General features: G+C 40.1%; 3 protein-coding genes across 3 annotated transcripts in view; 1 reads left to right on the forward strand and 2 right to left on the reverse strand.

The window, feature by feature from the left end:
- LOC125784908 (uncharacterized) overlaps window positions 1-2170 on the reverse strand; it is a gene marked incomplete at its 5' end in the record, with an annotated part of 7017 nt that extends 4847 nt beyond the window's left edge. Inside the window, 2 exons of the mRNA XM_049469077.1 lie at window positions 1180-1795; window positions 1852-2170. Coding sequence (XP_049325034.1) covers window positions 1180-1795; window positions 1852-2170 — 935 coding nt within the window. The remainder of the gene's footprint in view (window positions 1-1179; window positions 1796-1851) is intronic.
- A 17363-nt stretch (window positions 2171-19533) lies between these two features.
- cnih2 (cornichon family AMPA receptor auxiliary protein 2) lies at window positions 19534-26537 on the reverse strand. Its single transcript, XM_007241259.4, has 7 exons — window positions 26105-26537; window positions 24956-25307; window positions 24222-24290; window positions 23906-23953; window positions 22218-22330; window positions 20858-21001; window positions 19534-20411 (listed from the first exon to the last, which is right to left on the reverse strand). The coding sequence occupies exons 2-7, from the start codon at window positions 25034-25036 to the stop codon at window positions 20384-20386; spliced, it is 483 nt and encodes a 160-aa protein (XP_007241321.1). The 5' UTR covers window positions 25037-25307; window positions 26105-26537; the 3' UTR covers window positions 19534-20383.
- A 5259-nt stretch (window positions 26538-31796) lies between these two features.
- wdr74 (WD repeat domain 74) lies at window positions 31797-50585 on the forward strand. The gene is made up of 10 exons (XM_007241260.3): window positions 31797-31980; window positions 32071-32177; window positions 35127-35251; window positions 35383-35446; window positions 37519-37662; window positions 40485-40586; window positions 48809-48965; window positions 49054-49196; window positions 49326-49379; window positions 50317-50585. The coding sequence occupies exons 1-10, from the start codon at window positions 31920-31922 to the stop codon at window positions 50506-50508; spliced, it is 1149 nt and encodes a 382-aa protein (XP_007241322.3). The 5' UTR covers window positions 31797-31919; the 3' UTR covers window positions 50509-50585.
- Window positions 50586-60948: the final 10363 nt, after the last annotated feature.

Genomic DNA, 60948 nt, shown 5'->3' on the forward strand with positions numbered 1-60948 from the left:
AAACAGCAATTTACTGGGCTGGCTTGCGCAGCGGAGAAACCGTGCAGCAGCAGCCTCCTAGCCTGCTTACGCAGCGGATAAGCCGCGGTGTAGGGCAGCAGAAATTCCGGGATGAAAACACAAAGAAATCTGGGCTAAAAACACAGAAAAAATATGGGGTGAAAACACAAAAATCCGGGATAAAAACACCAAAAATCCGGGGTGAATATGTCTCGTCGGTCAGAGCAAATTGAACATTTTTCAGTGGATTAAAGGGGCCGTGATTTGCTTTTTTTTTTTTTTTTTTTACCTCTTTTTTAAAAAACGAATATTCGAATATTCGCTTCGAATCAGTGCCGAATATCCGGAGCTCAAAAAACGCTATTCGGGCCAGCCCTAGTGTTTTGGATAAAGAAGTGTTATGTGTGGGTGGGGTTGGTGATAGAGAGGGGCTATGTGTGGGTGGGGTTGGTGATAGAGAGGGGCTATGTGTGGGTGGGGTTGGTGATGGAGAAGGGTTATGTGTGGTTGGGGTTGGTGATAGAGAGGGGCTATGTGTGGGTGGGGTTGGTGATGGAGAAGGGTTATGTGTGAGTGGGGTTGGTGATAGAGAGGGGCTATGTGTGGGTGGGGTTGGTGATAGAGAGGGGCTATGTGTGGGTGGGGTTGGTAATGGAGAAGGGTTATGTGTGGGTGAGGTTGGTGATAGAGAAGGGCTATGTGTGGGTGGGGTTGGTGATAGAGAGGGGCTATGTGTGGGTGGGGTTGGTGATAGAGAGGGGCTATGTGTGGGTGAGGTTGGTGATGGAGAAGGGGTATGTGTGGGTGGGGTTGGTGATAGAGAGGGGCTATGTGTGGGTGGGGTTGGTGATAGAGAGGGGCTATGTGTGGGTGAGGTTGGTGATGGAGAAGGGGTATGTGTGGGTGGGGTTGGTGATGGAAAAGGGTTATTTGTGGGTGGGGTTGGTGATAGAGAGGGGCTATGTGTGGGTGGGGTTGGTGATGGAGAAGGGTTATGTGTGGGTAGAGTTGGTGATAGAGAGGGGTTATGTGTGGGAGGGTGGTGATAGAGAGGGGCTATGTGTGGGTGGGGTTGGTGATGGAGAAGGGGTATTTGTGGGTGGTGTTTTGGATGAAGAAGTGTTATGTGTGGGTGGGGGTGGTGATGGAGAAGGGTTATGTGTGGGTGGGGTTGGTGACAGAGAGGGGTTATGGGTGGGTGGGGTTTTGTATGGAGAATGGGTATGTGTGGGTGGGGTTTTGTATGGAGAAGGGTTATGCGTGGGTGGGGTTGGTGATGGAGAAGCGGTATTTGTGGGTGGTGTTTTGGGTAAAGAAGTGTTATGTGTGGGTGGGGTTGGTGATAGAGAGGGGCTATGTGTGGGTGGGGTTGGTGATAGAGAAGGGGTATTTGTGGGTGGTGTTTTGGATGAAGAAGGGTTATGTGTGGGTGGGGTTGGTGATAGAAAGGGGCTATGTGTGGGTGGGGTTGGTGATAGAAAGGGGCTATGTGTGGGTGGGGTTGGTGATGGAGAAGGGGTATTTGTGGCTGGTGTTTTGGATAAAGAAGTGTTATGTATGGGTGGGGTTGGTGATAGAGAGGGGCTATGTGTGGGTGGGGTTGGTGATAGAGAGGGGCTATGTGTGGGTGGGGTTGGTGATAGAGAGGGGCTATGTGTGGGTGGGGTTGGTGATGGAGAAGGGTTATGTGTGAGTGGGGTTGGTGATAGAGAGGGGCTATGTGTGGGTGGGGTTGGTGATAGAGAGGGGCTATGTGTGGGTGGGGTTGGTGATGGAGAAGGGGTATTTGTGGGTGGTGTTTTGGATGAAGAAGTGTTATGTGTGGGTGGGGTGGTGATAGAGAGAGGCTATGTGTGGGTGGGGTTGGTAATGGAGAAGGGTTATGTGTGGGTGAGGTTGGTGATAGAGAGGGGCTATGTGTGGGTGGGGTTGGTGATAGAGAGGGGCTATGTGTGGGTGGGGTTGGTGATAGAGAGGGGCTATGTGTGGGTGAGGTTGGTGATGGAGAAGGGGTATGTGTGGGTGGGGTTGGTGATAGAGAGGGGCTATGTGTGGGTGGGGTTGGTGATAGAGAGGGGCTATGTGTGGGTGAGGTTGGTGATGGAGAAGGGGTATGTGTGGGTGGGGTTGGTGATGGAGAAGGGTTATTTGTGGGTGGGGTTGGTGATAGAGAGGGGCTATGTGTGGGTGGGGTTGGTGATGGAGAAGGGTTATGTGTGGGTAGAGTTGGTGATAGAGAGGGGTTATGTGTGGGAGGTTGGTGATGGAGAAAGGGTATTTGTGGGTGGTGTTTTGGATGAAGAAGTGTTATGTGTGGGTGGGGGTGGTGATGGAGAAGGGTTATGTGTGGGTGGGGTTGGTGACAGAGAGGGGTTATGGGTGGGTGGGGTTTTGTATGGAGAATGGGTATGTGTGGGTGGGGTTTTGTATGGAGATGGGTTATGCGTGGGTGGGGTTGGTGATGGAGAAGCGGTATTTGTGGGTGGTGTTTTGGATAAAGAAGTGTTATGTGTGGGTGGGGTTGGTGATAGAGAGGGGCTATGTGTGGGTGGGGTTGGTGATAGAGAAGGGGTATTTGTGGGTGGTGTTTTGGATGAAGAAGGGTTATGTGTGGGTGGTGATAGAGAGGGGCTATGTGTGGGTGGGGTTGGTAATGGAGAAGGGTTATGTGTGGGTGGGGTTGGTGATAGAGAGGGGCTATGTGTGGGTGGGGTTGGTGATAGAGAGGGGATAGGTGTGGGTGGGGTTGGTGATGGAGAAGGGTTATGTGTGGGTGGGGTTGGTGATAGAGAGGGGCTATGTGTGGGTGGGGTTGGTGATGGAGAAGGATTATGTGTGGGTGGGGTTGGTGATAGAGAGGGGCTATGTGTGGGTGGGGTTGGTGATAGAGAGGGGCTATGTGTGGGTGGGGTTGGTGATAGAGAGGGGCTATGTGTGGGTGAGGTTGGTGATGGAGAAGGGGTACGTGTGGGTGGGGTTGGTGATGGAGAAGGGTTATTTGTGGGTGGGGTTGGTGATAGAGAGAGAAGGGGTATTTGTGGGTGGTGTTTTGGATGAAGAAGTGTTATGTGTGGGTGGTGATAGAGAGGGGCTATGTGTGGGTGGGGTTGGTAATGGAGAAGGGTTATGTGTGGGTGGGGTTGGTGATAGAGAGGGGCTATGTGTGGGTGGGGTTGGTGATAGAGAGGGGCTATGTGTGGGGTTGGTGATAGAGAGGGGCTATGTGTGGGTGAGGTTGGTGATGGAGAAGGGGTATGTGTGGGTGGGGTTGGTGATGGAGAAGGGTTATGTGTGGGTGAGGTTGGTGATGGAGAAGGGGTATGTGTGGGTGGGGTTGGTGATAGAGAGGGGCTATGTGTGGGGTTGGTGATAGAGAGGGGCTATGTGTGGGTGAGGTTGGTGATGGAGAAGGGGTATGTGTGGGTGGGGTTGGTGATGGAGAAGTGTTATTTGTGGGTGGGGTTGGTGATAGAGAGGGGCTATGTGTGGGTGGGGTTGGTGATAGAGAGGGGTTATGTGTGGGAGGGTGGTGATAGAGAGGGGCTATGTGTGGGTGGGGTTGGTGATGGAGAAGGGGTATTTGTGGGTGGTGTTTTGGATGAAGAAGTGTTATGTGTGGGTGGGGGTGGTGATGGAGAAGGGTTATGTGTGGGTGGGGTTGGTGACAGAGAGGGGTTATGTGTGGGTGGGGTTTTGTATGGAGAATGGGTATGTGTGGGTGGGGTTTTGTATGGAGATGGGTTATGCGTGGGTGGGGTTGGTGATGGAGAAGCGGTATTTGTGGGTGGTGTTTTGGATAAAGAAGTGTTATGTGTGGGTGGGGTTGGTGATAGAGAGGGGCTATGTGTGGGTGGGGTTGGTGATAGAGAGGGGCTATGTGTGGGTGTGGTTGGTGATGGAGAAGGGTTATGTGTGGGTGGGGTTGGTGATAGAGAGGGGCTATGTGTGGGTGAGGTTGGTGATGGAGAAGGGTTATGTGTGGGTGGGGTTGGTGATGGAGAAGGGGTATGTGTGGGTGGGGTTGGTGATAGAGAGGGGCTATGTGTGGGTGGGGTTGGTGATGGAGAAGGGGTATGTGTGGGTGGGGTTGGTGATGGAGAAGGGGTATGTGTGGGTGGGGTTGGTGATGGAGAAGGGGTATTTGTGGGTGGTGTTTTGGATGAAGAAGTGTTATGTGTGGGTGGGGGTGGTGATAGAGAGGGGCTATGTGTGGGTGGGGTTGGCGATGGAGAAGGGTTATGTGTGGGTGGTGTTGGTGATAGAGAGGGGCTATGTGTGGGTGAGGTTGGTGATAGAGAGGGGCTATGTGTGGGTGAGGTTGGTGATAGAGAGGGGCTATGTGTGGGTGGGGTTGGTGATGGAGAAGGGGTATTTGTGGGTGGTGTTTTGGATGAAGAAGTGTTATGTGTGGGTGAGGTTGTGATAGAGAGGGGCTATGTGTGGGTGAGGTTGGTGATAGAGAGGGGCTATGTGTGGGTGAGGATGGTGATGGAGAAGGGGTTTGTGTGGGTGGGGTTGGTGATGGAGAAGGGTTATTTGTGGGTGAGGTTGGTGATAGAGAGGGGCTATGTGTGGGTGGGGTTGGTGATGGAGAAGGGGTATGTGTGGGTGGGGTTGGTGATGGAGAAGGGGTATGTGTGGGTGAGGTTGGTGATAAAGCTCTGAATTTATGAAGCGAGTCCGTGTAGGGCTTTGTACGACAACAGGAGAATTTTATAGTCTATGTGGAATTTGACTGGAAGCCAATGCAGTGCTGATAGGACTGGACTAATATGGTCAAATTTTCTGGTTTTAGTAAGGACCCTAGCTGCAGCATATTGAACTAGCTGAAGATTATTTAAGTTACTGCAGGACCATCCAGACAGTAGCGCATTACAATAATCTAGCCTTGAGGTAATGAAGGCATGTACTATTTTTTCTGCCTGGTTTTTAGTTAATTTGAAAATAATATTAAAGAAAGGTCCAGGATTATTTTTATTCATCTCGATCTGTGAGGACAGATACGCTGAACAGGCTTTATAAGTTCTTTTCAATATTGAAAAGACTGTCTTTCCAAGCTGAGTATAACACTTCCAGTTTAGTTGATCGATATTGTGATGGGCAGTGCTGTACCGCGTGCTGCCAGCAGGGGGACTGGTAGAAATGGTAGAGTGGGATCCCAAATCTCCAACTCCCAGAATCCCTGGCGGTGATTAGTGTGAACCAGCTGCACATGTGCACTACCCTATTTAAACCTCAGTCAAACCAGACCTCTGTTGCACCTTCACTGAGGGGTGACCGGTACTAGAGGGTGAAAGACAAGTCAAGACAAGACAAGACAAGACAAGGTGATCTCAAAAAAGGAAAGTGATCTGAAAAGCAAGCATCACAAAAAGAAAATAAAAGAAAAGAAAAGAAAAGGTGATCTCAAAAGAAAGCCACACAAAAAAGAAAAGAAAAGAAAAAGGTGGTCTCAAAAGAAGGAAAGAGATCTGAAAAGAAAGCCACACAGAAAGAAAAGAAAAGAAAATATCTTGAAAGAGAGCATAAAGAGCGGACTGAGCGGTGCTCAGACAGTTTTGAGTTTGGATGTGTTTTAGTTTGGTTTATTCGAAGTTTAAAGCTGTCTTTTGTTGGTACAAGCCATTTTGTGGCATTTCCTTTGTTTCTGTTGTGGTGGATTTTTTTCCCACCCATTCTCCAGTCTCCTTGGAGAAACATTTACTTAAGCACAACACTTTTAAAATTATTATCCCAATCCATAACTAGAACTAAATAATACAAAATAGAACTATATCTTTATAAGTATATAAATATATATAAATATATATATATCCATTATATATTCATATCTGCTCTGCACTTGGATCCCACACCTACCCCAACCGTAACAGATATTTACACTCTAAATTTCGCATTATGACTAAGAAGTAGCTTAAATGAAATAAGGTAATGATCTGAAATTGAGGTTTGAGATAAATATTTAGGTTATCTATCAATCCAGAGAATGATTACAGAAATGAGTAGGTCATGTTATTTCTTGAAAGTCTAAAATTGAGGTAATGGATCATCCAATTTTTCAAAATAAATGTTGAAGTCTCCTACTATAAACACTTTAACACTACATACTTCTAAATCTGCGACAAAATTTCTTTTAAAAAGTCTAAATAGGGGAGATGCTGAGGTAACGCGAGACCTTAACGCGAATCTCGGCAGTATTGAGCAAGGCAGCGAGGCAGTGATTGCTAAACACTAGCTGTATAGATTAATTAGCCAGCTTAGATTTAGACAGCTTTAAAGGCTATAAAGTTTATATTAGTTAGATAATAACTACCTGAAGCGCACTGGAGGACGGCGAAGAGGACCTGGACAGTCTGCAAACTTTTATTGACGAGTGTTTCGAGCGAGTTGTCATGGGGAAACCAGACAAAACGCCGACTCCCTCAGGTAAAAAAGGAGCTCCGTCCGCCAAGAGGAGTCGCCCTGAAGATTCTCCTGGGGCTACTTCACATTCCAGCGATATGGTGGATATTCTGGAGTCCATAGATAAGAAGCTGTCCAGTTTCGACGCTCGCCTTTCCATTCTGGAAATTCTCCATAAGGAGTTTCAGGCATTGCGGGAGTCTGTGGAGTTCAGCCAGCAGCAGGTGGAAACACTCGCTGCGGAAAACACTGCCCTCAGAGAGTCGGTGAACTCCCTCACTAAGGGAATGACCCAGCTCTCAGAGGAAAATAAAAAAATAAAAGAGACCGTCCTCGAGCTCCAGGCCCGCGGCATGAGAGACAACCTCGTGTTTTCTGGATTACCAGAGAAGCAAGAGGAAAACCCGGAGACAACAGTGAAGGAGTTCATACAGACTTACCTGAAGCTTCCGGAGGACACCGTGAAGACCATCACCTTCGCTCGCGTTCACCGCATAGGAGCTAAACGACCCGGAGGACACCGATCCAGACCCATCGTGGCTAAGTTTGAACACTTCAAACAGAAGGAACTGGTGAAGAGCCGCGGACGAGAGCTGAGGGGAACGGACTTCAGCGTTAACGTCCAGTTTCCCAAAGAAATCCTGGAGCGACGCAAAGTTCTGTTCCCTATCCGAAAAAAATACATCCAGGAAGGTTCTCGGGCTGTCATCGCGGTGGATAAACTCTACGTGAACGGACAGCTTCACCGCGACCAGAAAACCACGCCATGGCTGTACTGACCAGGTGATCTGTATACAAACACGTCTGTTCTGACTCTTTCACTCCTTCTCCGCTAAAAGCTCATTAGACATGTCTGTTTATAACTATTAATGCCGGGTCAATCAGTATAGCAGACTGTTACCATGTTAAGCACTCATTGTTTTTTTTTTTTGTTATTGTTTTTTGTTATTGTTTTTTGTTTGTTTGTTTTTTTTTTTTTTTGCACCCAACATGTTTACCACACGAGCACACAGTCATACAGGTTACATGCGAGAGCACACACACACACACACACACACACACACACCGTTAGTGAGCACACGTGACTTTCCCAGGTAACTCAAATATGAGCATGCTGAGGTTTGTCTCATGGAATGTACGTGGAGCTGGTTCGGGGGAAAAGAGGGTAAAAATTGCCCATCGGTTAAATGATTTAAAGGCTGACATTGTGTTTCTACAGGAGACACATGTATCTAAAACATCTGCGCAAACATTCTCTTTTCCACAGTTTCCTCACACATACTCAGCCTGTTATAACTCCAAACAAAGAGGTGTAGCTATATTGATTAACAAAAAGTTAAACTTCACCATCAGAAACACTATATCAGACCCAGAAGGCAGATTTATAATACTTAATTTATCTATTCAAAATATTAATTTTTGCATTGCTAGTATATATGTGCCAAATGTTGATGACCCCTCCTTCTTTCATACCTTTTTCACTTTACTTTCTGATCACTCTGACACCACACTGGTGATAGGAGGAGACTTCAACTTGGTACTTAATGAAGAGATTGACAGGCTCAGTACAGCAGTGAGTCAAAGGAACTGGCAGTCTGCAGACATTCTTAAACAGTACATGAAGGATTTTGGTCTATGCGATGCTTGGCGTTCACATCACCCCACTCTGAGAGAGTATAGTTTTTTCTCACACGTACATAAATCTCACTCTCGCTTAGATTACTTTTTAGTTAGCCGCTCTATGTTGAGGGAAATCACAGACACTCAAATTCACCCTATCATTATTAGCGATCACGCACCGGTGTCTATGTCTTTGACACGGAAAAGAGTTATACCACCAGCTAGGAACTGGAGATTTAATACATCATTACTTAATGAACAAGATTTCATTAATTACTTCAAAAAAGAGTGGGCTATATATTTAGAACATAATGACCTGCCTGGAATATCGCCATGTGTTCTTTGGGAAGCAGGGAAGGCAGTAATGCGGGGTAAAATAATATCTTACTGCGCACATAAGAAAATTAAAGAAAAAACTCGTGTGTCAGAATTGGAACAGAAAATAAAATCATTAGAAACAGCCTATGCTGCTTCACCACAAGAACATATAATTAACACCCTGCGGAAATTAAGATTGGAACTAAATGAAATCATTGATAAAAAGACACAATTTATGTTGCAGAGGCTGCGTTTGGAAAACTTCGAGCATGGAAATAAATCTGGAAAATTCCTGGCAAACCAATTAAAACTAAATAAAGAAAAAACAGCTATTTCTTCAATTAAAGACTCTGTTGGTAACATTACTCATGACCCACAGGAAATTAATAACAATTTTAAAGACTTTTATGAGGCATTATACTCATCACAGATGAATCCATCTGATGCTGACATTGAAGAATTTTTGAAAAATATAAATCTACCTAAACTAGATGAGGAACAGGTTATGACTCTTGATTCACCTTTTTCATCTTCCGAATTCTTTAAAGCAATACAGGATCTCCCAAATAATAAAGCTCCAGGTCCAGATGGCTTTCCTGCAGAGTTATATAAAGAATTCTGGTCTGTGTTAGAACCCATTTTTTTTAGAATGGTCACTCAAATCAAGAAGGACCGCATAATATCTCCAAACATGAACTCTGCCAACATTACCTTGCTTCTTAAACCAGGCAAAGATCCAACACTCCCATCCAGCTATCGCCCAATTTCGCTTATAAATGTAGACCTTAAAATAATTTGCAAAGTTCTTGCAAGGAGGTTAGAAAAAATCACTCCATCCATTATACATTCGGTCCAAACAGGTTTTATCAAAGGCCGGCACTCAGCCGATAACACACGTCGACTAATAAATGTAATAGATTACTCTTCCATTAACAAATTAGAAACCATAGTTGTCTCTTTAGATGCAGAGAAAGCATTCGACCGGGTAAATTGGAAATTTCTGTTAGCAGTTCTAAATAAATTTGGATTTGGTCCATCCTTCATAAACTGGATTGAAACATTATATAGCTCTCCCAATGCACGGTTTAGGACAAATGATCTTATTTCACAAAGCTTTAGTCTGCAGAGAGGCACCAGACAGGGCTGCCCGCTCTCTCCCTCACTTTTTGTATTTTTTATTGAACCACTAGCAGCAAAAATACGACAAAGTGTAGATATTAAAGGAATTCAAACAGAAAATACAGACCATAAGATAAGCCTTTATGCTGATGATGTATTACTTTTCCTTAGGGACTCACAAACTTCTCTGCTAAAGACAATCACACTCATAGATAAGTTCTCATCTGTATCAGATTATTCCATTAACTGGAGTAAATCAACAGTTCTACCTCTGAATTGTACATTTCAGAGCACTACTTCACTACAGTCGGGCAACATTAAATATTTAGGTATACATTTTTCCCCCAAGCTATCAGACCTGATACGATTGAATCATACTCCTCTACTAAAAACAATAGAGGACGATCTCACACGATGGAATTCTCTACCTATATCTCTTATTGGGAGAGTTGCTACTGTAAAAATGCTGATTCTACCTAAAATCAATTATTTGTTTTCATTAATCCCTAATAAACCTCCTGCTGCTTGGTTTAAGTCATTAGACTCAAACATTTCAAAATTTTTATGGAAAAATAAAACATCGAGAATAAGTCTGAAGACTTTACAGAAGCTAAAATGCCATGGTGGTCTAGAACTACCAAACTTCTATCACTATTTTTTAGCCAATAGATTGCAATATGTTACAAGTTGGATTAAAACAAACCCTTTAGGCAGCCCTTGGCTGGACCTAGAACAAACACTCAGTGGAAAAGTGAAAATCTCTGACTTACCTTTCATTAGCTCCAGTATTAAACACTATAGCTGCTTTAAAAGCCTAAACATAAACGCCACTCTGACAGCTTGGTGGGAGTTTTTAAAGATAGCTAAGTCTTCACTAATACCATGTAAAAGGACACCCATTTGGAACAACCCAGATATATGTCAGAAAAAAACAGTTATTAATTTTTCGCAATGGCAAGAGAAAGGAATTAAGAATTTAGAACATGTTATACAGGAGGGGACCTTTATGTCATTTGAAGATCTTATTTCAAAATACGAAATTAGCAGTAGCAAATTTCTGGAGTATCTACAATTAAAGTCCATTATACAAGCAAGATTTAATTTAAATAATCTAACATTAGAAATCCCAGTATTGATAAAAGAATTCATGAATCTCTATACTCCTAAATTGTTATCAAAAATATATAAGTTATTATCCAAAATTAATGATTCAATATCCCTCCCAATTACAAAATGGGATCGAGATCTCTCCATGAACCCAGATAAGAACTTTTGGACACAGATGTTTAAACAATTTCAAAATGACGAAAAGTCCAAATTTACAACTCATACAATACAAAATTCTCCATAGAACACATTATACAGGGCATAGAATGTTCCAAATGGGCCTTAGAGAAACAAATATATGCACTAACTGTTCGGGCAATCATATTGAGAATTATATACATGCTATATGGTTTTGCATGCCTGTTCAGAGATTCTGGAAGATGATATGTGAAGACTTATCTACCTGGTTTAATTGCAATATCCCAGCTTCACCCAAACTATGCATTTTAGGTGATGTAAGTGAACTAAACATGGAAACAAATATATTGCACATAGTTCTCACTGTCTTATGCATCGCTAAGAAAACTATCCTCATGAAGTGGAAATAAAAAAATGATTTATGCATAAATCACTATAGAAATGTACTTTTAGACCACATTAGTCTGGAAAGAATGTCTGCAACCTCAAAAAACCAATTGGCTACATTTGAATCTCTCTGGTTCCCACTGATCAGCTCCATCACATGATGGGGGTGGGCGGCTGTAGTCGTGTCTCCTGGTGCGTCCGGCAGGTGGCTGGGGGGGAATCGGGGGATTTGGGTGTCTGATCGCCCTTGGACTGGGGACGGTGGCTGCCGCTTGGTGATTTCTGTGTGCGGGCCCTGGTTGTTGGTGGGGGGGGGGCTGGATGTATGCTCTTGTGGTCTTGGGGTGTGGGTCTGGGGGGCCCATGGTGGTGGGTGCTGGCCCTGTCCGGTTGGCTGGGTTCCCCTGTGGCGGTCGGGGTGCGGAGTCCGGGGCCCTGGTGCCCGTGGGCGTCTGTCGCCTGTTTGGGTCCCTCCCTGCGCTGGGGAGGGTCTATGCCTCTCTTGGGCGCGCCGTCGTGGGGGGTGGTGGTTTGGTCCGTGTTGGGGTGTCTGGTTGGCATTCCGGGATTCTGGGTGCCCTCCCTGTGGGGAGGTAGGGGCGCTCAGGTGGGGAAGCGGCAGTCTCCCACTTAAGACCAGTTGGTCCTGGGCTCAGGACCACTGTGTGTGTATGAGAAAGAGTGGGATGTTGAGTGTAAATGTGTCTGTGTGTGTGTGTGTGTGCGTGTGTGTGCGTGTGTGTGTGCGTGTGTGTAATATCTGTTGTCTTTTGTATGTGAGTGGGGTGTGTATTTATGTTGTATTGCAGTGTGGGGATGGGGGCGCTGTCTTGCAGAGCGGCGGTGTCCTGGGGCCGTAGCCGCTCTACACCCTGGACTTGCCTTCCCTGTACTGCGGTTGGGTGTATGGAACTGGGTGCCTAGTGAGCCAGCAGTAGTTGGCTCTCTTCCTCCGGGGGGTAGTCCTCTGCCCCTCGGTCCTTTCCTGGCCCTTCCCCGACTCCTACTCAGTCTAACATCGCATTACACATACAAACTCATCATACAGCTTACACACATCATATTACACATAGGGTTTTGGGGGGCAGGTGCTCCCTGCTCCTCAATTTTATTTTTGCATTTTAGACATTGAGGGCCTTTGGGGGGGCAGTGTGGTTGGGTGCTGTTATTCAGTTCTCATATTACAGCTGTCCCTCCAATTTTAATAGCACTGTAGCTTTCATTCATTCTTCTCATTATACACATTCATATCACTGCAACATGCTGGGTGGGGGAAGGAGGGGGGTCAGGTCTTCTCACACCCTGGTTTCGTGCACCCTGCCTGGGGTGTGGGTCGGGTGGTTGTTCGGGGCCGGGCTGGCTGCTTCCCTAGGTTGCCGCTGGCTCGGTACTGGTGCCCGCATGCCCGCATTAGGTGTCTATGTATGTTCTGTGTGTGTGACTGGTGTGTGTGACTGGTGTGCGTGACTGGTGTGTGTGACTGGTCTGTGAGTGAATGTGCACGTGTGCGACGGGTGTATGTGTGACGGATGTGTGTGTGACGGGTGTGTGAATGTGCATGTGTGCGTGAACAGTTGGTCCTGGGTTTGGGGCTGACTGAGCATGGACACCTGTGGGACATGGTTGCGTAGGGCAGGTTTTTGCCCTCCCTACCGCTCCACGCTGCTCTCCGCCGATCGTCACTGCCGTTCCTGGGGGGGTGGGCGTCCGTGGGTCCATGGGTGCGTGGCCGGATGCCCTAATATGGTCTCTGGCCCGCCCCCTTGGTGGCCGTGGCCTGGGGGTGGCTTGGGCCCCCTTGGCGTGGGAGGGGGGCCTGCCGGGTGTCGGGCTGTTCCCGGGTGCTTGGGATCTCGGGGGCCGCATGCTCGGCTCGTGCAAGGGGTGCTGGCCTGCCGGGGGGGGGGGTGGGCTGCTCGCTTCCTTTGGCTCTCTGGACTCTTGCTCTTTGCCATGGGGGCTTCGTCTGGAGTCTCCCCCGTCCTCATCTGGGGTGTGCACATGGTTACCATCGGGATGTGTGGCCGCGGGTCTTCTGGGCTCCTAATGGGCTGTGGATGGTCTGGGTCCACTGGGTTCTTCCCTATCTGCCTCTGGATCGCAGGGGCATGGTGGCGGTTTCTTGCCTCCATTGTGGTAGGCATTTCATGACATAATCCGTAACACATGACATATTTTTGCAAAAAACAATAGAATAGAAGTAACTGTGCGTGTGTGTGTAAGTATTTATGTGTATGTATTAATATGTATGTATATTTATGTATGTGTGTATATGTATAAGCATATGTATAGTTAGATATGTGAGTATGTGTATATATGTATGTTTGGTTATTTTATGTTTATTTTATTTTATTATTATTTTTTTGTTTGTTTGTTTGTTTGTTTTTTGTTTAGTTTTTTTTTTGTTTTTGTTTTTTTTTCTCTCTTTTCTTTTTCTTCTTCTTGTACCCCCCTCCTGTACCTCACACTCCGATCCTTCCAACCCTGAACTCCCACAACTATATCCACACAAAATATATATATATATATATATATATATATATATATTAAAAAAATAATAATAATAATAAAAAATAAAATAAATAAATAAAAATAAAGTATTAATTGTCCTCCGAAGAGGGGGGGTGGTGGTTGGGCCAAAAAAAAAAAAAAAAAGTCTAAATAGGGCTCTGGTGGTCTGTAGATATTAATTAAGGAAAATGCATTATTTTTTGTAATTTGATTAATTATACTGGTGTAAAGAAGCTCAAAAGAAGTACATTTATGATAGTGTTTCTGATTGCTAACTAAGGTATATTGAAAAAGTATGCAGTACCACACAGTTCAAATAAAAAAATATTGGCTGAAGCTCTGCTGACGAGAGCTGCCAGTGCTTAAACTCAGCATTTTTTCTTAATATTTTATGAAACATCCTGATCATGTTATGAGTTACTAAAGAGAATATAATCCTTAATGGTCCTTTAAGGTTTACAGTGGAACAAAATTATGGTGGTTAATAGTCAGATAAAATGTCACTGGTTGGTTTAAATGTCAGTTAAAGGTAGAACATTTGCTGTTTAAAGTGGAATAAATTAGATAAGGACCCATCTTCAGCTTAGATGGTGGATTAGGATTGTTGCTAAAGGTAGATTTCGAGTAGCAGACCTGCTGATTGTATTTCTGATTAGATGAGCTGATTAATGTCCTCATAAATAATTTACCATCATCATAATCAGCACCCTTAAATTTCACTTTTCATCTCACTGGTGAAATGATTCCTCAGGTTCAGGAGTAAAATAGCCTTTTTCTGTCATTCGTGTTGTGCATTTGTGTTAAAACCTCCCTCCCGTTTCAAACGTATCAATTGTAGCCAGTTTCCATGGCAACGTCTCTTAAGAGGCGGTGAGGAAGAGAAGAGTGTGTGTGTGTGTGTTTGTGTGTGTGTGTGTGTGTGTGTGTGTGTGATTACAGGCATTTTTCTACATGTAGAACAGAAACACAAACAGCAGAGTATGTGCACTGGGTTTGTGAGGGAGAGAGAGTGAGGTAGTGAGTGCAAGAAAGAGAGGGAGAGAGAGATTGAGATAGTAAGAGAGAGCAAGAGAGGTAGTGAGAGACTGAGGTAGTATGAGAGAGAGAGAGGAAGTGAGAGAGAAAGTGAGAGAGAGAGAGGTAGTAAGAAAGAAAGAAAGAAAGTAAGAAAGAAAGAAAGAAAGGAGGTAAGAAACAGTGAGGTAGTAAGAGCGAGAAAGAGAGTGAGAGGAAATGAGGTAGTAAGAAAGAGAGAGGGAGTCAGAGAGTAAGTGAGGGAGAGAGGTAGTAAGAAAAATGAAAGGAAGTAAGAGAGAGTGAGGTAGTAAGAGTGAGAAAGATGAAGTGAGAGAAAGTGAGGTAGTAAGAAAGAGAGAGAGGGAGTGAAAGAGATTGAGATAGTAAGGGAGAGAAAGAGAGGTAGTGAGAGAGCGTGAGGTAGTAAGAGAGAAAGAGAGGGAGTGAGAGAATAAGTGAGGGAGAGACAGGTAGTAAGAAAGAATGAAAGGAAGTAAGAGAGTGAGGTAGTAAGAGTGAGAAAGAGAGGGAGTAAGAGTGTGAGGTAGTAAAAGAGAGTGAGGTAGTAAGAGCAATAAAGAGAGTGAGTAAAGGAGAGAGAGGTATTAAGAGAGAGAAAGAAAGGGACAAAAACTATGTGAGCTATCAAATTATAAACATCACAACCCACATGACAAAGACTGCTGTTTTAAACATTCTGCATCACTTAAATTCTATAAGAATGTCCTAAAAAAGAAAAAAAAAACACAAAAATTTAACCAAAACAATTAATTGATCAAAACTCATTTTGGGAATTATGGAATAAACGGAGAACAACAAAACAAGAAACAGCTATTCAAAATGGAGAAATATGCAAAAACATTTTACTAATTTATACCAAGAAATAAAACCACAAAAAAATCAAAAAGCTGTAGTGTAAAAATTTGCCTTACTTGAATTTACAATTAAAAATAACCCAAACTCCAAAGGACTACTCAATTTCTTATGTGGAGCTGTCAGATAAAATATCCGGATAATGTCCCGATAACATTCGGACAGAGATGTTAACACATGTAACTCCTGAAATGCAAGAAGCTGTGCTCAAATTGTTTAGTCTAGTACTAACTGCAGGCTGTTTTATTGAGTTCTGGAATAGGGGGTTGATTTCTCAAATTTATAAGAGTGGTGAAAAAATGGACCCTAACAACTACAGAGGCATATGTGTAAACAGTAACCTGGGGAAAGTTTTCTGCAGTATTATTAACACCCGAATACTCGCCTTCCTTAATCAACACAATGTCTTAAGCAGAAATCAAATTGGCTTTCTTCCAAAACACAAAACAGCTGATCACATTTATACCCTACAAACCTTAATTGTCAAACATGACTATCAAACAAACAAGGGGAAAATATTTGCAATGCAGAGGTGAAATTACTGCTGTACGCCGATGACCTAGTCCTGTTGTCTCCCACCCAACAATGGCTACAGCAGCTGCTTGACTTGCTGCTCCAAATTCACTGCAAAATCACTACCTGGAACAAGCACCGAATTGAGAGCCCACATGCAGAATTCTGCTATAAAATTCCAAAAGTACAAAGACACACCAAACAATGCATGTAGAGCTGAATTAGGCTGTTTCCCATTGGCTATAAAAATACAAAAAGAGCACTGAAATGGACTTAAAAGCAAGTTTCCTAAGTTCACTGCAGTTTGAGGCACTTCAGGCCCAGGAGCTGAACCCTAGGAATCTTCTATGCCAGCTGGTTTTAGAGCTCACTCATCAGCTACCATCCAGCAGCTCTTACAGTTCAGACCCCACATGCTGACCAAATTCCTATTTAACAAATTATAAACTTACAACTTGATCTGGAACATGGAACCAACAACTCTCCAAAACAAACTGATCTGCTACTCTCTCCTCCGTCAGAGATCCTCAGAAAAGTGAACCTCCTGACCAAGTACAGGCAGTGACCTCAGGCTGGCCATAGAGCGGGGCAGGCAGAGGAAGACCTGGCTACCAAGAGAAAAGAGGCTGTGTTCGTACTACAAGTACTAAACAGGAATAGTTTGGAGGAAGAGTCAGAGGTTTTGTGAATATTTTGAAATTTTAATTTTGTGTTTACAGTTTAGAGACATGGAGGGATGGTTTCAAGAAGTGTGTCTTGGCGATTTAGAAAATCTGTAATGCTTTGGCCACACTGTAATTTACTATGGTCATGCCAATACCTCTTCTTTGAATTGAATTGAACTGAATGAGTGAGAGAGTGAGGTAGTAAAAGGGAGAAAGAAAGGGAATGAGAGAGTAAGGTAGTGAGATATACTGCAAAAATTCCATTGGCAAAAACTAGACAAAATATATGCAAATTAAGACAAATATATGTATATTAAGCACTAATGGGTTAAGCAAACTTTTCTTAATAAGATTTCTTACCAAAAGCAATGGCAAAGTCTCAAAATGAGTGAAGTAACACCTAAATCAAGCAAAAAAAGTGTTTTTGGACACAAGAATCAGAATAACTTGATTGCTGCTTGGTTGTGCTTATTTTGAGTTCAAATTACTTAAAATAAGGTTCCATATTTAGGTAAGAATGATTAAGATAATTATCCCTAAAATAAGCAAAATAATCTAATACTTACACAATGCTTAGTAAGAGAAAAAGTCTTATCAGAGAATAAAATAAGATTTATTGCCTTAATTTTAACTTGCTAAGATTTAGTTTTTTGCAGTGAAGAGAGAGAAAAAAAGGAAAGTAGTAAGAGCAAGATAGCGAGGGAGTGAGAGAGAGTGAGGTGGTAATGGGATTTAGTGAAAGAGATAATGGGATTTAGTGAGAGAGAAAGAGAAGAGTAAATCCAGCTCAAGAGCAGGTGGTAATCCAAAAAAAACATATCCAAAGCTGGTGAAGAGCTAGTGAACTAGATAGCCTACCAGCTAGACCTGGACTGAATGTTTAGCAGAGAGAGAGAGAGAGAGACATACATAAAGAGAAGAGAAAGAAAGAATGAGAGGGAGAAAGAGAGAGTGTGCTACGGCACATCTAAGAGAATTTGGTTGCCATGGAGATGCAGAAAGAATAAGATGCAGTTTATGTCAGGTTGTCAAATCTTCAACCTGTAATCACACACACACTCTCTGTGTACTTGCTGTTTTATTAGAATATGAAGAATTGCTTTCAGTATATATTAGAGAGGATAATATTGTATTCTAATAAATACAGACCATAAAGCCTAGACAAAAAAAAACTGCAGCATTACACACAAGTGATGAGTAGAAAAGACATTGACACACTTCATGAGTACAATATTAATAATAATAATAATAATAATAATAATAAATAGACATTCAGTTTTGATGTAAAAAATCTGTTTCTGACCGATTGTCCTCCACAGTTTTACATTGAGAAGGGCAGAAAAAAACTCTGCTGTTCTCCATGCCATACAGTGTGTGTGTGTGTGTGTGTGTGTGTGTGTGTGTGTGTGTGTGTGTGTGTGTGTGTGTGTGTGTGTGTGTGTGTGTGTGTGTGCAACTACAGTCATATGAAAAAGTTTGGGCACCCCTATTAATCTTAATCATTTTTAGTTAGTTATAGTTTGCAACAGCCATTTCAGTTTGATATATCTAATAACTGATGGACACAGTAATATTTCAGGATTGAAATGAGGTTTATTGTACTAACAGAAAATGTGCAATATGCATTAAACCAAAATTTGTCCGGTGTAAAAGTATGGGCACCCTTATCCTAACTCCTTTTTACTGACTTACTGAAGCACAAAATTGGTTTGGTAACCTCATTGAGCTTTGAACTTCATAGCCAGGTGTATCCAATCATGAGAAAAGGTATTTAAGGTGGCCAATTGCAAGTTGTTCTCCTATTTGAATCTCCTCTGAAGAGTGGCATCATGGGCTCATCAAAACAACTCTCAAATGATCTAAAAACAAAGATTGTTCAACATAGTTGTTCAGGGGAAGGATACAAAAAGTTGTCTCAGAGATTTAACCTTTCTGCAAGCATGCCACAAACAGAGTCGCCTGAGGTGTTTTTTTGTGCTTTTGCATACCTCAGGTGACTCTGTTTGTGGCGTGCTTGCAGAAATGGCTTCTTTCGCATCACTCTCCCATACAGCTTCTCCTTGTGCAAAGTGCGCTGTATTGTTGACCGATGCACAGTGACACCATCTGCAGCAAGATGATGCTGCAGCTCTTTGGAGGTGGTCTGTGGATTGTCCTTGACTGTTCTCACCATTCTTCTTCTCTGCCTTTCTGATATTTTTCTCGGCCTGCCACTTCTGGGCTTAACAAGAACTGTCCCTGTGGTCTTCCATTTCCTTACTATGTTCCTCACAGTGGAAACTGACAGGTTAAATCTCTGAGACAACTTTTTGTATCCTTCCCCTGAACAACTATGTTGAACAATCTTTGTTTTTAGGTCATTTGCGGGTTGTTTTGATGAGCCCATGATGCCACTCTTCAGAGGAGATTCAAATAGGAGAACAACTTGCAATTGGCCACCTTAAATACCTTTTCTCATGATTGGATACACCTGGCTATGAAGTTCAAAGCTCAATGAGGTTACCAAACCAATTTTGTGCTTCAGTAAGTCAGTAAAAAGGAGTTAGGATAAGGGTGCCCATACTTTTACACCGGTCAAATTTTGGTTTAATGCATATTGCACATTTTCTGTACAATAAACCTCATTTCAATACTGAAATATTAGTGTGTCCATCAGTTATTAGATATATCAAACTGAAATGGCTGTTGCAAACATCCAAATATTTAGAACTAAAAATGATTAAGATTAATAGGGGTGCCCAAACTTTTTCTTATGACTGTATGTCAGCAGAGATTTGGTCTGTTCAACCAAACTCTAAAGGCAGAACTGAGGTGTTATTGGGGGTTATCAGGGTTATTAGAGTAAAACATATTGGAACTCTGGTAGTGTAATGGTATTTAATGAGTGTAAGGCAGAGCATCCAAAACCAGAACAACTGACCACTGCTGACTGCCTACCCATCTGTTTCAGTTTCCCACAGTGTTTCTGATTACCCCTCTTCTGAAAAGTCACTCCAACAGTTTCTCCGGCCTGGATGATCTTATTTCATTGGTTCGTTTGCTTTGAGTTTCACTGTAAACATGGTGGAGGGTGTACAGGAGTCAGGAGTTTGTGCAGTACTAGTAGTTTATCTGGTGGACACTAGTTTATTCTATAAAATTTAAAAACAACTGAGCTAAAGAGAATAAATCGCTTTATAATCAACTCCTACAGATCAGGCAGCTTTAAAGTAATCTATCACAAAAATACTTAAATGCTCCTCTAACACTGTAACTAGACAAGTTTGTTTTATCCACAAAGGTCTTCTAGAATTAGTTTTTTTCAGAAAAGACTTCAGAACATAAAACCTGTAGTTTAGATTAATAAAGAGAAACAAAGACAATCAAATTCTGAAGTTACGTTTTAAATCTCATTGCGGTTGAAGACCCTTCGAGTTGCTCTGCGCAGCAGAAATGTTCAGCAGCCCTTTAGAAAGAAAATCTCTGTTACAGAACATCAACGTTTCCTGAGCCTGCCTCGCTCTCCCTCTTGTTTTTCATTTCCCTCTCTCTTTCATCCTCTTTTTCTCCCTGCGTATGTGTCGATGGGTGTGTTTTGGTTTCTCTGGTGCCCATTTCTGTTTGAAAGATGGTGAAACTCTCTGATCTGGAGAATAGGAGGATGGAGGAGATGAGGCAGGGTTTGTTGCATGGTCCATTTCTTCTCTTTCTTCATTTCTTCTGTCCATTCCTCATTAGAAACTGACCAGCGCATACACCATACTGAGAGAGAGAGAGAAACGAGAAAGACACAGGGAGATATGTCAGTAACAGCAGAACCAGTGAAAACAACCCTCTTTGGGTTTTCATTATGTGGTTTTAAAACAGCAAGTTAGCACTAAGTCACTTGCTGTGCTATTTATGAACCCTTAGTAACTAAACATACTTAGCTTACTTGTAATTAAGCTCTCTCACCCTTATTGTCTGAAATAGCCAAATTAGCCAAATAGCATATTAATAGGCTGTATGCTTTGGTGGTTCTGGGGATGTGTTCAAGATAATCTGCCCTTTCACTGCAGTCTATGCTGTAGTTTTTCAGTTGTGGCTTGGTGTAGCATTGTCAGTTGCAAGACTGCGTTCCTTGTAATAGAGTGATGTTTAATTGTCCTTCTGGGCATTAGTAAATTAACACTTAAGGAGATGTGTAAGGGAGCCGAGGGGAGGTTTACCTGTACAGGTAGTAAAAGAAGGAGAGCAGGTAGAAACCCAGTTTGCACCAAGACTCCTTCTGGCAGTAATTCAGGATGTCTGCATTCATCACACTGACGGGATCATACATGACTTCTGATCCGTCCGCTGGACGGTGGAAAAACCTGCAGTATCACAAACAGGTGGGAAATCTGAAGTTAAGGCTGTAGTGAATACCAGTGGAATCACTAATCACTAATCATTTGGTTTTTAACATCTGGTTTCTCTAGTTTTTCTGAAATGGGGCAGCAGGGCCACAGATGCCACCAATATTTTCCATGTACACGCCACACATGACAACACAAGCAGCCTCCACCATGAAAAACTTAAAATAAGTTAAAATAAAACAAAAATCCTGTGAAAAAGACAGGTTCTGTACAATTTTAGTATGATGGGTGGAAAAAAACAAATAGGCTGAGTTTTCTTTTGTTCATTTTTTTTGATCAGAGAGTTGTGCAACTTACACACTGTAATAATTCATGCACTGTAATAAAAGCCCTCCTAAGGCAGTTAATAACACCTATGCTTCAATAAGCAGTGAAATAAAACTGGAAACATCCCTCTCACATAGGTCATATTTTGAGGATATTATTAAAATTTGTTAAATATAGGCTATATTTAAACAAAGCTTAAGCCAAATTCTTTGCAAATGAATGAAAAGAGCAAAATTAGTAACTACATTATAACAGTGTACCACAAACATTGTCATATGTTGTATTTTTTGTGGTTATGAAAGATCAAAGTTGCTCCAAACTGAGAAACACCACTGGTATTTTGAAATAATTAATACATATTTTAGTCCAAGGTACATATAAAAGTCAATATAACATAAATAACTGGTGTACAAATAAAACATGTTTTGAAATGAATATTGTAAAAATAATATGCACTTTCTAAATTTATTGGCACATCTAGATAATGCTGTTGAAAATGAGTTACCCACAGCGCAGACACACTACTCTGGTAAAAGGAGACAGATGATCCAGGTCCTGGGTTCTTTTTGTTTGCACTCAACAAGCTATGTTTCAATTTGCCGAACGAACGAGCCAAGCACTAAGAGCTACACTAGGCATGGCAGGCGAAGAGAGTTGCAAGTTGCCATTAGAAACGGTGTACAACTAATGTTTCCAAAGCAAACCATTACCCCTGTGCCTGGACAGTTAGCAAAGAATACATGTAGCGCTACAAACCTAGTGTACAGTAGTGTGCTATAATGTGCAGTAGTGTATGTCAGTCTCGTTTAGAGTGCACTCTTGTGTGATACAGTAGGTGTAGTGGACAGTGATGTATAGCTATGTATAACAGTGTTTTATTGTGTACAGCATTGTTTGTGGGTTTTACCTCCACAGGTGATAGAAGAGCAGTGGGATGTTGAGGCCCAGGGTGACCCACTCACCCGCACACATGAACATGAGGCAGAACAGACCATGTATGGAATATTCTGGAACCACCAGCTGGAAAACCCAAATACACATTTTAGTCACACATTTTCTTTTATCATGTAAATCACACACACACACACACACTTAGGCGATGCACAAATACAGTATGCAGCAAAGCGAATGGGAAGTTATAGTTGTCTTTCACCCACTCATTGTACACTAGGACTGGAATGGTTATACACCAGAACGCTTACCAACAGAGAAGTGGGCAGTGGACAGATCAAACCAAATTAAGACAAATGAACAAAACTGGCTAGAACACAATCTAATGCTGAAGAAAGATACACCAATCACAGACACAGACAGTCTAAAGCGTAGGAAATAGAAGCTATAAATGAACTGTGTGTCCATCTGTACAGCTACTCTATCTTTTACATCCTGCAGACTGACGCACTCCACAGTGTACTAGAGAGCATTATGCATATTTGTACAGGAACTGTGAACACACACACACACACATGTGACAGTATGAGATGAGAGAGACAGATGCAGAACATGCTGCTGCAGCTGAACTTTTATGATTGCATAGATAGCATTAATGAAGGTAAGAATGATGATTATGATGGCAAAATATATGATGGTGGTGACAGTGATGATAGGACAGTAATGGTGCTGCTCGATCGTGTTGAGATCTGGTAATTGACTCAGGTACTGCAAAATATTTCACTTCTGTTTTCATAATAAAAAACTGGGTTTGTTTTGGGTCATTGTTCATCTGTCCTGTGAAGCACTGTCCAATCAACCTGGCTGCATTTGGTTCAATCTGAGCAGAAAGTAAATCCCTGTACACTTCAGAATCTATTCTTCTGCTTCTGTCACATCTTCAATAAACTTTAGTGACCCAGTGCCATTGGAAGTCATGCCATCACACATTTTACAGAGAATGTGGTTAGCTTTGTCTCAAGCCTTTCCAAGCCTTCTCCATTCTTTCTTCTTCCCATCATTCCAGTACAGGTTCATTTCGGTTTTACCTGTCTAAAGAATGCTGTTCCAGATTTAGGTTTAGATGGTTTTTATTTTTTGGCAAAGTGTAAACTGATATTTCTATTAATGATTTTAACCTTGTGGTGTATTTGCTCTCATGAAATATTCTCTTTACTTAGATATGATATATATACTGATATACATACTTCCTGAAGAGTCTTCTTCACTTGGGTGAATGTTGCATGGGTTTTTTTCACAGTGGAAAAAATTTGTAATCATTCACCACTATTGTCCTCTGTGGACATCAAGGACTTTTTGAGTTTATCAGCCGATAAAATTGTTTTTGCGGTAATCTGTCTCTGACAGCTTTTTAGCTTTTTTGATATTTTTGTTCAACCCCTTGATCGTGATAGTAAGCGAAATGATAGAGAAGATCATAATGATGTTATGATGGCGATGGAGATGACAATGAAGGTGGTGAGGATGCTGATTACAGTAATTATGATAATGAGTAATCATAAATATACGAGTGGTGATGATTATGACATTGTTGGTAAAGAATGGTAATGTAACAGTGATGATGATATGATGGTGGTAATAGTGCTAATAATAGTTATGGTGGTGCTAATGATGATAAAGGAGATATAATGGCATTGTACTTACCCTTCTCAGCAAGTTACAGATCCTCTCGATGTTCAAAATTCTCTCCCTCTGAAGGAAACATAGACAACAGCACTGCTCTGTAAAACTATAGTGCTGTATCTGGAACAGTGGGCTGCACTTGTCTGCATGGTTACTCTACACTTGTACACTCCATTGTTATAGTACATCTATTTAAATGGTTACAGAACACCTGCTCGCTACAACAAGGGTTAAACTTGTTGCAGAGAGTAAAGGTGTAGGAGAATTGTGTATTCAATTATAATGCAAACACAATTCCCCTACATCATTACAAACTGGGCTGTGTGTGGTGTCGTACCGCTCTGGTGGGGTTGCTCTGATCGATGGGGTTTTTGAAGTCTGTACGAAGCTCGTCGAAGGCAATGATCTAGAGCAGCAGAAACACAGAGAGACTGAGAAAAGCAGTTCAGAATACAGTGATAATGTTCTCCACTGGTTCTCTACTTGTAGCTTTTCTGCAGAAAGAGAACCTTTGCCTTTTCTTCAGTTTTCCCCACTCCCTTTTTTACACCCCCCCCCCCAAAATAGATCAGTTTCACCCTATTTTCTTTCTTTCTGTCCATCCTCTGCTGTAAACAGATGCAGTTTCCATGACGACTGGATGAGCCCCTAAGCGGGCACCATGGTTACTACAGGATCGAGGGGGATGGGAACAAAATTCCAGTTTGATAGGCATTCTTAATAACGCACATCTACAAACATGCGCAAGCACAAGCACAAACACACACTTAAACACTGACGGTTAAATTAAGTTTCATAATGACTCTTTTAAAAGCTTAAACATATTATAACTGTTCTCAATGTGTGTGTATGTGTGTGCCGTAGACTAAGTCTGGAAATGCAATAATTTATTTATTAGTACACAAACAATGCATCCTTTAAATCAGTGTCTCTAAACAAGATCAGCCCTAGCTTTATCTGCTCATAAATACGCACTAATACAAACCACTTTGAATGTTTGTCTCTCTCTGTCTCTGTCTCTCTTTACTGTAAATAAACAAAAAACTGTGTGTGTCTGTGTGTGTTGCTGACCTGCCAGATGACGAAGAAGATAAGTGCGGCACACAGCACTAGCGTTAGCATATAGCAGAAGGCCGCAAAGGTGAAGGCCATGACCGTTCCAGCCAGCCTGCCGTACACACAGGGCGAGAGAGAGAGGGCTAAACACCCCCACCCTCTCTCTCTCTCTGTACTTTAACTGTCTTACTCACTAACTGCACTCTACCCCACTTTTTCTCTCTCTTGCTCCTTCTCTCTCTCTTCTTCTGTCTGCCTCCTTCTATCTCACTACGTTAACTTCAGTCAGTCTCTAGCCAGTACAATCTGACACTCTCTCTAAACTGACTTGATGGTTTTAGCTATTAGATCCTCTTCTGTTTGAAAGCTGAAACACAAAACAGATAATGATTTAGATTAATAAACATTAATCATGGCTTATGCATGTTAGTAAATGTTGATCACATTAAAAAAAGGTTAATAAAGGTTAGCATATTAAATAAAAATTAATAAAACATGTATTAGTTTCTGCTTATTAGAAGGGTTGGTTTCGTTTATAAATGGCAGACTGGAGTCTCTCTCTCTCACACGCACACGCACAAACTAATTACAGTTTTACCCCAAAGCATCAAGTATCGTGTTTGATTAGTCCTGAAAATCATCAGGAAACATTTTGGTGGTCTTTTCTGTATTTATATATCTTTTACAGGAAAAAGAGTATAGTGAGGATAGAGGTGAATAATTGAGACTAACTGAGAGTAATTATGCTGTCTGACAATATTATTGTTGTACAGAAATAACATGAAGGTAAATGGAGTGTAGATGTGAACATGTGAATAAGTATAAATAATTGTACAGCCTCGTGTAAATAAATTATTATCAATTGTTTAGTATTGGAGTGAATAGGTGAAAAATAGAAGTGAATGTATAAATTATTGAGAGTAGAAGCAAACTGGTGTTAAAGAAATGAGTATAGGGGTGAATTGGTGAGTATAGCTTTAAATAAGTGTAAAAAGAAGTCATTGGTGAATGGGTGACTTGGATATAAAATAATGTGATAATGAATAAAGTAGTATGGAGGTGAAGTAGTGAATGGAGGTGATTGAGTATGTAAGATAGTGTGGGGTGGAAGAGTGAATGTTTAGGTGAATGATTGAGTATAAATGAGCAAGTGAGGTTCAGTACCTATGGTGTCTGGGTGTCGTCTCTCTCCTCATGTTGGCAGATAACGCGGGTCGCCTGTCAGAGCGCAGCTTTGGTTCTTCTGTGATTTTCAGCAAAAAATCCAGATCTGAATTTCAGAACCCGCACAGGAGTAATGTTTTTCTTTCTCCCCTCAGTCGCACGCTCTCTCTCTCTCTCTCTCTCTCTCGCTCTCTCGTTCTGTCTGTCTCAACCCCCACGCTTTTTCTTTTCCTCTCTAAATCGGACCAGCTCTTTGTTTCTTTCTCTGTTTCGCTTTTCCCTCACTCTGTGATGTGTTCTGTTCAACAGTCTGACTCTCTCTCACTCTGTAATTCTCGCTTCGTCCTGCTTTCTGTCGCCTTCCCTTCTTGGAGGGGGCAGGGGGAGCTCCCTGGCTTCCCCTCTTACTCTCTCTCTCTCTCTCTCTCTCTCTCTCTCTCTAAGTAAGTGTTTTGCTGATCACTACCTAATTCTCTTTCTCTCTGTTTCCTCTCTCTCTCTCTCTTAGCTACTCAAAGGTATGGAAGCCAGCTCCTGCCACCTAAAAAAATAGCATTTTTTTAATTATTATTAAGTAAACTGCTATCTCAATATTTTGACATACTAATTCATTATTTTGAGATACTATCTCAATATTTTGAGATACTAAGTCAATATTTTGATATACTAAGTCAATATTTTGAGACACTAAGTCATTATTTTGAGATACTATCTCAATATTTTGAGATACTAGTATACTGTATACTTAGATTCACTTATCATGAAATATTGGTGCTTTGAGAGGAATCACACAATATCAAAATAAGTCTCCAGACCTTGGAGAGAAGAGATTCATTTAATAACACATTGGACTTCTATTTTACTGTGTTGAAGAGTGTGGCTGTGGCTCTGACTATGCTGTATGTTATATATGTGTTGTGTCACCACTTGCATAATTAGGCCGAACAGCAAGAACACAACAGTTCACTCCATAGATATCTTATATATGTACAGGTCCTTCTAAAAAAATAGCATATTGTGATAAAATTCACTCTTTTCCATAATGAAATGAATGATAAAAAATAAACTTTCATATATTTAGATTAATTGCAAACCAACTGAAATATTTCAGGTCTTTTATTGTTTTAATACTGATGATTTAGGCATACAGCTCATGAAAACCCAAAATTCCTATCTCACAAAATTAGCATATCATGAAAAGGTTCTCTAAACAAGTTATTAACCTTATCATCTGAATCAACAAATTAACTCTAAACACCTGCAAAAGATTCCTGAGGCTGAGTGCTGTATCAAGGCACCTCAGTGGGAAGTCTGTGAGAAGAAAAAGTGTGGCAGAAAACGCTGCACAACGAGAAGAGGTGACCGGACCCTGAGGAAGATTGTGGAGAAGACATGCACATCTTGAAGAGCAGTTGCTTTAACCTGAAGAAAGGGCACTCCCCATCCCACCTCGGAAGGGCAATATCAGCCAAGGACGGCAAAATGGCAGTTGCCCTAGCACATTGAGCCATAGCGTCTGCACGTCACTGTGGAGAAGGGCCGATTCCAGACCTTGGGGGACCTGCGGAAGCAGTCTACTGAGTCTGGAGTAGAAACATCCAGAGCCACCGTGCACAGGCATGTGCAGGAAATGGGCTACAGGTGCCGCATTCCCCAGGTCAAGCCACTTTTGACCCAGAAACAGCGGCAGAAGCGCCTGACCTGGGCTACAGAGAAGCAGCACTGGACTGTTGCTCAATTTGCATTGCATGTCATTCGGAAATCAAGGTTCCAGAGTCTGGAGGAAGACTGGGGAGAAGGAAATGCCAAAATGCCTGAAGTCCAGTGTCAAGTACCCACAGTCAGTGATGGTCTGGGGTGCCATGTCAGCTGCTGGTGTTGGTCCACTGTGTTTTATCAAGGGCAGGGTTAATGCAGCTAGCTATCAGGAGATTTTAGAGCACTTCATGATTCCATCTGCTAAAAAGCTTTATGGAGATGAAGATTTAATTTTTCAGCACGACCTGGCACCTGCTCACAGTGCCAAAACCACTGGTAATTGGTTTACTGACCATGGTATTACTGTGCTCAATTGGCCTGCCAACTCTCCTGACCTAAACCCCATAGAGAATCTGTGGGATATTGTGAAGAGAAAGTTGAGAGACGCAAGACCCGACATAACACCTCAGCAGTGCCACAGGCTGATTGCCTCCATGCCACGCCGCATTGAAGCAGTCAATTCTGTAAAAACACTTTTCTTTTATTGGTCGGATGAAATATGCACATTTTTTTAGATAGGGATTTTAGTTTTTTCTTTACTTTTTTGCCAAAATCATCAACATTAAAACAATATAAGGCTTGAACTACTTCAGTTGTTTGTAATTAATCTAAAATATATGAAAGTCTAAGGTTTATCAGTACATTACAGAAAATAATGAATTTTATCACAATATGCTAATTTTTTAAAAAAGGACCTGTATATGATGTCTATTAGTGTGTCCCAATTCAGGGGCTGCATCCTTCGAAGGACGCGGTCTACGAAGGTGTGTCCTTTGAAGGATGGGTAGGCTGCGATGGCAGTACTGAAATGGGACAGTCTACCCTACAAAGTTTTTCCTGTTTCCCATTTGAGATTCTACCCTCCACAACCAAAGTCAGAGCTGAGAAATAAGCCAGAGATTTTGATTCTAGTTTTGCTTCAGACCACAAAATACCAAATTAATTAAGTCCAGGTTAATTAACTGTGCAGTTACTTAAATGGTTTAAATGTGAACGGGTGGAACTGAAGATAAACAAATAAAAGGGCGTTTGAAATGAAGTTGGAAAAAAGATAATAAATTAGAATAAAGTATTATTTAGTTTATAAATGTATAGTATTATGTAGTTTATAGATATATATATATATAGCCAGTGAAGCTCTATGAGCAGTGGAGTGACATGTGCCTGTTTTGGCTGGTTGAAGACCAGACGTGCTGCTGCGTTCTGGATCATCTAAAGTGGTTTTATAACAGGCCAGGAGGCCTGTAAAATGGCATTGCAGTAGTCAAGACGTGAGATGACCACTGCTTGTACCAGGAGTTGGGTGGCCTGTTGCGTTAGAAATGGTTGAATTTTTCTGATGTTATACAGCGCAAAGCAGTAGGATCAAGAAACTGAGGCCACATGGTCTGTGAAGGAGAGCTGGTCATCAATCATAACACCCATTATTCGGATAAGCAAACACATTTTAGTATCAGACAAAGATAACCCGAGTAAATAGATAAAGCAAAATAAAACATTATTTACTATGGGAAAAATCTATCCAAACAACAAATTGTTTTAATTCAGCCACCTCTGGAGGGATTTGAGCATGAATGGTCTGTGAATAATAGCTCTCCCTGTGGTCTGCTGGAGTCCTAAAGCCTTAGAAATTACTTTGCAATCTCTTTCAGTGACTTTTATTGACAATATGAATAACTTTTCTCATCTGAAATTCTTCAGACATAATGTATATACCCCTTCTCTATCACCAACCCACACATAACCTTTCTCCTCCATCACTAACCCCACCAACACATACCGCTTCTCCATTACCAACCCCACCCACCCATACCCCTTTTCTATCACCAACCTCACTCACACATACCCCTTCTTCATCACCAACCCTACTCACAAATACCTATAAACACATACCCCTCCTCCATCACCAACCCAACCTGTACATACCCCTCTCCATCACCAACCCTACCAACACACACCCCTACTTCATTACCAACCCCAAACACAAACATACCCCTTCCCCATCATCAGTCATACCAACACATCAACCTTCTCCTTCATTACCAAAATCACCCACAAATGCCTATTCTCCATCACCAATCCCACCCACACATACCATATCTCCATCGCCAACCCCACTCACACATACCTCTGCTCCTTTGCCAATCCCACCCACCCACACACACACCAATCCCACCTAAACATACCCCTCCTCTATCACCAACTGCACCCACACATTCCCATTCCTCATCACCAACCCCATCCACACATACCCCTTCTCTATCGCCAGCCTTACATAACCCTTCTCCAACACCAGCCCCACCAACACACACCTTCTTCCTCATCTCAAACCTCACCCACACATAACGTTTTTCATCCATCATGAACCTCTCCAACACATACCCATTTTCCATCGCCAACCCCACCCACACATATCCCTTCTCCATCGCCAACCTCACCCACAAACACTCATTCTTAATCCCCAATCCCACCAAAACATACTCATTCTCCACCGCCAATCGCACCAAAACAAACCCCACCGACAAACACCCCCTTCCCCATTTCAAACCTCACCCACACATAACCTTTCTCCTCCATCATGAACCCCACCCACACATACCTGGAATTTACAAATACAGTGGCATGAAAAAAAATAGGCACCCCTGATAAATGTCATGACTTTCCTTTAAAAAAATTTGGTTGTTCAGATCAGCAATTTCAGTTAAATATATTGTATAGCAGAGAAAACATTGATATTTGAGAAGTGAAGTTTATAGAATGTACAGAAAGTGTGCAATAATTATTAAAACAAAATTAGCCCGGTCCATAAACAGAAAACAGAAAAATAATATCAATATTTTGTAGATTCTCCTTTTGCAGAAATAACAGCCTCTAAATGCTTCCTGTAGTCTTCAATCAGAAACTTCTGGTTGAAGGTATTTTGGATCATTCTTCTTTACAAATCTCCAAGTTCAGTCAGGTTTGATAGTTTCTGGGCATGATCAGCCCACTTTAAATCATAGATTTTCAATAATATTCAGGTCTAGGGACTGAGATGGCCATTTCAGAACATTGTAGTTGTTCCTCTGCATAAATGCCATAGTAGATTTTGAACATTGTTTGGAGTCATTGTCAAGTATCCTGCCCTTGTGCTATTTTAAATTTATCACTGATTCTCAAACATTGTTCTCAAGAATCTGCTAATATTGGAATCCACGTGACCCTCAACTTTAACAAGATTCCCAGTACCTGCACTGACCACACAGCCCCTCAGATGAAACTACCACCAAATTTTACTGCACTGTGGGTAGCAAGTGTTTGTCTTGGAATGCTGTGTTCTTTTACCGTTATGCATACCACCCTCTAAATAAATTAATTTTAGTTTCATCAGTCCACAGCACCATATTTTAAAATGAAGCTAGCTTGTGCAAATGTGCTTTAGCATGCCTCAAGCGACTCTGTTTGTGGCATTTTTCTTGTTCTGCCACTTCAGGCCTTAACTAGAAAATGTGTAACCTTTGACATCAGTGTCCCCTGCTCCAGCTCAAGACCAAGCTGTTCTTCCAGAAAAAAACATATCTTAAACTGGTAGACAGCTAGTTAACAAACTAGCGTTCCAGTATGTTTTTTTTCTGGAAGACTAGCTGGCCTTGAGCTGAATTTGTAAGCAGGGACATCACAACCTTCATACTGTTTTATTATTTTTTAAGGACTGATGACAAGAAAAAATGAAATAAATGCATGACATGACATGAAATAAAAAGTGAAAATAAAAACTGATTAGTTTGCGTCTTATAAATATAATGAATTATATATATATATATATATATATATATATATATATATATATATATATATATATATATATATATATATATATATATATTGTAATATATTGAGGACCAGAAGGCACAGTATTCTGATAATAACCCAGGAACTAAATACACAAGCCGTGTTTCCCAGCCGGAACGTAATAGGCGCGCGCTCGGGCAGAGCAAGCGGCGTGTCAGTGGTAAACAGAGTTTACGATTAAACAAGTTGATCAAATCGCGAATAAACCCGATTTAAAGGAGGAAACATGGCGAATCAAAGCCAGTTGTGCTCGGTGTGGGTGGGATCAGAAACGGGAATACTAAAAGGTAACTTTAGCACGTGCCTCATCACTTGCGCTTTAGTTGTGAGTGTTTGGTCTGCAGTGTTCTGTAATTAATGTTGTTTTTATATTTCAGGTGTTAGTCTCAGTAAGAAACGCGCCTTTAACTTCTGCGACATGAGCAGCATAAGTAGAGAGCACGGGATCTGCGCGCTAGCGTGGGGAGACGAGAACGAGAGCGAGGTATGAACTGTGGCGTCCTTTTCATCGAAATAAACTTCTAGCTCCATTAACTTCTACGCTGGCGTCTGGTAAACGTCATTATGACGCGTGAATAAGTAATCGATATATACACCTTTAACCAAACCCCTTTGAAAATCAAAACAGCATAGTTCTCCAAGTGCATGTAAAATCCTATTCATTTAGTAGTGTATACACTTCAGAAACACTGCCAGGGGTTATTCATAGGTGCACAAATATATCTTGATTTTAAAGTAAAGTAAAACTCTTTATTGAAATGTATTTATCCTCCAAAAACGATGTTAGTAATTCAAAACAGAATGTTTCATATACATGCTTTGAATGGAAAATGTGGCATTATTACCCTTAAAAAAAAGTTTAACAATTTAAGATTTATAATGTACCAGCCTCCTACAATAATTGACACTGTAAATACGTTTTTGTAATGACCTGAATAATCAGGTTTAAAACATTAAATTATTATCTCTTATTTTAAGAAATTTCATCCTTTCTGTAATTTTTTTTGTTATTCCTGCAGTGCAGTGGCTCTACTTTGAGTATTAAAATTTTATTATTTGAAAGGTATGGAAGATGTACCCCACTTATGTGTGGGGCTGTGTGCCTTTGCAGCACTGAGTGATACAGTTTTGGAACCAGGTGGTGATTGGATACATTTGGATACTCTTCACAGTGCAGATGTAGAAAGTGCTTAGCCTTCTGAGGATGAAAAGGCACTGTTGAGCAATCTGCACCGATCAGGTGGTGTGTCCTGTCCGTGGAAGTTTTGTGCTGATGGGATCATTGAAGCTACTGACCCTCTCCTTCTCAGTCCCATTGATGGAGATAAGCATGGGCACACTCACCTGCTTTCTATAGTCCTCTCTCAGCTTCTTGGTCTTGTTGATGTTTAAAGAGAGATTGTTTTCCTGGCACCAGTTTGTCAGGATGTTGACCTTCTCTCTGTAGGCTAACTTGTTGGGAGATCATGTTTACGATTGTTGTCCTCAGCAAATTTAATGAGGACATGGAGCTGTGTCTGGCTGAGCACATAGTCCTGATGGTCTCCGGTATCGAGGGGCAGTGAGGAAGATGTGTCGCTGCCCATCTTTACTACCTGCCGTCTTTCCGCAGGGAAGGTCGCGATGCAGTTTTACAAAGCGCTGAGCAGTGACAAAATCCCAGGGCTTGATGTTGAATTAGAGGGAACAATTGTTTTGAATGTTTGAATTGTTGGACTAGAATCCACAAAACATTCTCACATGAGTGCTTTTGGTCCACGCAATTTCAACATTAGTTGACCTGTTCCCATTCAACGACGGAGCCTAGCATTAAACTAACGTGGTACGATGCATTGTTAAACTAACTAGCATCTGAAATACGATCGTTTCGCGAAACCATTGTACTTTGTTGGTCCCACAGAAGCCTCAACTATGTTGGTTTGAACCACTGTGGTCTTAACTAAGGTGTTTCCAGACGTGTTCGGTCAGACTTTCCAAGCAGGAATTGTGTGAAACTTACAATCTTTTAAAATATTATGTTACTAATGTATTATTTAGGCTATTTATATCGTAATCGTCACCACAACAGGAACCGACAACAACACTATTAGTAGAATAACAATGAAATGCAAGTAAAAATCTACACAATTATTGCTATGAATTAATTATTAATTGTAACAGATATGTTTTATTCTCCTAATGTTTTTTCATAATGGCAATTAATGTACTTATTTTAAAAATATTAATATTTTATGTTATGGATTTAATTATATTATTAAAAGACACATTCTTGTGTACTGTATGGATACATTTGTACAAACAATGGGGTAAAACATTTGGGTACAAACAATGCAAATATACCCTCAAAGGTACTTAAGGTATTTTTAAATTAAGGCGTAAAGTGCATCACCCCAGTGACAGTTTGGTACCCTTTTTAAAGAGTGCATATAGCACAGTGGGTTAAAAAGTACACTAATTAATTCAGAAATGTCCACAGCAAAATATATATTTACTCAAGAAATGCCTGCTTGAATAATTAACATACATCATTCCAAGACTGTAAAATACATTTTAGCCAAAGAGCACTTAAGTGCACTTATTTCATCACATTGAATTCATGTTTGCCAAGTAAAGCTAAATGTTATAGATAGATATACATTGCAAATGGGAAATATTCTTACATTTTCAAAATTATTTTCCCTGGGCGCACATGGGTAAAAGTGAAGTGACTCAATAAATGTAATAAACAAAATGTTCAAAACACTTGACATCTTAAATCCTTGTGCAGCAATATTAATGAAATTGATCAGCTTTCTGAATCCTACCACTTTGCGTCACTGATGACCCAATTACCAGGAACTAAGCTCCTAACGACAGGTCTAGAGCTGAGTAGCTTAACTAAGGGTCGCACTATGTAAGTTATTAAAGTGGTTACCTCCATAGTTCCAACTAACTAACGTACTTAGCGACTACGCTTTTGGGGAATGCACCTATGGGTGGCAGGTATTGAGGAGCAGAAGCAGGTGATTTTTTAGCAGGTGATAATTTAGCAGTCTACTGTCTCATTTTGGAAAGAGATCTGTGCCTGCATTTTGTCCAAAAACTGTTCTTTTTCTAAAATTAAGCTGGGGAGAGGCAGACAGTTAGTGTGGGCAGCCTGTGTTTACAAACAAAAGATGTAAAACATTGTAAAACTCAGTCTATTTTGTAATGAGTGATAGTTAACTGATTTCCAGCAGTGTTTGAAGGCAATATCGGGGGTGAAAGCAGGCCGTATCTCCGGTGTATTGACGTGGCTGTTAAAAAAAACATCAGGTTTGGCCAGTGTCTGACATCTCTGGATCTGAGAGGTGCAGCTTTCTTTCTCACCCAACAATATGCCAACAATAGATGTGTATGTATGTGTTTGTGTTTGTGTGTGTGTGCGCGTGTGTCTCTCTCTCTTTCTGTTCAGGTGTTAGTGGGGTGTGTAAATGGTACAGTGAAGACATTCAGTATAGAGAAGGGCATTTTCATTGACAGTCGATCATGTGGGGATTTCTCCCAGGGCCAATTCACTGGCATTGCTGTTACTCCAAGGTACACTCCCCCACTTCCTTAATCTCACTTCCTACTTTACTGTGCTTTTCCCTCATTTTCCCACTTGCTGTCTCAATAATTCTTTCCCACTTGTAGAGCTCTTTCACTGTCTCTCTCTTCCTGTTTTGCAGTTCTTTGATCACCTGTGTGGAGTCAGGGTTGCTAAGTGTGTGGACAGAGGGCAGCACTGATAAAGTAAGTCACACTTAACATCTACATGGTTCCACCCACATTTTGTAAATAGATAAGCATAACCACATTAGACAAATTATTATCTTTGTAATTATATTTTTAAGGTAAATGGTCCAATATTTCATGTACATGAATGGCAAAATATACAGTGGGTACAGAGAGTATTCAGACCCCTTTACATGTTCACTCTTTGTTTTGTTAATGTACACTCAGCACCTCATCTTGATAGAAAAACAGAAATGTAGAATTTTTTGCAAATTTATTAAAAAAGAAAAACCGAAACATCACATGGTCATAAGTAGTCAGATCCTTTGCTGTGACACTCAAACTTAACTTACTGTCTATTTCTTCTGATTCTACTCCTTCATTGGAGTCCAGCTGTGTTTAACTAAACTATGGAATAGGGTCGGGCGGTATGATGGTATTTCGGTATACCTTGGTACTTAAATATGGTGACGATATTGTAAAATAGTGACGGTATATTAACCATGTGACGTGCCAAATCTGTACTTTGAAAAACGGGACATTTAAGACATTCTGCGCATCCACAATGAAAGAGCTGTGAGCAGTGAACCACTGATTGGTTATGGGGTGGGGATTCTCACTGAGGAGATCATACAGCAAAGACTCAATAAACTCTACAGGTTGCACAAATTTTCACTGAAATTTCGCCACAAATAGCCACATTTGTGCTGGAGTGGCAATAAAACACCAACAACCAACCAACCACCAAAATGATCAGATTTATCAGTTTATCCTGCAGCGTGGGGTGTTCTGGTGTATGAGTTACTCACAGGTAAAGTTACAGCTGCTTCTCCAATATTCCTCATCTCCTGTTTCTCTACAAAATAGGTTTTTAATCCCATACAGAATTCTGCAGTTTCCTCATGGTTTTCTGTCGTTATTTCGCGGCTAGCTCGAGCATACTCGAATATAAGTAATTTCGTGGACCGCGAGGCGCTCTGCGCGCTGCCCAAATCTGACCCCACAGAGAGCAGAAACGGCACAACACCACCCGCTGTTAAACTGTTGTAGTGGAAACAGAGCTTATAAATAAATTAACAAACACGAAAATGAGGGTATTCAATCTGTAATTTCAGTTTGTTTTAGTTTTTTCTTTTAATGATCGTTTTTATTAGTCTTCAACTTCAATACCGCCCAACCCTACTGTTAAACTTTATTTGAAAAAAGGCACACACCTGTGTATATAAGACCTCACAGTGTATGTCAGAGCAAATGAGAATCATGAGGTCGAAGGAACTTCCCAAGGAGCTCTAAGACAGAATTGTGGCAAGGCACAGGTCTTACCAAGGTTGCAAAAGAATTTCTACAGCACTCAAGGTTCCTAAGAGCACATTGACCTCCATATTCTATAAATAGAAAAGTTTCAGACTACAAGAACTCTTCCTAGACCTGGCTGTTCAGCCAAACTGAGCAATAGTGGGAAAAGAGCCTTGGTGAGGGAGGTAATGAAGAACCTAAAGATCATTGTGGCTGAGCTCCATAAAGAAAGTTTCACAATTACTGCAACACTCCACCAGTCTGGTCTTTATGGCAGAGTGGCCCAAAGGAAGCCTCTCAACAGTGCAAGACATATGAAAGCCAGACTATGAGAAATAAGATTCTCTGGTCTGAAACAAAGGTTTACATACTTTTTGAAATTCTAGTATTTCTAGATAAAATCTAATGTTTTTAGACCTGAAATTTAAGGTCAGAGTTATGCAGAAGTATTTCTATGTCAAGCACCACTGTATGACAGTGACTTTGACCCTGATTACACCTGGAAGAGTTAATTTTTCTTGCGTATCAGCATTATGTATGGGTAAAGCCAACCCACAAAAAAAAATGCCAGCATAATTCACACTAAACAATTGAAGCAGATATAAATCCGATCACTCAAACATCTTCAGGAGGGGATTAATATACATTTGGGCCTGTTTATAGAAGTTGCATTTTACAACCAAAACACCTCCCAGGTGCAACAGATAAACAGTGTTTGCCATGTAGCAAACAGATTTGCATATTCCATCCTACACCGTAATCAATATCCTCTGTTTATGTGCTCGTCTCTACAGTTGGAGATAAATGTTGGAAAGGGAGTTTGCCGGATGCGACAGAACCCAGCACGGCGCAACTGTGTTGCCACAGGAGGGAAGGAGAACCCACTGAAAGTGTGGGACCTGGAGAGGCCTGATAAAGCCTTGTTTACTGCCAAGAACGTGAGATACACTTCACAATAATCCACTAATAAATTAGATTATTCATAAGAATGTGATAAACAACAGTCTCTCAATAGGGTTACTGTTTTAAACACATAACTTACTTTTAGTGTGTGTTAATCACATATCTTACAGAAATTTATTTATTTGCCTTTTAATTTTGATTAAATGGCAAATAAATACATTTCTGTAAGATATGTTAATAAAATTTTGGCTCAGGTTTTTTAAAACATGAAAACTGTAGTAACTGTAACTTGTATTTGTGTCTTTAGTGTGACTCGCATACTGTGCGAAATCATATTTACTGAGCTCTTTGTCAGCCCAGAGGTACAGCCATCTGTGATTAGGGCAACAGAAGATTCCTCAGAAAAGGTTATTTTGATCTTTTCTTAATATATAGATCTGGCACAGTCTTAGTAATGTGGATCAAGCAAGAAAAAAAAGTGGTGATGTGCTGTATGTATTGTCCAGTTCATATGAGTTTTGTGTGACAGTGCCAACATATTGTAGTAGTTAGGTCCCTTTCTCCATCATCTGTATGTGTTATAGTGAAGTCTAAGCGCTTCCATAAACAAGATTTAATAAGTGCAGTAGGCATTCCAGTTCTTTCACTGTTCTTCAGGTGACACACTTCGTCGGTTTATACATTGCAGCTTCACATCCAGACTTAGCTTTAACTACATAACAATTGTGTGTCAATAATGAAGTAATGTATACATAAATATTTTGTATAAAAAAACTGCTGATCTGCAGGTCATGTGCATTCAGAACTAAGTAGGGCCCTGTGAAATCAGTTAAATGTTTTCTGTTTTTTGTTTGTTTTGGTCACACTTCGGATTTTTCGCTTTTTAATTTTTGTTTACTACCATTAATTTACTTATACAAATCCACAATTTAAGCAAATGGCAACTTTGTGTATTTTGAAATTTCTGCAATTACCTAGCAATAGCAAAAAAAAAACAAAAACAAAAAAAACAAATCTGTAGTAGACCTGTATTACTGTAGTCAGATTGTAGAGGAGCTCTTACTCTTAAACTATAGCTTTATTTAGTATTAAACTCTCATGATTCTTAGCACAAATAAGGAAATAAAGAAATTGTACTACAGCACTACAAACAGCACTCTCTTTCATTTAAAATTATTTTAATATTATAAATAATCTTACTTTGATTTCACTAGTATGTTAAATAAGCAGCCACAAACTTCCAGCATGGTGGTGGGTTTATATACAGTGGCGTGAAACAATATTTGCTACTTTTTATTTTCCTTCCCATTTTCTCCCCAATTTTGCTTAGCCAATTACCCAACCCCCTCATTAGGACTCCCCCTATCACTATTGATGCCCCAACACACCAGGAGGGTAAAGACTAGCACACGCTTCCTCTGACACATGTGAAGTCAGCCACCGTTTCTTTTTGAGCTGCTGCTGATGCAGCATTGCCGAGCAGCCAGCGTGCTTGGAGGAAAGCGCAACGGCTCGGTTCCTAAACATCAGCTCACAGACGCCCTGTGCTGCAGACATCACCCTTTAGTGATGTGGGGAGAGAGCGCCATCTATCCTCCCGGAGGGAGCAGGGCTAATTTTGAATTTTTAAATTTTCAGATAAAAAAAGGACTTTTTAAAGTATTTTATTTATTAACAGAGAAACAATTAGCCAAATCAATGTTGCCCACTGTGAAAAAGTGTTTGCACCAATCAATTAACTGTGATTAGTTACACTTTTAGAAAGCTGAGGTCAATTTTACCAACCACATCCAGGCCTGATTACTGCCAGACTTGTGAGAAAACAATTTTTTATATATCAGTCTAGAAAATGAAAAGTCATTTCTAAAGCTTTGGGCCTCCAGGAGACCACAGTGAGAGCTATTATTCACTAATAGAGAAAACATAAACTGGTGAACCTCCACAGAGTGTCTGGCCAACTGAAATTATTCAAAAAGGGAAAAAAATAACTCATCCAGGAGGTCATAAAAGAACCCAGAACAACATTAAAAGTACTGCAGGTAGCCTCAGTTAAGTTCAGTGTTAATAATTCAAGAGTAAGATAGAGACTGATCAACAGTTGTTTCCATGGGAGAGTTTCATGGCAAAAAACACTGCTGACCATAAAAAATACAAAGATATTTTACAAAGATCCCCAGGACTTTGGGTAAATATTCTTTGGACTGACGAGACAAAAGTGGAACTTTTTGGTAGGTGTGTTTCTGTTAAGTCTGACAAAACTAACGCACAATTTCAGAAAAAGAACATCATACTGAACTTAAATGTGGTGGTAGTATAATGGTCTGGGGCTGCTTTGCTGCTTCAGGGCCTGAACAACTTACTGTATGCTGTTTATGCTTGAAAACCCTCCAATGTGGCTGAATTAAAACAAAATTCCTCCACAGAGATGTGAAAGACTCCATTGCCAGTTATCAGTAAAGCTTAATTGCAGTTGTTGCCTCCAAGGGTGGCAAAAACAAGTTATTAGATATAGGGGGGGGGGGGGGGGGGGGACCCTTTTTCACATAGATTGCTAGATTGGTTTGGATAGTTTTAACTTTAAAATTATCCTTTTGTTTTTTCATATTTACTCAGGTTATCTTTGTCTGATATTAAAGTTTGTTTGATAATTGGAAAAATATTAGTATGACAAAAAAAGCAAAAAACCCTGTTTATTAACCATCCTCACCTTACCATTCTGTGTATTTCTGTGTGTGTTCAATGTTTATAACTGAATTTTGCGGATCACAGATTAATTTATTTTTCTGATCAGCTGAAGTTGCAGGATATTCACTTCATTTTGTGTGTGTCTGTGTGTGTCTGTGTGTGTGTGTGTTAGGTTGCTAATGACTGGCTGGATCTGCGTGTGCCTGTGTGGGTGAGAGACATGGCCTTCATCCCAGACTCTGAGAAGATTGTCACATGCACAGGATATCACCAGGTCAGTGTGAATATTTAGGGGGGGGGGCGGGGTGTTTTCACCACAGTCAGTTTTCAGATGGAATTGTAGTGTTCCTTAACATTTCAGTCAGGTTTGATCTTTTTCGGACAGCCCGCTTTAAGTCACACACAGTTTCAATAATATTCAGGTCTGGGGACTGGAGATGATCATTCCAGAACATTGTACTTGTTCCTCTGCATGAATGCTTTAGTAGATTTCGAGCAGTGTTTAGTGTTTAGGGTCGTTGTCTTGTTGAAGTATGCAGCCCTGTTTCAACTTCAACTTTCTCACTGATTCTTAAACATTGTTCTCAAGAATCTGCTGATATTGACTGGAATCCATGCAACCATGACAACTTTAACAAGATTCCCAGTACCTGCACTGATCACACAGCCCCACAGCATGATTGAACCACCACCAAATTTTACTGTGATGTAGATGATGTAGGTGTTTGGAGCTGGTCTGTGGGTAGACTAAGACTGTTTTCTATTTTTCCTCCTCTACTTATTTGAGATTTTTCTTGGTCTGCCACTTCAGGTCTTAACTAGGACTGTGCCTGTGGTCTTTTATTTCCTCACTAAGTTCCTCACAGTGACAACTGACAGCTGAAAACAACCTTGTAACCTTTCTCTAAACCATGATGTTGAACAATCTTTGTTTTCAGGTTATCTGAGAGTTGTGTTTTGAGCCCCCCAAGTTGCAGCTCTGCAGAGAAGATTCAAAAGTAGAAAAACTTGCAATTGGCCACTTTCCACTTTCTCATAATGAGATTCACCTCTGTATATATGTCAGTGAGCTTACCAAACTAATTTTGTGTTCCAGTAATTAAATGCTTAAGGTATTCAAATTAATGAAATAAAAGCACATGCCAAATTTGCTTTAAATAATTATTGCACACTTTCTGTAAATCCTATAAACTTTATTTCCCCTCTCAAATATCACTGTTTTAGTCTGCTATATGATATATTTAACTGAAATTGCTGATCCCAACAACCAATCATTTCAAAAGAAAGTAAGAAATGAGGATTGCCCAAACTTTTTCGTACCACTGTACATAAAGAAACAACCCTTATTATAACAGAATTATGGAAGAAAAATAAATATTAATATTACTAATATGAGAAGCAGTAGCAGTAATATTAGTCATAATTGCAGTATGGGGGGTATAAAATAAAATGCAATTTCAACAAGGGAAGCCAATGCTCAAGAGAGTGAATATGCAACAATAGTTAAAGTGTTGTATTCAGATTTGTTTCAATGTATTTGCACAGATGTTCCCCCTCAATAGAAGCGGACAAGTATATTTTCTAATATTTAAATTTGTCCAACTATTTCTGTTTCTTGTTCAAAAGACCACAATTGGTTTGCTTTTTGAGTCAGATTTTTGCATCTAAATGCTTTCCATATTCTTTAATTGATTGTTGTATGTTGTGTTGCACACATTTCAGTCAATTCTTCCTCTGTAATATGTTGTGGTATGTAAGCTCCATCCCCCAAGTTTTAATGTACACAGCCTAAGAGAGAATGTAATGCCTGCTCCAGTTTCTCTAAGTTTACTATTTATAGGTACATATTTGAGTAAAATTAACATTGTGATTTTTTTTTCTATGAACCACTGACATTTCTCCCAAGTTAAAAATACAAACATTGTCATTTAGAGCCTTTATTTTTCAGAAAATGAGAAATGGTCAAAATAATGAAAAAGGTACAGTGTATTCAAACCTTAAATAATGCAATGAAAACTAGTTCATATTCATTTAGAAACAACAATGCTAATGTTTTAAGAGGTCAGAAATCAATATTTGGTGGAATTATTTTTATCCCAGCTTTTGGGTGATCTTATTCCAGTTCAGCTTTGTTTGATGGCTTGTGACCAACTTACATTTTACATGATTACATTTAGAGTAGTAGAAAAAATATTATTATCATTATTATAATTTCTATCCAACTTTATTGAAATAGCACTTTAACACTTTCACAAAAGGACAAAGTACTTATCATATTATTATATTATTTAAAGCAGCAAAAATCTGACGCTCTCCCAGGAGGCTTATCGTGGCTACCGGCACACCACCATGGGAAAATCTGAACACTGTAACACTACAGCATTAATAATCAGCAGGTTATAAATGTAAGTAACTCTTAGTGCTCATGAGTGGAAAATGCCTGTTTCCCCACTGCTCCACTCTTAAACTACAGCTCAAGCAGTTAGAACTAAATTTCACAAAAATACTACGACTATCTTCTCTCCTAATATAACGACTCGAAGTGAACTGTTTTTATTTTTTTTCTAAAGAGTGGCCCTAAAACGCCGTCGTACATGCGCGATACATACTTAAACATTCCCAATCACCAAAAAATACATACCTACATACATACATACATACATACATACGGAGCCTGGGATGCTTGAAACCAGGGTTCTCTCCCACTGTCATCATCTTGTTGGAACAAACAAACAATGAGCATGATGAATATTTTTTTTTAATGCTAAAATTCTACAGTATTATTGTGAGGGGAGAGTAATAATAGTGTACTTTTCCATATTTTGTCACGTTACAAACACAAACAAATATATTTTATTTGAATTTAATGTGAAAGACCAACAAAAAGTGGTATACAGTTGTGAAGTGGAAAGAAAATTATGCATGATTCAAAACATTTTTTACAAATTAAAAACTGAAAAGTGTGCTAAAGTATTCAGCCCCCTTTTCTCTTCGTGGAAACAAATGTAATCAGAAGATGCCTGATGACTAAAGAGTCCACCTGTGTGTAATCTAATCTTAGTACAAACACAGGTGCTCCGTGATGGCCTCAGAGAACATTTGGGAGTAAACAGCATCATAAAGTCCAAAGAACACACCAGACAGGTCAGGAATAAGGTTGTGGAGAAGTTTAGCAGGTTTAGGCAATAAAAAAATCCCAAGCTTTGAACATATCACGGAATACTGTTTAATGCATTATCCAGAAAATGAAAAAGTATGGCACAACTGAAAACCTACCAAGACAATGCTGTTCATCTAAACTTACAGGCTGAACAAGGAGAGCACTAATCAGAGATGCAGCCAAAAGGCTTATGGTGACTGAACGAAATGCAGAGATGCACAGCTCAGATAGGGGAATCTGTCCACAGAACTTAGCTGTGTGCTGCCCAAATGTGTGTTGTCTGGAAAAGTGGCAAGAAGAAAGCCATTGTTAAAAGAAAATCATAAAAAGTCCTGTTTGCCAGAAGCCGTGTTGGGAACACAGCTAACGTGGAACAAGGTGCTGTGGTCAAATCAGACCAAAATTAATTTTTTTTGGCCAAAATGCAAAACGCTATGTGTGGCGGAGAATTAACACTGCACATTAAACATGGTGGCATCATGCTCTGGTGCTGCTTCTCTTCAGCAGGGTCAGGGAAGTTGAGTTGATGAGTTGATGTTGAGTTGAGTTGATGGGAAGATGGATGGAGCCAAATACAGGGCAATTTCAAATGAAAACCTGTTGAAATTTGCAAAAGACTTAAAACTGGGGCGGAGTTTCACCTTTCAGCATGACAACGACCCTAAGCATAAAGCCAGAGCTACAGTGGAATGGTTTAAAACAAAACTTATTCATGTGTTAGAATGACACAGTCAGTCAAAGTCCAGACCTAAACCCAATCGAGAACTTGGGGCAAGATTTAAAAACTGCTGTCACTCTCCAATCTAATCTGACTAAGCTTAGGCTGTTTTCAGTCACAAGATGTGCAAAGCTGGTGGAAACAAACACTAAAAAAACTTGCAGCTGTAATTGCAGCAAAATGTGGTTTTCCAAAGTATTGGAGGGCTGAATACATTTGCAAACTGCACTTTTCAGTTTATATTTGTAAAAAAAAAAAAATTCAATCAAGCAGAATTTTCTTTCCACTTTACAATTGTATATCGCTTTGTGTTGGTCTTTCACATTAAATTCCAATTAAATATATTTGTTTGTGGTTGTAATGTGACAAAATATGGGAAGGTTCAAGGGGTATGCATACTTTTGCAAGCCACTGTAAAATACATATATTATATATATATTTTTTCTTATTTTCATTATTATTGTTGTTGTTGTTGTTATTAAACAGACTTTAATATTAGACAAAGATAATAGACCTAAATAAATATAAAAAGCACTTAGAAATCATAGAGGGGAAATTTTCATCTTAGGTGCATGTCCACTGTGAAATATGTAATATAAAAAAGTAAATCAGGAAATCACAAAGTATGATTTTTTTAAAATTAATTTGTTTGTTATTTATATGTTACTGCTGCAAATAAGTATTTGAACACCTGTGAAAATCAATGTTAATATTTGGTACAGTAGCCTTTGTTTGCAATTACAGAGGTCAAACGTTTCCTGTAGTTTTTCACCAGGTTTGTACACATTGCAGCTGGGATTTTGGCCCATTCCTCCACACAGATCTTCTCTAGATCAGCCAGGTTTATGGGCTGTCGCTCAGTTTGAGCTCCCTCCAAAGATTTTCTATAGGGTTTAGGTCTGAAGACTGGCTAGGCCACTCCAGAACCTTTTAATATGCTTCTTACAGAGCCACTCTTTGGTTATCCTGGCTGTGTGCGTTGGGTCATTGTCATGTTGGAAGACTCAGCCAGGACCCATCTTCAATGCTCTGACTGAAGGAGGTTGATCCCCAAAATCTCGCAATACATGACCAGTCATCCTCCTATTCACATTATATTGGTCTGATATTAAAGTTCATTTCATAATCTAAAAAATGTAAGTATAACAATCAAATCTAAGGAGACTTGGGCGCAAAGCTAAAGTTTAGACTACTGTTCTAGTTCACAAAATTTCTGTTAGCAATGGCGCACATGGAAAAGAGATGTCACAAGACCTGATAAAGTAATTTATTTATACAAGAAAGGTGAAAGCTACAAGAACATTAAAGCTTTACTTATCAGTCAGAATATTGTAGTAGAAATTATACAAACGTTTAAACATGGCAGCCATGCCACAGAAAAATTGTCATTCAGGTTCACTCCATTTAGCTAAAGAGGTAGAAGATCAAAGTGGGGGTGAGTGTTTCCATGGCACGATATAGCACACATTGCAGATGAATGGTATGCATGGGTGTTGTCAAGAAAGGAAGCCTCTCCTGAAACACATGCAGAAATGTGTTTTTATTTTGTGCTGGTGTTTTTAGTGAACCACTAATATTTTATGTAAGATACCTGGACACTGTATTTCTTAAAAAATGAAAATATTTTGACAAATATTTTGTGTCAATGTATCTGTATATATTATATCCGTATTTTATGGGACGGGTGGCAACCCTAGTAAAGGTCTTGGTGGTTTGTTAGAGAACAAACAGCATCATGAAGACCAAGGTACTTACCAGACAGGTCACATATAAGTGTGTGGTGAAGTTTAAAGCAGGGTTAGGTTATACAAAATTATTCCTATCTTGGAGCATCCCAAGGAGCACTGTTCATTCCATCAATTAAAAACAGAAAAAAGTATTCTACAATTGCAAACCTACCAAGACATGGCTATGTTCCACCAAACCAGGGCCTAAAATTATTTTTTTTTAATGGGGAGAATTCCCCCCTTAAATGTGTCACATAATAATTTATACATTTTGGAGGGGATACTACTACTGGCAAACTTTACTACAGGTCTTACCTTGTCCTTTTTAGTTTTGTTGCTCTGCTTAAACTTCAGATATCCGCTGAAATATATACGTTGCTGATACTTGTCTCTTGGTTCTTCTCTACCCTGATCTGTCCTCTCCTTGATCTTTTCTTTCTTTTCAGTGCTGCTGTACGAGAAACACTAGCCGAGTGGCGACTTAGTCCACACTAGGGCTGCCACGATTAGTCGACTAGTCACGATTATGTCGACTATTAAAATAGTCGACGACTAATTTAATAGTCGATTAGTCGTTTTTTTTTTTTTCTTTGTTTTTCTCTCCAAACTGCTGCGACTGCCTGTGGAAACCGGGGTAGGTAGTGGACGACATCTCAGGACATTATACAGACAGGCTCTGGTTTAATGGCTACCCCGCTACAGAACTCAAAAGTGTGGGATCACCAAGAAAATAAAAGTGAAATGCGTGCAATGCAATATCTGCAATGAAGAACTTGCCTTCCTCGGCAGCACAACCGCGATGCACGAGCACCTGAAAAGGAGGCATGTTGTGGCTGATTAAATGACGAAGAAGCTAAATTGCTATTTAGCTGCTAAAATTAGCGTAAACAGAGCGTTAACTTAGTACTTAACTTACTCATCTTGATAGCTTTAAAACAGAGGTCACTAATAGGCGGACCGCGATCCGGATCCGGACCCAGACGTTGTCACAAATGCCGTCCCAAACCGATAAACTACAGAGAAGGATTTCATTCTGACAGTGGCTTCTGTTTTCAGTGCTTTTCGGTGCAGTAAACTCACAGATCAGTCATGTGTGGTGTAAAATCACCAAACGCTCTCCTCTGCCAATCAGATCTGTGCAGACCGCTGCCCTGTGTACGGTAATGTACACAATATCTGGACAGAGAGGCATTTTTTATTAATATACTTTTTTTCATAATAGTTCAAACAACCTCACGGTTGAGATGTTTCATAAATGCCAGTGCCTTATCCTTATTTTACACAGTTGTTTACACTTTATGCTAAACAGTAAAATAATTGTCTGTTACAACAAGCTGCATATTTCATTAAAGGTTTAATGAACTATGATTTTAATTGTTTTTATTTTTAGTTAGCATATAGCTGAAATCTAATGTTGGTTGTATAATAGCAGCTGCATTCTATTGTGATAAAATGTGTTTTATATTCAATTAACGTATGATCCGATTAGTCGACTAATCATAAAAAATAATCGGTGATTAGTCGACTATAAAAATAATCGTTTGTGGCAGCCCTAGTCCACACGGAAACGCCATACTACTTAAAAACGCTGAAATGAACAGGGATTCTGTAGACATTTAGACGTTTTCTTGTCACTCCTCAGCAACAACATCATTTTTTTAATTGTCCCACTAATTTTTTTTTTTTACTGTTCAAAGTAAGGTTTGTACACTGCACGCAGAACATTTTAGTAACGTTACCTCCACTGTGTTCGGTATTGTGAGAGTAAAATTACTGTGAACATGTTATTAATCCTCACATTGCAAATAGAACAGAACCAATACAGGGGTGCTGTCCCTGTTTCAGGCTTTACACTCATAAAAAAAAAATAATGGTCACTGGTTTTATACTGATTACAACACACCTGATCCAACTAATCAACTAACAACTGACTTATCAACTAACTAACTGCCCTCATTGAGGCGAGCTGAGTGATACAGCAGGAAATTCAGGAAGCACAGAGTTACGCCAAAACCAGAGCTAACCCAAGTTACTGAAGAACCACAAAGCTGTAACCCAGCTAACTGAAGAACCGCAGAGCTAACCCAAGTTACTGAAGAACCACTCAGTCTAAAACACTTAAAAAAAAAAAAAACGTGGATTTTCTTTCCACTGAAGCCTGTTATAAGGACAACTCTTAATGTGGCTTAATGTACTAAAACAATGAGAAACAAACATATATTTATTCACTGCATAATAAACTTAACCAGAATCTATAAACAAATCACTATAACCCAAATTACTGACCCGCTGTTAAATCCAAAGAGGCTGGGGAGTAAACAGGCTGGATGAGGAGCTCCAGTGACAGTAAATTATGTATTTTGAGTTTGCTGGTGTAGCTGGTCTGTCAGTATATCCAGGGTGGTGTTGAACCAGTATAATTAAAGCTCATACCGATCACTCAGCTACACGGGTAAAATGTGTTACAGCGGTTAAATCTGGTTTTGGGTAATTCTGCGCTGTTGGATCAGTAAGGGCAGTTAGTTCATTAGTTGGATCAGCTGGGTGTAAATATGCTGTAAATGGCTTATCTTCAGCAGGGATAAGAAAGCTAGTCAGAGTTGATGGGAAGATGGATGGAGCTAAAGACCTGTTGGAGGCTGCAAAAACTGAGACTGGAAGGGAGATTTACCTTCCAGCAAGACAATGACCCTAAACATACAGCCAGAGCTACAGTGTATTGGATTAGATTAGATAAAACAATATTGGTGTTAGAATATCCAAGTCAAAGTCCTGACCTAAATACCACTGAACATCTGTGAAAAGACATGAAAATTGCTGTTTACAGACTTTCCATCGAACCTGGCTGCTCTTCAGTTCCCTAAATCTTTGGTGTGCTTTCATTTGTTCAGGTACGGGTGTATGACCCTTTGACGCCTCAGCGGCGGCCGGTTCTGGAGGCGGAGTTTGGGGAGTATCCCCTTACGGCGTTGTCACTTCCTGCTGGACATGACCGAGTGGTGGTGGGAAACACACATGGGCAGATTGCCATACTGGACCTACGCAAAGGTGTGTATGCATGTGTTTCCCTACACTGAGAGAAAAACATCAGAACATTCACAATATAGAACTCTTAACCATGTGTGTGTGTTGGCAGGGCTGGTACGTGGGTGTGTAAAGGGTTTAGCGGGCAGTGTGCGGGGGCTGGAGTGTCACGCCTCCTCTCCGCTGCTAGCCTCCTGTGGACTCGACCGCTTTCTCAGAATACACAGCCTGGAGGACAGATCTACACGGCACAAGGTATACACAGTATTAGTGTGTACTACCCTCTACTGGTCTCGCTCCCTCTCTCTCGCCTGATTGTCAGACATTCCACCCACACAGTTTTTTTTTTGTTTGTTTGCATAAATAGTGTTTCTGTGCACACAGGTCTACCTGAAGTCTCAGCTGAACTGTGTTCTGCTCTCCAGCAAAGACCTGGAGGTAAGAGTGTGGAATATACTGTATAAATACTGGGGGATTGTGGGTAATTGTGCTTTTATATAACTGGATATAATTGGCTTTATAAACACAGGCACACACAATGTTGCGGTAAGTTCACCAGGCAAGCAGAGACATCCCAGTTGGCCTGATGGTGAAGCCATACATCAGTTTTACACATCTCTTTAACCATGAGAATTGTTAAAAACTTTTCCAGCTTATTCCTCACTAATGCATTATTTCAACTTAAAACTCTGCAAACATACTGATACAATTTACATTTAAAGCCAGTAAATACAAGCCAGTGTTTATCACCTTTCTTACTTTTCATGTTTAGTGTTCTTTTACCTTACTTGCTCAGTGGTGAAATACTTGTCTGTAAGTGTAGCGTTTGTGGGTTCAAGTGTCATTGTGAAAGTGCCTTTTGGTATGCAAGTTTGTGCATATTTTCAGATCAACACAGTTAGTTGCAATACTTGATGTAACACTTGATGCTTGATTATTATTATTATTAATCAGTCAATCAGTTTTCATTTTTATATATGTGGTGGATTATAGTTTTCTCTGTGGAACATAGTGGAGTTTCTGTCAGAGAATGTAGCTTAGTTTTCGTCGCTGCAGTGTCAGTGTGTGTGATGAAACCTGTGTTTGATTGACCGCGTTGGTCGTCTCTCCGCCCTCATGTTAAAATAAAACAGGAACATGAATATGTGCACTGTGTCACTCCCTAATAGCTGCAGCTCTGTCAATCAGCCCAGTTTAAACCACCCACTCAGTCCTGAATACACAGCAGTTCCAGGTTCTAGCTTTACATTACACATTCCAATTGTATGTATATTAATCCTAGTTCAATAGAATAATCAGTAATTAAAAGTCCAGGGTCTGAATTGTGGATGTTTCTGGATTGAATTCACTGTTTAACACTTTACTTTTTCTGAAGCTGCTTAGAGAGGTGGATACTGGGGAGGTGGAGGACGTGAATGAGAAGGAGATTGATGAAGTTTGGGATGTCATGGAGACAGTGAGTGAGAAAGGAGACAAGAGAGCTGTGCTGGAGGAAGAGGAAGAAGATTCTGAAGAAACTGTAGAGACCAAGGACAAAAAGAAGAAGCGAAGGAAGACAAAGAAGTGATTTAAACTGGAACTTTTCTGTTCGTTGATGTTTAAAGAATTTTATGATAAAATAAAATTTCACTCCTTGTTTATAGACCCAATTGTTGGCTTATTTCATTAATCAGACAGACACACACACACACACGTGCAGACGCATACAGACACGGTTTTGTTGATAATCTGAAGAATTGTGTTGTATGAAAAGTGACATGGCTCCAATTTATAATAAGATCAATTTGTTTTACAATACCTAGTAAATTCTAGTGTTTGGGAAAGAGGCACATATTTGTTTTCTCGTTGGATATTGACCCAGGTACATTTTGATGATGAGTCTAGAGCAGTGAAAATGTTTTTCTTTACAGTCTACATAGAAACATGTTAAATTTAGATCAGTTCATCAATTATTACCAGGAACGACTGTGTGGGGTATGATAATCAGTGCTGTATCCCTGAAAGCATATGATCATATATACTGTGTGTAGAGTTCAGTTTCGCTATTAAACGTCACACAGTGCACATAAACCACACCCTTACCCGATAAGATAAGGACAAGCCGAGAGAGAGATCGTAGGGATTCTCTTGGTTAGATTTGATAAATCAATTTTGAAATAAATCTGCATTATTTTAATGTGTTAACATAGCATGGACACACTCACTGTTTACATAGTTAGAACGGAATCTTACATCGTGTTTGTACAGTAATCCATATAGTTTATTTCAGTCTGACTAAAGTTTGTGTCTAGAACATTCAAGGGAAAAAGTAGCTACATTTGCTGAATGATGACCTGCAGTTGCATTATATTAGTGTGTGCATCTGCAGTGGCCTAAGGTCAGAAATAAATACTACAAGAACAATGGAAGAGTGGGAGAAAATTTAGAGTTTAATAGTGAGCTCATGATCAGAATCTAATACAGTGGGTTCTACTTGACTAACAGAACCAACTCCATCAGTAATTGAATAAGATTAGTTAATTGAGCTATTAGATTGGCAAATGAGTTACGGCCATCTAACGATCAGCAGACATAAATATAAACAATACAAATATTACTATAATTCATGCCATTATACAGTTATACAGAAGTTAAGTGTAAAGTTAAATGTAACACACCGGATTGAGTGGAACTGCAGGGAACGAGTGTGTATGTGTTTAAGGGTAGGGCTAGGTTGTTAAATATTGACGAGGAGTGTGTAATTATTAACTCGGCTCCAGATTACTCTTAAACTCTCAGTCCCAGCACACACTCTCTCACACCCTGCTGACTGGCTAACAAATTCCACTGTTCCGGACCCTTCTTCTGCTCACTAGTCTCCTGGACCAAGTAAGTATCACTCTTCTTACACACAGCGTGTGTGTGTGTGTGTGTGTGTGTGTGTGTGTGTGTGTTTGTTTGTTTGTTTGTTTGTGTGTGTGTGTGTGTGTGTGTATATGTTAAAGAGATGGAAAGGGAGATATGTGTATGTATACTGTGTGTGTACCTAATAAAATACACAGAGGACTGTGTGTGGAACAGCACAGCATAAATATTTACAACTGACCAAAATCTCAGACTGAGCTGTTATATTATGTGTAGAGGTTTGTGCCCCGGTTAGACAACTAGTGTATATTCAAGTTAACATTCTCTACAATTCTGTATGTTCAATACACGGTTTACTGTTTATTTAACTTCTGTTTAGTAAAGAGTAGCAACACTAACTATGCCCTAATTTTATCTTAGTCTTAACTGAGTATAGAGTCACATTCAAGTTTGATTACTGTAAGTTAGAGGAGTTACATCCACCATCAGTGGAGTTTAAGAGTAAAGAGACAGTAAAACATGTTTAAATATAATCTTCACATAGATGTACTGAGTGAAGAAATAAACTGAAAATACACACAGTGCTAGTGTTAATGTGCTCTTCCATAAAATAATATTAATAATAATGTTATTATTGTGTGTGTGTGTGTGTGTGTGTGTGTAAGAGTTTAGAATTTGTATTTTTGTCTGCTGAGCTGATCACATATTATAGCCAAAGTCCCACCATATAATATATAAAACCATAAAAAACATGAATCACTCACTCAGACTTTAGACTGGTGCCGGAAATGACTTGCCAAAAAACAGGGTCATAGGACACACACACACCTGTCCTGTGTGTTAAGCATCATAAAAGCTGTTATCAGTTCTGCTCTTTGGCTCCTATTGGTAGATTCTGCATGTCTACAGCCACCATAAAGACAAAATCAGGGGTCAAAGTACCTCTCTCTCTCTCTCTCTCTCTCTCTCACACACACACACACACAATCACTAACAGTTGATTTGCAGTCCTTTTTAACACAAGTCTTTCTGCTTCTGTTTTTCAGGTGTTTTTCAAACTGTAGGCTAACAGAGGATTCGGAGGTGTGTGTGTAAAAGACAAGAGATTCATGCTGAAGACTCAATGCTCTCCCCCTCTCTAGCTGTTCTGACCTGGTTGTGACTGCCTGTAACAGCAACTCCATGTGGAAGTGAGTGAGTGTGTTCCAGTGGAGCTGCTGTTACCTGCAGACACTAACCTTTGACCTTAAATGTCCACCTACAGTGATATAAAACATTTTCAGCAGCAGGTCATTCATTCAGTTTAACTAGTCAGCCTTCACTATTTAAACAGGCACATTCAGGAATGGGGAAACTCAACATTGAGAAACGGATGATGTGGAACCTTTTAATGTGAAACTATTAATATTATAATTATGAGTTATGTAGTAATGCGTTTAATTCAGTAATGTAAAATTCAATAATGATAAATGTGATAATGACGTAACATCAGTCAAATTCAGCATCAATAAATTTAGTAATAAGGTATTCCAATTAAATAATGGTTAATTTGGTAAAGAATCAAAGTTAGTCATGAAAATTCATCACAGAGAAATTTGGTCAAGAATAAAATTACAAATATAGCACTGACAATATAAGCAAATAAAAAATGTAAACTTCAACATTCAAAAAGTGTACAGTTATGGTAGTGAGGTAAAGTAGTAAATATATAAAGTCGGTATACATCAAATAAAGAAAAACAGTAATTACTTATTAATTGTTGGTTTGTTACACTGTGTTATTCATCAGTTTCAGTTCAGGTCACACTTGACACACACTTCAGAATAACTTTAATTTAAAATCTTAATGTTGTAATTTTAGTGCATTCATCACTCACACTGAGCCAGGAATTACTTTTAGTAGCTGATGCCAAAGAGGAACAGAGTGATGACCTATGAATTGACAGCCAGTTTAAAACTGCCTGCCTGTCAGTTCTGTAGGCCACTGCCCTGTGTGCTCATTAACACACACACACACACACACACACACACACTTAGTGGGGAAATGGAATGAATGCCTGTGATGCCCATAGCGAAGAGTGAATTAGATGTTACTGAGTGAAAAGATTAACATAAATAGTTGTAAATGACTGAGTGTGAGAGTGTGGATTTGTGTGTAAAATGTTCTTTGAAGTTTTCAAATATTGCTTTTTTACTGTTTTTTTTTTTAAGTGTTTTTTTAATTGTTATTTATATACATTTTAATTATGTAAAAGTCATAAAAAATAATGGTGTTAATATATGGGGTGTGTGTAAAGTGTAAATGAGAGGTAATACATTTGATAAAAGGACAAATCAGATTAATTAATTAATCAGTTATTCAATACATCACTCATCCTTACCCCAAAAATCTTGCAATTCCACCCTAACATATGAAGAGGTTTCCCCAGTGTAAATAAGTCACATTCTCTAAATACACACATTTCTGTAGGCTCTTTTTTACAGTTACTTTTTATATGCTCACATTTTACTTAATTACATTTTATTTAGTCACATACAGAAATATAAAACATTAAATGTGCAAAAAGAAATCTATTATAGTTGTAAGGACAAATTTCCGTATGTTACTGTATAGTTTGTTAGACAGTGTAATAAAAGTGTCTAAGAGTGCTGGTGTGTGCTAAGCAGTTTCACACTTATGTTCCATACCTTAAGCTAGGGTTTAAGATATTTTCAGTTATTTAAGATATTTTCAATGTTACACTAAACAACTTTTCAGGTGATTTCACAATTGCAGATAAATTCCCAGTGTCAGCATTAAATCAAGGGAGCCTTGCTAGCTTTGCAGTACGCTCTTGCCTCATCTCAATAGTCTGGTGTAAGATGGTTAAGATTTGTTGTTTTCTTAATTTGACTTTCAAAGAAAATCAAATATTGCCAAAGGTTCTTAAATTAAATTTACAAAGGATCAAACAACACACACAAACATTGAGAACTCCTGGTGAGCAAGCTGAAGGAAGAAAACTAAAGTGGTTATGAAACATTTCAGTTTGTTTTCTAAGGGATTTAATATAAAGGAATTTATTTTGGGGGATTTTTTTTATGTTTACACACTAAATTATAATATTATTTATGTTTGTTATGTTTGCACTAGAGCGCCGCCAGCTAGCGGTCACGGTTAAGAAAAAGAGCTTATTGTTTGTGGAGATTATGGATGAAGACGAAGCTGAACTAGGCTAATGTGAAGCATTTGCTCAGAGATCTTTACTGCAGAAACCTGAGCAGAAATTTTCAGATGCTTTTCTGAGAGAGAGATGTTTTGGGGGTGTCTATTCTCTCTCTATGTTAGGTTCGTGCAGAAACCCTGCAGCCTGTCAACAGCAGATACTGACATCCCGTTAACTAGCTTGTTTTTATACATTTAGGTATTTAACATGTAAAATTCAGAGTTTATTAAGACTGAATGAAACGTACATGACTTAAGTAGATATTGAAACACCAAGGCGCTGTTTGGTTGATAAACCCTTCAGTTTGGAAGTAGAAGGCTTGCTGGGTAGCTAGCTTCATCTAGTTAGCGTTAGCTAGTTAGCTAGCGTTGGCTAGCAATGGTAAGATAGCTAGATACGTAGCTAACGCTAGCTATGTTATCTTTTAACTGTCAGCTTATCTAGTCTTTCAGTACCTCTCGCTGCTCTGCTGGGTGGGCACGTCGTTTGGCTCGTTTCTTGCGGCTCACAGCTGCTGCTGTTACAGTACCTCCAGTCGGACGGTCTGTACATCCCAGCTGGTCAGAGGAAAAAATAAAAACGGAGGAAAAAAGCCTCGGACTTCAGCTTATTTATCTGGAAAACGACTTATGCTTCTGACTCAAAAACCCTCTCCTCCACATAGTCCTCGTCTAGAAAGTGCTCGCTACTAACCCCTAGCATTGCAGCTAACCGGAGGATTCTCACGCTTCAGCGCCGCTAGCCACCGCTGATAAACAGCTGTTCGCTTAAGAGGCAAGATATGAGTGAAAGTGAATCTTTTTCTCATTCTTCTCCCTGTAAAATTTTACTACACCCAGTATTACTATACCCAGGGGCAATACAAAAGTCCGTGCATCGATTTTTGGTTTGGCTTTTATTATCCATTGAGGAACTATTGAAGGCTCATAGTTTATGTTAGTGAGGCGTTCGTGAACCAGCCTCGTGACGTCACTTTCAGCGCTGGGGCAAGATGGCGCTACACTTACTTAAAAAAAATACTTTTAGATTGCTTATTATTTTAATTCCGTTTTACTGACAGCTGTTAAACTTATAAGATTTGTTAGAGTGAAAATTCATCTTGTGAATTATACTAAATACTTGAAGTATTTCATGTCTACTTTAAGGGAACAAAGACGGAATCTATCTTTCTATTTTATTGTACGATTTGTCATTCATGTGTGTATCATGACAGGCAGGCCTAAATCTAATAAAAATAATATCAAATAGAATAAATATAGCATTTTGAAACAAAGTAGATATACAGATTCACATTCATAGACTCGATAATTTAATTATTGAGAGTGTTTCCATTTATAGTATGATATGTTTATAATGTAATTATTGTGACAGGCCTATGTAAAACAATAAATATTTTTAAAATACACTTAATAGTATTTGTAATTTGTTTTGTCTTTCAGTTGTACTAGGCTTCTTCGGTATACAGGATATAGCACTGAATCATAACACAAGATAAAAATGATGACGGTCCGGATCTCGGCCTGTCGACATTTTCTCTAACCGTACTGAATTATGAAATACCCCTGTACTAAGGCATTCATGCAGAGGAAGTACAACATTCTGGAATTATCATCTCCAGTCCCTAGACCTTTGTTACTGAAACTCTGTGTTGTGATTTAAAGTGGGCTGATCATGCTATCAAACCTGACTGAACTGGAGGTATTTTGTAAAGAAAAATGTTCCAAAATACCTTCAACCAGAAGCCAGCCAAATATTTATTTAATGTTTTGGGTGTTTAGCCATAAGCCATAATCATCAAGTAAAACAAATAAATATTTAAATCACTATGTGTGTAATACATTTTCATGAGTTTCACATTTCAAACTGAATTACGTAAATAAAGTAAATTTATAACTGAAATAAACCTATATTTCTAGATGTTATTAAGCAGTATAACTGTGTTATTTGGAATGATGGTGCTGTATCCAATACTTATATATACTTATATATACTATATTATACTATACTTATCACTCTACATATTTAAATGTAAAGATGTAAAGATTCTCACGTTTTCCCCTTTGTTTATCTTATATACAGTCATGTGAAAAAGTTTGGGCACCCCTATTAATCGTAATCATTTTTAGTTTAGTTTTAGTTTTTAGTCATTTTCTAAATATTTGGGTGTTTGCAACAGCCATTTCAGTTTGATATATCTAATAACTGATGGACACAGTAATATTTCAGTATTGAAATGAGGTTTGTTGTACTAACAGAAAATGTGCAATATGCATTAAACCAAAATTTGACCGGTGCAAAAGTATGGGCACCCTGTCATTTTATTGTTTTGAATATTCCTAACTACTTTTTACTGACTTACTGAAGCACAAAATTGGTTTGGTAACCTCATTGAGCTTTAAACTTCATAGCCAGGTGTATCCAATCATGAGAAAAGGTATTTAAGGTGGCCAATTGCAAGTTGTTCTCCTATTTGAATCTCCTCTGAAGAGTGGCATCATGGGCTCATCAAAACAACTCTCAAATGATCTAAAAACAAAGATTGTTCAACATAGTTGTTCAGGGGAAGAATACAAAAAGTTCTCTCAGAGATTTAACCTGTCAGTTTCCACTGTGAGGAACATAGTAAGGAAATGGAAGACCACAGGGACAGTTCTTGTTAAGCCCAGAAGTGGCAGGCCGAGATAAATATCAGAAAGGCAAAGTTCAATTGGGTTAACAAACCAATTTTGTGCTTCAGTAAGTCAGTAAATAGTAGTTAGGAGTATTCAAATCAATAAAATGATAAGGGTGCCCATACTTTTCCACCGGTCAAATTTTGGTTTAATGCATATTGCACATTTTCTGTTAGTACAATAAACCTCATTTAAATCCTGAAATATTAGTGTGTCCATCAGTTATTAGATATATCAAACTGAAATGGCTGTTGCAAACACCCAAATATTTAGAACTAAAAATGAATAAGAATAATAGGGGTGCCCAAACTTTTTCATATGACTGTATTTCTTAATTGAGTATGTACACAAAAGCTCACATTGTAACAACATAATAATGTATGACGTAACTAGTTTAAATGTCAAACAAATATACTTTAGTCGCAAGAGAGCAAGAAAGAGCACAGGTTGTGCTAGATATCTTGGACAGACGGGCACCTCCTGTTGTCAGCAGTCCGCAGAAACGTTTCACAGTCAGCCTCAAGGCAACTAACATCATTCTCAGGCGTGACTCAATTAGTAGCTGCATTGGCTCCAGCCTACCACTATAGCCATTGACGGCTGCCATTAACAGCTCATTCCACCTGCCAAATTGACATTTTTACAGACTCAGATCAGGGCAACTCCATCTTACTACCAGTAGCAATCCACTGCTGCCACTGACTGCTCCTTCCTGCTGCCAATTAGACATTTTAAGACACTCAGAATAAGTGACTTCCATTGGCACCTCCATCCTACTACCAGTATTAATTGACTGCTACCCCTAACTACTCTTTCCTGCTGCCAACTTCTGGTAAAAGATTAAACCGCCCTCTCACAGGACAGCGAAGCAAGGACGCATTCATGCAGCGCAGGATGGCATGGCAGGATCAGAAATGGTGGTCTCTTCACCAACATTTCAGACTATGGCACGGAGAAGTTTAGTGGAGTGAGAAACCAAGTAGACAAGCACAGGCATTGAATGAAGCTCTCTGTGAGCTTAGACCAGTACGGGATGACAGAACATCAGCACAAAAGGCATGGCCAGCTTCTACAGACTGCCTGTTTTGAAATAATCTTTTTTTGACTATTTATTCAGCGTTTGGCACAAGCAAAAGTGGCCAGAAGGAAGCTCATGTGCATTTCACCTGATAACACTTCTCAAAGGTAAAGCCAGAGCTGCTTATGTTGCGATGGATGCAGATGATGCCTGTGGCAAGCGCAGTGCTGAGGAAATAAGAAATATGCAGAGATACACAATGCTGTGGGGGCTGATGAGACACCTACAGAGTTGTATACCAGGCTCAAGGGCAGGGCTGGACTGGTAATCTGGCGTAGGGTGCGTTTGCCCGTTGGGCCGACACTCCTCAGGGGCCGATGCTGTTGGATTTTTTTTCATCCCTTTTTTTCTAAGAGACCGGCCCATAGAGGGAGCGGCCCATTGACCCATCTTCAATATAGACAGTGGACTGAACCAATCAGGATATAGGACAAAAGCGGCCCACCCTCTCTCCGCGTGGCCCACTGAACTCCCACTACGTTCAGTGTTGGGCGCGTATGTTAAAGCAGAGGCAGCAGAAGGGAGGTGTGGTGAAATTACGCGCGAAGAGTCTCACTGTAGTTGCTACAAAATGTGTAAAAATCGGACATGTTCGCTGCTTTAGCATTGTAATTCTAGCAACACTGGAGTCCAAAATGAGTTCCTGTCAAAATAAAAGTCCCCCTAAAATGTAATAAAAGTTTTGAGGCTGTAAATGAAATAACAAAAACTAGAAAAATAATAAAACTAGTAGTAGGCGAATAGTAAAAATCAGTGGATTTCATAGGTTTGACTGTACCCAGTTTTGCGCTGGGACTTTATCAATATATTCTGATTCAGGACATATAACTCTTTAATAGTCAAGTCAAGTCAGGTCAAGAGGCTTTTATTGTCATTACATCTGAGTGAAGGTACACAGTGTAATGAAATTACGTTCCTCCGGAACCATGGTGCAACATAGAACAACAAGCAATAGACAACATAAAGTGCAGGAGTGACGACAGTGCAACATAAAATATAAAATTATAACACTAAATAACAATAAATACAATAAATACAAAAGACGAGACAATTTAAAGAGAGGACAGTGCAGTACCGATACGGTATAATAGAGTGTTAAGTGAGGATAAGGTGCAGAGATGTGTAACATACTGTAACATATAGAACATATATAATCACAGCAGTTACTGAGGTAGATAGTTTATAGTTTTTAAGAGTGCAGCAAATATTGCTGAAGGAATAAAGACATGTCAGTCTCTGTGTGCTGAGTGGGTTTGTGTGTGTTAGGGGGTGGGGTGTTCAGTTCAGTTTTGTATGAGTGTGTTGGGTGAGTGGTGGGTGGGGTGGGGTTCAGTTCTGTCTCTGTGCGTTGAGAAGTCTGACTGCCTGGTGGATGAAGCTGTTGCAGAGTCTAGTTGTGGAGGCTCAGATGCTCCTGTATCTTCTGCCGGACGGCATCAGAGTGAAGAGTCCATGTGAGGGATGGGTGGGGTCATTCACAATGCTGGTGGCTTTGCGGATGCAGCGTGTGGTGTAGATCTCGGTGATGGAGGAAAGAGGGACTCCGATGATCTTCTCAGCTGTCCGCACTATCCGCTGTAGGGTCTTGCGGTCTGAGGTGTTGCAGTTCCCAAACCAGACGGTAATGCAGGTGCTCAGGATGCTTTCTACAGTCCCTCTGTAGAACATGGTGAGGATGGGAGGTGGGAGATGTGCTTTCCTCAGTCTCCGCAGGAAGTAGAGGCGCTGCTGGGCTTTCTTGGTTATGGAGCTGGTGTTGAGGGACCAGGTGAGGTTCTCTGCAATGTGAACACCGAGGAACTTGGTGTTTTCCACAATTTCCACAGCAGAGCTGTTGATGTTCAGCGGGTGGTGGACGCCTGGAGCTCCTCCTTGGTTTTATCCACGTTTAGAGATAGGTTGTTGGTTCTGCTCCAGTCCGTCAGCCACTGAACCTCCTCTCTGTATGCTGACTCGTCGTTCTTGCTGATGAGGCCAACTACAGTTGTGTCATTAGCGAACTTATTGATGTGGTTTGAGCTGTACTTTGCAGTACAGTCATGAGTAAGCTGCAGAGGGTCCAGTGAGGAGGGGAGCTGGTTTTTGATGTGCCTCATGACCAGCTTCTCAAAGCACTTCATGATGATGGGAGTAAGTGCAATGGGACGGTAGTCATTAAGGCAGGACACTTGAGACTTCTTTGGCACAGGGACGATGGTGGTCGTCTTG

This window comes from Astyanax mexicanus, chromosome 20 (genome assembly GCF_023375975.1).
Source record: "Astyanax mexicanus isolate ESR-SI-001 chromosome 20, AstMex3_surface, whole genome shotgun sequence".
Classification (NCBI taxonomy): domain Eukaryota; kingdom Metazoa; phylum Chordata; class Actinopteri; order Characiformes; family Acestrorhamphidae; genus Astyanax; species Astyanax mexicanus.

What these genes read in the sequence shown, in the direction of transcription:
- cnih2 (XM_007241259.4), bottom strand. Translation starts at nt 25,036, where the DNA reads ATGGCCTTCACCTTTGCGGCCTTCTGCTATATGCTAACGCTAGTGCTG. An exon ending in TCTGTAACTTGCTGAGAAGG is followed by an intron (nt 22,331 to 23,905) that starts GTAAGTACAATG and finishes TGGGTTTTCCAG; the next exon opens with CTGGTGGTTCCAGAATATTC. An exon ending in CTCTTCTATCACCTGTGGAG is followed by an intron (nt 21,002 to 22,217) that starts GTAAAACCCACA and finishes GTGATACTGCAG; the next exon opens with GTTTTTCCACCGTCCAGCGG.
- wdr74 (XM_007241260.3), top strand. Translation starts at nt 31,920, where the DNA reads ATGGCGAATCAAAGCCAGTTGTGCTCGGTGTGGGTGGGATCAGAAACG. An exon ending in AGAAACGGGAATACTAAAAG is followed by an intron (nt 31,981 to 32,070) that starts GTAACTTTAGCA and finishes TTTATATTTCAG; the next exon opens with GTGTTAGTCTCAGTAAGAAA. An exon ending in CCTTGTTTACTGCCAAGAAC is followed by an intron (nt 37,663 to 40,484) that starts GTGAGATACACT and finishes TGTGTGTGTTAG; the next exon opens with GTTGCTAATGACTGGCTGGA.